The sequence below is a fragment of the Amborella trichopoda genome, chromosome 13 (assembly GCF_054954075.1).
Source record: "Amborella trichopoda isolate Santa Cruz 75 chromosome 13, AtrichopodaSantaCruz75HAP2 v2.0, whole genome shotgun sequence".
Taxonomy (NCBI): domain Eukaryota; kingdom Viridiplantae; phylum Streptophyta; class Magnoliopsida; order Amborellales; family Amborellaceae; genus Amborella; species Amborella trichopoda.
The window spans coordinates 32653903-32725991 of NC_142348.1; the positions used below are offsets into that span (position 1 = coordinate 32653903).

General features: G+C 37.8%; 1 protein-coding gene across 21 annotated transcripts; it reads left to right on the plus strand.

Moving 5' to 3' along the window:
• The first annotated feature begins 1393 nt into the window (after positions 1–1393).
• On the plus strand, positions 1394–58685 carry LOC18440276 (histone-lysine N-methyltransferase EZ1). 21 transcript variants are annotated; one of them, XM_088855338.1, is made up of 19 exons: positions 1431–1520; positions 1627–1777; positions 2539–3294; positions 8412–8516; positions 8617–8945; positions 15461–15622; positions 28684–28819; positions 28987–29133; positions 29329–29376; positions 29463–29531; positions 29722–30461; positions 44143–44299; positions 44386–44606; positions 50735–50866; positions 57433–57532; positions 57726–57773; positions 57847–57975; positions 58057–58134; positions 58224–58685. In XM_088855338.1, exons 3-19 carry the CDS (start codon positions 3292–3294, stop codon positions 58413–58415), a joined length of 2796 nt encoding a protein of 931 aa, XP_088711464.1. In that variant the 5' UTR covers positions 1431–1520; positions 1627–1777; positions 2539–3291; the 3' UTR covers positions 58416–58685. The 21 variants fall into 21 exon arrangements, 17 of the variants coding, with proteins under 17 accessions (XP_020526627.1, XP_088711461.1, XP_088711462.1 ...); XM_088855339.1 differs by having other exon boundaries at positions 3170–3294; XM_088855344.1 differs by having other exon boundaries at positions 3170–3294; positions 28684–28768.
• Positions 58686–72089: the final 13404 nt, after the last annotated feature.

Consider the following 72089-nt stretch of genomic DNA (forward strand, 5'->3'; position numbering starts at 1 on the left):
ACGGTAAAATATCAACTATTTTAATATAAAAGAATGGGCCCAAGGCTAGGTCATCAGGGTGGCAGGGCACCGCTTGAGAAACGGTCGAGTGTGAAACAGTTCCAGGATGGCATGAGTCTCGAACCGGTTCTCTACTAAAATCCCTTATTTTATATTCTTTTCCTTTTTTCTTTAACCTTATCAATGTTTTTTTAAGTCCCCTAAATCATCACCTTATAAACTCCTATTTTAATTTTTAATTTTTAAGTTATTTTATTTATTTTTTATATTTCTTTATTCACCAATTCAGACTGATCTAGATTATCGATCCAACATATATGTGCTTTACATATGTCTAATTTTAGTCATTAACTAATAACTAAGAGAGAGATGATAATAGGCTGGCCTCAACCCCAATCACCATCACTAGTATAGGAAGTTGTTCCCATCACGGCTAGCCCGTCCACCCATTGGGGTTTTTAAAACAAAGAAGAATGCACTTCCACTTGGGGACCATGAGGAAGATGACCAGGAGAGGAGCCCCATCTCACCTTATTCCGCACGATCTTGGGACCCGCTCTTGGATTAACTTACAGGCCTAACTCTTCAGCAACTAGCTTAAGATTTGTCTATTTTTCGAATGGTTAGATTTTTTTTTTAACCCTAAGATTTAAATTGTTTAAAAAATAATTATCTAGTGATTCTTGAATCCCAAATTTGAAATAGATAACTCCTACGCGGTTGTTTTATGCCACATAAGGTGGATCTTAAAATTTGTAACCAAGATCTTCTCCTTTGAGCAGTTCCTTTGCTCGAAGGAGTAGACATCTATGTCATATTTGCTTTTCGAAAGATTCAGTTCTAATAGAACTTGTAGTATTTATTTTTTAATTTTAAATATAAGGCAAGCTGACACCACATTATCCATTTTATTATCATCATCGAGGACCACATTGCTGAAAGGATTCAGTTTCTATGTGGTCAAGCCCGTATATGTAGAAATATAAGCCGATGAATAAATCTTTTTTTGAGATGAATTTTTGGACTTAATTTTTTAAAGACATAATCTCTAAGATGGAGATCATGAATATGAAAAAATAAATAAATTTTAAAAACTAAAAATAATAATTCAAGAAAGAAAACATTTGGACAGTTAGTTTCTATTGTTTTTAGATGGAACACCTACTTGCATCTTTAATATGGATGCTTTACATTTTTTTGGACCGCATATGTTGTCATGCAGTTCAGCCTGGCATGAAACAATTTTCCTTAATGAAAATGTGAAACTAACTAGAACCTTCTTGCCGTTTTCATTCCATGAGGGAACAAATATACAGTAGAGTCCTTTGGGAACATAAAAAAAAAAGAAAAAAAAAAAGAAAAAGAAAAAGAGGCGAGTCACCATCATCAAAGTAGAGACGTGGGGCGTCCCTTGTTTATAATAAATAAGAAAACACGATAGGGAGCAGATGACTACTAACTCCTTGCCCCACCCATTTACCACACCCCTTACGATGGCGTTGTGAGAAGAAGATTGTAAGGTCAGAGGGCCCCGGAAAATTTCATTTCAAAACCTTAGGTTTCCCACCATTTCTTTCGCCACATTTTTACAGTTGTTTCATTCCTGCCTTCCCTTCGTCTTTCTAGGGTTTTGCAGAGAGAGGGGGCATCCATGTCGGGCTGACGGTGCATGGTTTGGTGGCTCTCCGCCTCTCTCTCCAAAATGACGTCCAAAATCAGCAGCTCCAATTCTGGATCCAGGCCTTCCTCGCGCGTCGGTGCTGCCAAGGACGTTCAAGTAAGCCCCCGCTCTTCTTTCCTTTCTGCATTGCCCTGGTTTAGAGGTTTCCTTATCTTTCTTCCCTTCTCTTTTACATTGTTCCTATTTCTTTTCCTTAACTTTCTTCCCGTCTCTTTTACATTGCTCCTATTTCTTTGCAATGCAGGCTTCTTTGTTTTTCTTTTTCTTCTCTCATTTTTGTTGCTCCTTTTTTTGGAATGTGTGTTGAATGGGTGTCGTCTATAGCTATTTTTCGTGTCATTGTTGCTTGTTGATTTTGTTTCTTTTATTCTTATCGATATTTTACTCTGGATGGTATAATGCATGCCTGCCTGATCTAAGAATATTCGGGACTGCCGGTGAGATCTGGTTCCGTGGCATTTGGTCTTGTGAAGGAACAAATTTGGTTTGAATGAGGGAGTTCAAGGAATCCAAGCTTGTTCCTTCCACAACCAGCTAGCCCACCAAAAAATGGAACCAAAATGTATGAATGCAAGTGAGCTTCATATCCTTCTAATTCAGGAAATGTGGATCCAATGCTCTGGCTTTCGGAGTGTCAAAATTTCTAGATGCGAATTACATAGCAGTGAGATGTTGGGGAATACCCATGTTGGTTTCTAAGACAATCGCATGCGTGCCACTTTTCCAATTTAGACCAATAATGTGATTTGCTCTATTTTTAGAGATATTTTTCTCATTGTGATTTGCTCTATTTTTAGAGATATTTTTCTCATGTGATCATCTAAATTATGATACAATTGTTTCATCACCTTTTCAAGCTCAATAGAGATGGGGCCTTGAAGCACATCCATAGTTAGCTCTAGGAGTTTTGGCTTGTGACTGCAAAAGAGGTTAGGTTGCTTCCTTCCCTGAAACTATGGTAGCCCTTTCAAGCATGATACCCAAAGCTGACATGGTGGATGGGCTGGAATTATGGGTTGAACTAGTGAGCAAGAAGTGCTCTTCCCTTGGCAATGCTGGTCATGGTGGCAGGTGTATATGCGAACACTTGTATGATTAAAAAGTTCGGCTGAAGATGACTTTGACAGGGCAATGTGAAGGCAGATGCCTCAGTTACTGTGGCTCGTACCTCCAAAAGCAGATTGTCTCTTGCATCCCTCAGGGAGTATCCTCAGGCTGTCAATCATAACCCTTTTCATCTACCTAATTTGAGATTCTTCTTTTGATGTGGTTCAGTTGTCGATTTCATCAAGTTTTTGTCACAGTCTGTTGTTGCCCAGTTTGCATTTTACAATATGCAGTGACTTGCAATGTGACTTAAATGTACAACCATCCTAATTTGTGAACCATTAATTATTACTTAGTAGATAAAAATGTGAATCTTAACAAATAGTGGAACTTTCCTATGGATGTACTAACTTTCTCAGCTATTACTGTTGATGGGATAAGTGTTTTTCAGCTTAGCATGGTTGAAACATCCATTAGCCCGTGAGTAAAGTGTCCATAGAGACTAAGGCAGATGGTGGAGGAACAACATCTGTACTTTTTTATTTGTCCACAAGCCCAATTGCATGGTAGGTATGGGTATTGGTTCTGTTGTATTCGTGGGTTTTCTTCCTTTTAAGGTTTTTGAAATGATAGAGATTTCTGCCACATGTTTTCGAGTTAATAAAGAGTAAGCCAATTGGGTTCAGCTGCAAAGCTCTAAAGTCTATTTTAGCTTGGTGTCTGTTTTTCAAGAAATGTTTACAAAATATATTTCTGGCTAGTGTTTTTCTCATCTTGGATGTGATTTTAAATGTCTAAATGTCCTTCTTCTGTTAACTTGGAAATGTTGGTGGTCATCCTAAACCAGATAATATTTCGTTGTCAAGTGCAGATAATCGAAGTGACCAGACTGTGGTTTAGGACTTTCATTAATGCAAATATGAAAGGCTACTCATAGTGCATGAATATTTTGTTAGTCGATGAGGTTGAGGTTACACGCACTAAATTCGAGGGGTGACAAAAGTATGTGCATGGCATGTTTATACAGGTTACTAAAAAATGCCTGATGTAGATTTTGATTAAATTAATGCTGAAACTTACAAGCCATTACCTAGGTGGTTGGCGAAAGATGCAATGAAATTATTAATTTTGCTTATGCAAAGTCATACCCATGATGCTGAAATGCATGTCGAATGCAAATGTTTGTGGTGGCTTAATCTTGAAACGTGCAGTGGTCGCTGAAGGATTACTTTGAAAGGGGTAGTGGTTTCATGGAGGCTTGGCAAAACCTCTGCAATCAAACCATTGAATTATATAAATGTGTCATTGATCTCCTTGATACTAGTACTATGGAAATTATTACGGGGTCTAATGCTTAAAAAATTGGTCTTTCTACAAATGGTACTTATTAGAGTCTAATTGGCTACCTCTTGCTCTTACTTCATGTGCTAGGAGGGCATTAGCATTGTTAAGTTCAACTAATCCTAATTTCTGGAGGAAAGAGAGAGAGGGCAATACTTCTTCACAAAGCTGGAGCAACAGTAGATCCCATTCCATGTACTAATCCATCTAGAGCTATTAGGTCCTATATACGATTAGATCAATACCCTTGGACACTCGAAGGAACAGCAATATTATATGCAGATTACAATATAATGTAAAATGAAAAAGAAAGAATGTAATGAGATCAATAAGCATCACCTCTTGCCCACGAGGAATTGGTACTGCTTATTACTTATGCTCTTGATGAAGACATTTGCTTGGAGCTCAAATCAAACATGGTTTTGAGAAATTGATCTATTGGCAAGTCACTCTCCAATAAAGTTGTAATCTATGGCCCAGTTTGGATGCTCCAATAATTTTGTTCGAGCCTGTTTGGATGACAATTAACTTTATTTGGAATAGAATATATTATTTGAAATTAATATATTCTGGATAATAATTATTTCATTAGCTGTTTGGTACGTACCATTTATTATATTATAATATTATTTAATTATTTTACGTTTTTGGTGATTTTCAGCTTTTTTAGCTTTTTTTGGCTAAAACGTGTATTGCTAGCAAATTACTGTGAATAAAGTAAAAGCAACTTTTCAAAAAGATAAACTTTTATACAAAATTGCTTATAAGTCTATCTTAAATAACTTTATAATGGATATTACTAAACAACAAATAATTCATTATCAGGATTAATTTTATTCAAACAACAAATTATTAGTGATAATGAGTATGTCCAAACCTAGCCTTCATAAATAGTTTAAGTTCAAAGTTAGGGAAGAACAATTGTTTTAATAAGCATGGGGTATGTGGAGATATGTTAAATAAGCTCAGAATTAAAGGTGACTTCCTCCTGAATACTTGGAGCATACCAAACAGCACCCAAAAGTATTTTGGATTTTGTTAATTTAATAATGGGCATTATTCATGACTAAGTGGTACTTCATGGGTTACACTATTAGAAACCATCTATATGTCATTGAGATTATCAGTGCAAAGTTTCAATAATCGTCGAGGCAACTTAGGATCGCTTGAGTAGGCTCAAACTCATTGGGTCACCAGGCCGAGTCTCGCTTGGACTGAGGTGAGTCGGCTTGGAAACCCACCTGTCAATTGTAAAATAGCTTTTCTTTTGAGTTGTTTATTTTTTGGACTAGTCTATGAATTATTGAACCAGTTTGGCTTTTTTTATGAACTTTGATTGGAGAGAATGTCTTTGACAGCCCTCCCCTAACAAATTCTCGGAATTTAGGAATGATGTAAACTAGAGTTTGTCACTGCCATCGAGTTCTTATATACCCATCATATATTAATTATTAATATAGTTTGAATAATAAAATTTATAAATATTTTTTAAAAAATTCCAAGCATCTTAGAAAGTTTTGGCAATCAATCTGATGTTGTAGATCTAGATTCCCAATATCTCTGTTCGCTATTCCTAGAAATTGGAAGCGAGGTTTCATATTGGTTGGATCATGGTCTTGTGCACCTATGAATTGCAAAATTTGGTGAGGTAAGTCTTGATTCCAAAGACATTGGAATGAGATTACAAAAATGTGGAATCATGATTCTATTGCGATTCCGAGGCAACATTGCTACCAAGGGCGGATGATTTTGGTAATTATAGGCAGGCTTGTTATTTAAAGGTACAAGGAAGTCAAATTGGGCTTATTAGCCAAGCTTTGATGGGAAATGGGAAGTGGGGGACATTCCTCGTGGTTGATGATAGTTAAACAGAAATACCTTTGGAGACACCACTGAGGGGATTCTAAATAATAAGAAGAGATTCATGGACTTGGAAAGGCACGGCACAGTATCTATCGTTGAAGAGCTTATCTAAGGGATAGTTGGAAATGATGGGGTAGAAGAAATCATTGGATGCCTACTTGAGATGGAAACTCCTTCCTCAAGGGTGTCCATCAGGTAATTAGAGAACATGGAAGTACAAATAATGTTCTAAAAGCCATTTGAAAAGCCCAATTCATCCTAGGGCCTCTTGGATCACTTGATTGCTGACCAAAATAAGCTGCTCAACAATGATAAAATCCAAAGATGGGGATTTCAAGTGAAAAACACGTGCTATTCATTCAAAATTAAAAGCGAGAGCCATGACCACTTGTTCTGGACTTGCAATTTTATCCATTACATTTGTCAAATTGTGTTATGGAAGAATGCACATACAATAGCCATTTCAAATATTCAATATATCCTACTAAAAGTGATTTAAGCAGAAATTCTCATACAGGTTCCTTGATAAAATTTTGAAAGACTCTTGGACTACCATGATATGGGTGACTTGGCATGAAAGAAATTGAAGGCCGAAAGAGTACCAAAATTAATCCATTCAAGTGGTAATGAGAGAAATCACATGGAAAATTTGAAACTGCATTTTAGAAAATGACATATCACTTCCAAGTGTGTACAGTAAGAGTATCTTTAAGAGATGGGAATTGTGGTCAAGAATCGCAATGGCCTATTGGCCTATCAAAGCTAGCCAAGGAATAGAGGACTCACTGTATAGCGATAGATTTCAAGTGACCTCCCCAAGGCCAAATTTGTGGTCATAAAAACTCGGTCAAGTCTGAAAGACATGGCACACCATTACAAAGATGTGTGGAGTCCTTTGTCATGCATATGCATGCTCATGAATCTCACAGACCCAAAAGTCCCAAGGATCACAAAGACTTGTGGCTAGTAGGAACACACATTATGCTTGGATAAAGTGCCGAGGCTTTCATGTAGTTGTCCTCACTTGCCACCATCTACCATGTAGGAGACTTTTCCGTTTCTTGGCCAAACCTACAATAGTGTCTCTTTTTCCTCTTATTGTACTTCATTCAAGAGTGTCCTGGTTTCCTCCATGCTTAGCATCCACCTTATTACCGACCTTGACCAGTTGCATGGACTCTCCTAGGTGATGCACTTCATGGAGACTAATATTCAGCCCAGGGTGCGTGTCCTCTCAATCTAGCTTAAGGCCTAGTCGCATACCAACGCGAGAGTGATGAAGTCCAATATGTCCTAGATAGAGTCCGCCTCCAACCGGTTCTAATGGCCTCATTCATCCAAATAGATCCATGCACCAATAACCACTTTCATCCAAGTAGAGCCTCGTATTGCATGCCTTAGTGACCTCTTTCATCCAAGTAGAGCCTTGCTCTAATGGCCTATTTTTCCAAGTAGAGCCCAACATTTGCATGACCTCTTTGATTAATAGAGTCCACTCACATAGCTCCGTTTGTCTACAAAGTCGAACATTCTCACTCATCCTAGGAGTGGGCATAAAATCAATAGTATACAATCGCACCGCTCTAAATTGCATAGAGCCCATTGGTTGACCAATATACACTTCGACTCAGCATCGGGATGTCTTGGAGCTAAGGCCTTTAAGCACCACAATACCCTACAAAGGTGACCCATAGGTAGAGTGCTCGACATACTGTCAACAAAAGTCTTAATGTCGTTTCTTGGGATTTTGTTCGTTCTGTTGGGATCTAAAAAAAGTTAGTTCTACCAGTTCTTTTTAGTCGATACCAATAGGCACCAAATAATGTTTCATGGGTTCTGAGGTAGACTTGTTTGCATTGTGGCATTAGTATCTACCTTGTTTTGTTATTATTGCATCTTTTTTTCCTGAAAAGTAGTATAACCTGATGGTGTTACATTCTCTGTGTTGTTAAAGTTAAAGCTCAATTTAGTGAACAAAATCCTGATTCTTTCCCATGATTGTTCTTCCACTGTTGGAGGTGAACTAATTTGGCATGTTTAATGTGTGATGCCTCTTCCTCGTGCCGCACTCCTTGCCTGTGATCCTGTCAAAGATATGGTTTCTCTTGTTTATAATTTTAGAAAAATCAAGCTCCAAATCATATCACGCACGAGTAATCCAATGAAATAGAATAAAAAGAAAAAAAATGGAATGTGCACATGTTGCTAATTGCAGCTTGGATTAGACTTGTCATTATTGTTCCTGCACTTTACTGATTGGCTGAGTACAGAAATGCAAGTGTCCTTGCAATGCTGAATTTGGAATTTGTATTGAATTGTCGTGGTGAGAATCTTCATTGGTGTTTATTAGTCTTTGTACCCATTTCCTGGTCCCATATTTTGGCACTGCCTTCAAACATATGTAGTTTCTTTGCTTTTCTGCAATTTAAAAAGTATAGTGTGGTTACACTGTTTGCTCTCCCTTCTGATTTTCCTGCAGATGAATGATGGCCAAGAGGAAGCCAGTCAAATCGCTAGTAACACTTTAATTGTAATCGAGTCCTTGAGAAAAACAGTTGCTGCTGATAGAATTATTCATGTAAAGGTAGACTCTTATAGCACAAATAGGTTTGTTTTGTCTCAAGCCTGCTACAGTTTTTTTGGCTCCTAATTCTCATTATACTCCATTCTGTGATTCTTTTCAGCGAAAAATTGAAGAAAATAAGCAGAAGCTGAAAGTTTTCACTGATCGCATTCACAACTTGTCGAAATCTAGAAAATTGCCTATGGTCAACGCCGTAGACTCCAATACGGATTTGTTGACCAAGAGACTAGAAGATGCAATGTGTATGCTAAGTGGCTTAGATTTATCTGCTGGGGAAAGGGAACAGAGTCTTTGTGTTGAAGAGAGTCCAAATGCCTCTCCAGCTATTGTTTTTGGTAGCAATTCTAGTGGAAAAAATGTCTTTCGTCCAATTAAGTTGCCTGAAGAACAGAAAATTCCACCTTACACAACATGGATGTTTTTGGACAGGTGCAATAAATTGCTCTTTCTCATACACTTTGAGTATCTTTGAGTCAAGTAATTATGTTTTTGAAGGTATGCATCTTTGGTGTATTTGTTTGTATGATATCATTTGATTGGCTGTATGTGCGTGTTGGCATGAAATAATACCATGTATGGTTTAAGGTTTCTTCTATGTTTGCAATTGGTGAGAGATGCAGGTTTGGAGCAGATGCACTCACTTTGAAACCTAGCATATGCTCTTTGTTGCTATTATCATGTTAGGAAGTTATACATTTTGTTGCTATTATCATGTTAGGAAGTCGTACGGTTTATGTCACAATGGTTAGTGGTTTATTATAAAATTCTGTGTTATGCATATCTGGTTTATATTCTCCATGTTAGGAATTCATATATTTTGTCAAAACGATTAGTGGTTTATGATAAAATTCTGTCTGGTGTATATTCTCCTGAAACTCGAATTCTTCAATATGTTATTGTTACTTAACTTTCATTTATATGCGATTTGAAGTTGATATAATACAAGCTAGGGTAATCCCTCGCAAGGTCTTGGTGGAGATCTTGATAAGAGCATTTATAAATCATAATATATTTGGGATTATAGGAGAATAGTGCGAGTTCTCTTCTTTTTAACTTTTCTTTGAAGAGTATCGTTACAATACTGGAATCCTATATTTTGGTCCCTGCTTAATATTTTAGTAGATACGAGACTTACTGCTGAAAAAAACCCCAGAGGAACTCTTATATGGCTTACAAATAACTCAGTTATCTTGATAAGAAAGTGTTTTTCAGAGGATCTCAAATAGAAACATGGTGTAATTGTAGATCTCAGGAAAAGAGGTAAATTAAGATGTGTGCATTATATTGCATTATGTATTGCATTACAAATTCCCTATTACTCCTTCAATTATCCAACAAATAAAGGGCGGTGGACTTGGCAGGGCTATGTAATGGCTATTTTACACAAGGTGTGGCTATGCAATGACGCTAATAATAAACACTGTTAAACAACACTGTCCTTTATTGTATGTATAATTATGGGCTCCATCTCAATACTTGACTTAATATTTTTTTTTTTTAACGAATAAGCAATGGCAAGGATTTTTGCTACTTTACAATAAACTCATATGCTATCCTTCAAGAAGTGCAAAAAAACAAAGTAATAATGTAATGAACAATGTTAAATTACTCTACTTGGGCCCTGCTGAGTAACTCGGTCGAGTTTAAGTGTTCCCAAGTCTTGCTAGAGCTAAGAAATCCGCAAAGAAGCTAGAGGGAAGAGAGAGATTGCATGGGGCACGTGACTGAGAGAGAGAGTGTCCCTCAAAGTAGGTCACAAGCTTGCACACGAGGACGCATATCATCCTAAGCTCTTTTTCCATTATTTAAGTTGGGGCACCTCCTTTGAAATCCAAGCTTCCATCTTCTCTAGCTATGGCGAAATCGAAGACTACAATGTAATATGGTGAACTACGTTTTTTAGCATAAATCATAGTTCACACAAATAAGAAAAATCAGTGAAAAAGGGAAAGAGCTTTTCTTTTCTCTTTTGGGGTGGGGTGGCGTCGGGGGGGGGGGGGGGAATAGAGAATGGTGGTGGATTTCTGTGCGCTTTTATTTTTTAGTAACAGTATCCCGGGTGAGTACTATACAGGCGAAGGAAAAAGACCTCACATGGTCTTTATTAATCTAGAGAAGGCTTATGATAAAGTACCTCGAGATTTAATTTGGTGGGTATTGGAAAAGAAAGGAGTCTCAAGATACCACATAGACTTGGTGAGAGATATGTACGAAGGAGCGCTAACTAGTTTGAGAACAACTAGTGGAGAGATGAGTGGGTTTTCAGTAACAATAAGTCTGCATTAGAGGTCAATGTTGAGCCCATACCTCTGTTTTAGTTATGGACAACTTAAATAGGCACCTACAATATGAGATACTGTGGTGTCTGTAGTTCACGGATGATAGAGTTTTGATCGATGAGGCGTCAACACAAAGTTCTTTGCCTCCAATATATGGAACTTAATGTGGGGATTGGCACTAACACGTGCCGCAGCCAAACATACTGTAACCGGTGGGTGGCAACTTGTGCATGTGCAATCGTGAATGAAATGTATACCACAAAAACATGGTTAAGAAATTTCACAATATAATGCATCTGAGTTTCATCGTTCATGAAGTTGTTCATGATAAATATATGCCTTAAATTTCTGATTTATTTTTACTTTTTAGGCACGTTTGGCACGTGTGAAAATATTTTTGTCAAAGTATTTTTACGTGAAGGAACCCTTATGATTGGGTTGAGACCAGTTAGTCTGAAAAACTCCCACACCTAATCACATGGGGGAGTTGTTTGATTTGAATATTTATGATTGCAATCGTTATACATTTGGTGTGAGATATCACACATTATGAGAAAACTATTTTAGTACGAATTTCTTGTTTCTTGGATTAGAGTTTCTAACTAAGCAGCTCGAGATAATCCCATACTCATTTATGTTAAGTGTTCTATGTTAATAATTTAGCACTACAACCTGCGATTTGAGGGGAAAAATCTCTTTAAAACCCTAGGAAAATAAACCCTAATGAGCTGCCCATATAGCTTTGATGCCCTCCTTTCATCCTTCTATCGTTCTGGCTGTTAGTGTCACACAACTTTTCCATTTAGTATGCCCTATACTTTAACCCTAATTTTGCTTTAACATCATCAAATTCTCCCATTAACCTACCCTAAATCTTACCTCCTTTTAGGCTTCCTATCATCCACTCCTACCTAATATAGGAGAATGCAATACATTCAATACCATGTTTTCCTAAAGTTTGTAGGAGATCTCTACCCTTTAGATTTTGTAAATGCTAGATTAATTAAAACTTTTCATCCTAACCCAGTCCTTCCTTCGAAGTCCACCTTGATTGTAACACTTACCTTGATTTGGTATATAGGAGCCAATCCACCCAATGTCCTAATCATAACCCTTAGAAGTTTGGCCCATATATTCATATACTCCTTTTTATTCTTTTTCCCTTTATGTATTGGGTTTGCTTATCTCCATCCTTCTTAGCTATTTGTATCTTTTAGAGTTTGTTTCTTAACCACAATTTATTAGATATTTTTTATATTAGGGCATGGTTATGAAATCTATCGGCTGAGGTCGTGATTCTGGTTGGAACATTAAATGCAAGAAAACTTGATCCTTTTTTCATTAAAATTTAAATACTCCACATCTTCACCCTCATTATCACAAGTCACAAGGCCTTGTGATTATACGGGATTTGCACTCATTCTTTTGGTAATTTTTTATAATGATGTTTTCTATGTTAAACCTGTGTCTGTTTTTGACACTTGATGCTTACGATATCAAAGCATCAAATTACTCGTCACCCAATCTCCAATTACAAGATGCAATCATCTTTATGTCAATTTTTTTGACAGCAAATGACCAATAAAAATCAAGTGGCCTATGTTCTTTATAGACTGATTTCATTGTTCATTGATTGTAAGTCGAAAAATTTAAAAATAATGTACACATACATGCGTGCGAAGTTGATCAAAGAATGACTTTGAAACTTTTTGTTGGATAGTTGAATTTTGTATGGCACTCCAATCTAGGCTGAATCTTGATTCGAAATGCCCATAAACCTTGATTCTGTATATGAAGGAATTCAATTGCAATTAGATCGGAAACTCGAATCCATACAGCTAGGGGCTGTTTGTGTACGTTGAAATCTATTACAAGGAAATAGATTACAAGGAACTCTGTTATGTACAGCGTTTGGGTATGTTAGATTAGGCAGGAAATGAATTGATATTACCCAAGAATATCCATGATTTCCCCTAAAAGCTTGTAATCCATTTCACGATGGTAGGGCGAGGAAATGGATTACACTGTGACAGGTGATCTTACCTCACGCGAGGCCCTGCGACAAAAATGTTCTCATTAGGTGGTAATCATAAATAGCTCACACAATTCAAGAGGTAAGTTTGTGTTGAAGTTCACTCTTTTGTGCTTCACCAACATATTCCCTTAGGGTCTACTCTAACATATGAATCTTGAAATTTAGTATTTTCAATTTGAAATATTATCTATGTTTTTAAAATATTCTAGACATTCTCAAATGAATCCCAATGTTTAGATAAAAACATTTATAAAATAAGATTTTTCTAAGAGAGGGTAAATATACAATATGGTATTGCAAACCATATCCTCACAAATTCCCCTTTAGATAAAGTGGCTTGGCCTTGGTTTTAACTCTCACACGTCATCATTACTTTCTATTAAATGTTCTAAAGCACTAATTTTATATCTTTACATTAAATGCTCTAAAGTACTAATTTTATATCTTTACATTAAAAGCTCTAAAGTTCTAATTTTATATCTTTTTTATTTGAGATTGCCTTTTAGTTCAAAGACAATAAATTGTTTGTAATTTTGAATGAAACTATTTTACCAATTTAGAACTTCCTAAAAGAAACTTTTTTAACAAATTTAACTTTTATAATAAAATAATTTTATTTTAAGCAAAATTTTCATGCACCATTTCCAACCCAAAATGACGATAATGTATGTCAAAATTTCTTCCAGACGTAGCCAAACAATAGCACTACATTCCCAGGTTGCATCCATATGCCACCCAAACAAGAACAACCATTTCCAGATAACATATTATGCCAATAATGTATTATGCTAGTAATTTATTTCACAAACAATATATTTTCAAATACCCAAACGACCCCCTAGGAATCTTGATTCCATTTATGTAGGGATCTCGATTCCATTTTGGTCGAATCTCGATTCTTATAAAATAGGAATCTCATTTCTCACGATTCCTCTCATACAAATACCGATTCAAAAAACACGAATCTTCTAGCTGACCACAATTTTGATTCTCAAAACGATTTAGATTTAGAATCGTTTCCAACAACTATGTTTAGGGGATAGAAGTTGCAGGCACATCTTGTTTTATGGATGTGCCTTCAAATTAGGCATGAACAGAATATCATTATTATGATGATATCCCTAGTGAAAACTATTTAGCTTCTGGGGTGAGTCAAACATCTGCTTAGGGACTTGTTAGCATTCATGAAAGTGTAACCTTGTTGTCATCTGTATAAATTGGCTTTTCACTTATATCTTATATGGCTATAGATGTGAAGAAGGGTAAGTTTCTTTCATTATTCGTTCTGTTGCCACTGTTTATTTCCTAGCTTTTGTACCCTACCAGTAGAACTTCTATTTTCCCCTTGTGTTGTTGTTTTCCTTTTATAACATGATTTTTCAATAGAGTAAGAAGTAAGAGGTCACAATTGGATTATCTTGATTTGGAGCTTGTTTTTTTTGATGCTACTGTTTCGGAGGAACTGTTGTGGAAGCCTGAGGATTACTTTTTTTTTTGGGACAAGTTAAGGACCAAATTGGGCATCCTCATTGGCCTATATGGCAATTGTGAAAGAAGGTAGTCTTCAATGGTCCTAATCAAGTGGAACATCCAAATTTTTTGGAAAGAGTAATGAGAGATCGTTTTTTTTTATCCGAAAGGCCAAAAGGTAAATTAAGCTGTGAATGGTGCCTTGCCATGCTGGCACACCACCCACGCAAGTGGAAATATAAGGTAGTTTTATTGCAATGGCCGGAAAAGGGGTTACCAAACAGGGCCTAACTCTCTAGGACAGTGTAAGAAACATAGTTTGCATCATGCCTATGTGCCGCATCGTGAAAGATCGCGTTCTTAAGTCCCTGCCTAGACCAATGCACCTTGCTTGAGTCGCGCGCCTAGGTGGGTACGTTATGCTTAAGCTGATGGGGCCCTTTTGGGCAGCCTTCCCCTAGGCAGGTGCATGGGAGACCAAGGTGGCACCTGTGTGTGCATCACTCCTCATCTTCTTAATTATGCATGTTTGTGCTATTGTGCATTTGTGTTTGTGTGCACGCGCGTGCATGTGTGTCACCTTGAAACCAAGGTGCTTGCATCACACCTAGGCAATGTGTGTGTGTCACCTGAAAACCAGACACCTCTAGCAGCCTACACGGCACTTTACTCTTTTTTTAATATTGCTTTATAACATTATTTGTCTAAGTCATAATTCCATCCGAGAACCTATAAGTAACAAATTTTAGAAGATAGAATATGATGTTGATATGTTCAACTTCTATTTTGCATGTTTATTTTCGCAGGAACTCTCTAGGATTATTTGTTTAGGGAAGCCAACAGTGTAAGCTTTGTTTGTTTTGTGTAAGCAATTGTTGTGTTCCATGAGCTTATATGTGAAACCCTATTAGAAAGCAGAAATTGACATTGGTAATCTCTACTTTCTTTGTTTGTTTCATCACAAAATGTGTTAGTTTCTCTTGGTATTGGATGTTTTATAGCTTAAAATTGAAAATTCTTTTGTTTTGTATTTGCTACGCTGCATTCCCGTGCTTGAGTTCTTTCTTTGTCCTTATCTATCAGGTTGCTTTATTCTTGAACTTGGGTATTCATTGTATTTATTTGTCTCATCTAACTAATACATATATGGTATGTTGCAGAAATCAAAGAATGACTGAAGATCAATCTGTTGTTGGTCGAAGGCGGATTTACTATGATCAAAGTGGCGGTGAGGCTCTTATTTGTAGCGATAGTGAAGAAGACACTATAGATGAAGAAGATGACAAGAAAGAGTTTGGTGATTGTGAAGATTATATTTTGCGGTTGGTATAACCATAAAACTTTATGAAAAATTGGAGCCTGGATAATGTCATGATGGCTATCTACTGACAAAACTTTGAACTGTGTTATTTTGGTTTTCATAAATGTTAAAGTAGACATGGTGTTGCTCAAACAAGTAAGATGCCTTGCATTAATTGTTGCTCAATTTCATTTATATATTTTGGAATTTTTTTTTGCTATTTTTCTTATGCTAATACAATTTTATTAAATACCTTCTGATATCAAATTTCATTTGAAGTGCTATAAAGTTTTATTGTATTTAAATTATTTTATGCTTACTGCTTCTTATAATTGATGGTTTCATTCGATATATATATATATATATATATATATATATATATAAAAGCTACGGTCAGCCCACCAGCTGATGGAATAGTATAAGGCCAACGACCTAGATTGATTCTGGGTAGATCTGATGATCAGGACTGTATTTCGTAATATAGTTTTAATATTTTCTATATAAATCCAAATAACATGAAATTTGGGGCCTCCACTCTTCGCATCAAAGCGCATGTAAAAAAAATATTAAAAAAATAATTTTTCAAAAATAAATTGACCAAATACCCTTGAAACTTTTCAGGGGTATTTTAGTCAACTTATTTTTTGCGAATTAGTTATTTCATATTTTTATTAGATTCTACTATTTTTAAAGAATAGACCGTCTAAATTTCAAGTAATTTGGATTTGAAAAAAAAATTAAAAATCAAATACAAAATGAAATCGTTTTCATTGGATTGGCTTAAATTCAATTTGGACCGTTGGGCTTACACTATTCCGTCAGCCCATGGATCGACAGTAGCTGCCATTGACAAGTGTGGCTCCGATACCCATTTTGACCTTTGCAAGACCCTGGGCAACTCAATAAGCCTCCCTACATGCATTTCAATATGAGTAACCATCAGAGTCACCTGCTGTAAAATCTCCTCCATGGTCTGTGGTCTGTGCTAGGGATATGGGTACTATCTAACCTACTGAATGACATCGAGTGAGACCACTAGAATGCATGTGGAGCTTGCGTAACAAACAACCTTAAATGTGTCAAAAGGGCTAAAGTTTCTATTATTTGAAGCTTATATTCATTGTGGGACCTTAACAACTTTATAATGTTGACTTCTGAAATTTTTAAACTACCCCAATTTTTTGAGCAATCATCATTAGTGAAATTTGTTTTTTAGATTGCTTGTATTATTTTGAGATGTCTTCTTTGGGATCTAATAGATTGGTGATTTGAGTTGGAAATATGGCTCTAACCCAAATCCTTTAGATAAAAATTGCATAAGATACAACTACTATGAGAAGGATACACAAGGGGGTATAAACTCTTTAAGAAACATCTTGCTCGTATTGGGGGGATGTTGCCCCATGTAAAAGAGTTCATGTTGCTATTACAGAGGAGATAAAAAATCATATGAATATTGTAAAAGAAGAAAGAGGAGAGAGAGGCATCCATAGCAGTGCTGAGGTCTGGGGTTCATGTCAATTATGATTATGATGAAAGTGTCAGGAGGGGTGTGAAGAGGTGGAGCAGCTTGTTTTCTCTCAGACTAGGGAAAATGGAAATGGTGTTGGAGTTGGTTATGGGGGTCGGATGCCTTAGGGACTTCAGGTTAGGGGGCCTATGGATTGGTTTTTGCCTTGGCCTGACCTTGAGGTTGCAGGTGAGAAAACAAAGAAAAGAAGCAAACAACTATTGAGAATAGAATCAAGAAGGAAGAGAGAGACAAAGAACTGCACAGTATAATGCTAGATGGTTTTGTGAGGCAGGCATTCCTTTCAATGCCGCTCGTCTAAGTAGCTTCTACACTTTAGTAGAGGCAATTGGCCAATTTGGGCCTGGGTTGAAGGCCCCAACCCCATATGAGCCTTTAGAGCCTCTTTTGAAAAACAAGGTGAATGTCATGAGGGAGATTGTGGAGTCACATAAGCATGTAGGGGCTCATTATGGGGTTTCTGTTATGGCTGATACTTGGATTGATGGGAAGAGAAGAAGCCAGATGAATTTGTTGGTAAATTGTTCTTTAAGGATTTTTTTTTGGGTTTTATTAATCTTTTCTTCCTCTTGGTCTTTGTATGTAAGTTGTAAACTTGTAACTATGTATGGATTATGGATATGGACGTATGGAGTATGAAGGAGTATATGTGGAGTTGTGGACTATGGACATTTGATATGCCTTAACCCCTATGTGTTATTTCTTTCCTTTCCTTGATGATGAATCGATGTCTTGCTGTCTTGGATTATATTTTGCTATTTTTATTGTGTGTATGGACTATGGAGTGCATGGAGTTTGGATAATGGTATGGACTATAGAGTATGGTCTAAACCTCTTGATTCTCTTACCAACTGGGGCTTATAGTATGAGATAAGTGTTGCATTATGAACTTTTGATTCAAATATTGAACATTTTGGATAGCCGCGATGAATCTTGATCGTCCGGTTTCCTCATTATAATTCGAATCCTCCATGTTGGAATAATTCTGGTCCAGCACAATACCAAATTGTAGGCATGACGAGATCCATTTGTTAACGAAGGAATAAGAGTCTTATTACAAATTTCTGATCCCGAAGCATTGGACTTCCTCTCCCTATCTTCACTGCTGCATTCAACATTCCTTGCCTACTCTGGACCTGACAACCTGGTGTGGACTCCATCCCCTTCGGGTTCTTTCTTCGTAGCCTCGTTCTACAATAAACTCTTGCAACCAGCCACCTTCCCTCACTCCCCGATATTTGTTGTCTCTAAGGTGTGGTCCTCTATGACCCCACCTAAGGTGCGGTCCTCTATGACCCCACCTAAGGTGCGGTCCTCTATGACCCCACCTAAGGTGCGGTCCTCTATGACCCCACCTAAGGTGCAAGCATTCAACTGGATAGCTTTCTCCAAAAGAGGTCTCACAGTTGACCAGCTCCAATGGAGGGGTGTCCCCATCCCAAACTGCTGCATCATGTGTCTCTGCGAATAAGAGAGCAACCCTCACGTCTTCATCCATTGCCATCTTGCACTCAATCTGTGGAGTCGACTTCTCTGCCTCTTTGGCATTACTTGGGTAACTCTTGCTTCCCAACTTCTGTGCAACTTTGGCCTTACTTGGGTTACTCCTGCTTCCCTACCGGCCCTTCTCAAAGTAAGGATGGACACTCCATGGCCTAAAGTGGGTAGGCTGTTATGGAAGGCTTCCATTGCGGCTTTGGTCTGTCATTTGGTCCTAAAGAAACATGAGGATCTTCCGAGGAGCAAAGTGTGATGCCCCGGTTTTGTTCCACAAAGTCACCACTCAGGTTACTTTTTGGACTTCAAATCACAAGGGGTTCAAAGGCATCTCGACTTCGACCTTCCTACAACATTGGGAAGACATCCTCCACACCCACTCCCTTGAGCGAATTCATTTATGGTTAGATCTGTGGCTGGCCTTGCTCCCTACCTTGGTTCGGTTTAGGATGAGATTATGCATATTTGCAAGGATATGGTCTTCTTATGGAGGCATACTTGAAGGGAATCAAATGCCCTGGAAGCCGAATTGGCTAAAGAAGGAGCGGCTTCAAGTGTCGTGGATTCATAAGAGCTCGGGGCTCTTTGGGCTTCCTATGTTTTTCGGTCCTTATAAGGACTTTTGCGCTCTTGATCCTGGGTCTCTTAGCAACTGTTATAAGCCCCACCAATTTTTTGTATATGGCTACTCTCTACGGGAAAGCCTATTTTTTGCCGAGAGTCCTGGCTTGTGGGCCCTCTCGACGGACCACTTTAATCCTTCAATTCTTTAATACAACAGTTAACAACATAAACAAAAGAAAATATTGTCACATAATTTATCTCATGTTGTTAATAAACTTGTTCAAAATTTCAAAATTCAAACCATACAAAATTTTAAAAGTCTAATAGGTTGTGTATTAGTAATAGTCTCTAACTCTCATATGAGAAAATAATTCTAATGAGAAAAGAAAAGTTTAAGAAGCTTCTTCAAACCACAAAAAATACTTTTGATTCTTAGAATTAGGTATAACTAAGAGATTGAGAGCTTATGGAAATATTCTTTTAACTTTGGGGGTTGAAAACAACCCCCATATCCTATTTAAACCTTTTTGGAGGTCAAAATTACCCCCTTTGCTATTTTTGGCATCTTTGAAAATAAAAAAAAATGCACCCACCCAGAATTGAGCGTTGGGCGCACGCCTGACCCGCCTGGGTGCTCGCCTAGGTACAGCCTCCCAGGTTTTTTGTAACATTGATCATTAGATGGTAAAGTTTTTGTGTAAGCGACATCACTTCGAGAAATGCAGGGTCTCCATTGCAAACATGGGCATGGCCTATCAAACTTGAAGTGGTCCAAGATGATGCGTCAAACTTGACAATCATCTGGCGGCATAGTAGGAAGTATTCATGCTTACATCATGATGGGAAACTGGAAGCCATGGTAGAATATGTGATCAACATTGTGGGCTTTAACAAACTTGTGCTACTTTGGGAGATTTGGCTATCCTTCCTAGACGACCTATTCCTTGTACTAGTGTGCATAAAAAATGGATTGATGAGGTTGATCGCTACCCATCAATCCTAATTTGCATAATTTGAATCTCTGATCTGCATCATTTGGATTGGCGACCAAAAAAATAAAAAAAAAAAGAGAAAAATTATGTGTACAAGATTTACTATGTACAAATTACAATAGAAAATACGAAATGTGCTGTTGGTTAGATTGTGTGGTTAGCGACCACGAGGTAAGAGAATCAGTTCCTCGTCTTTTTCTTTTTCCTTTCATGTTAAAGATCTTGAGGTTAAAAAAGAGGTCCACATTAGACAAGGTGAAGCCGCTTGGGGTTGGTCGGGGCGGGGGCGGGGGCAGGGGCAGGGGCGGAGGGGGTAGTGGCATTCTTACCTTGTACATTTCACTAGAAACCCACAACAATAACCAACTAAGTCACTTCAATTGAGTTTATAACATTATTAAATATTATTTACTATATAGCATTAAAACAAAGGATTTTGACTAGGAATCGGCACAATCTAAAGCGATTCCCAATCTAGATCGGGCAATTCGCAATTAGAGTCGTGGTTTTGTAAACACTGCTTTAAACTAAGAAACTTATATGAGCTACGTCTCTCCATGACCAACCTTCGGTGGGAGGTGAGGTTGGTGCGACATGATCCATATGGTTGACCATACCCCTAGGTTGGACTGGTGTGTTGACCAATAGTGGTCAAGTGTGGGATATGAATTGTGAAATTGCCCTGGACATGTATGTACCGGCCATAGGCCATGTGAAAGCAGGTGAGTGCACATGTAATGGGCCTGTGTAGTCATTGATGACATGTAATGCCATTGCATATTTAATTGACTTGCATGGTGTAGTAATAGCCCGTGGATTGGATTTAGGAGACCATTAATACCTTTTAACACACTATGATGGGCATGCTTGGAGTTATGGTCTTTCAAGGCCTTGATCCCAACATCTTTATAACTCTTGATGGCTTTGGATGACAATGGGAGTGATCGAGAGTGTTGTGACTCTAGGATCTTGACATACTGGACCAAGAGTCACAAATCCCATGTCATGAGGCTCGGGTATGTGAGAGGCACCAAGAGGGTTGAGGTTTACCTCTACTCAGGGTTGGATTGCTTTATGCCTCATGACGGTGTTTTGACCATGGTTATGAGAACCATTGAATATGAAGTAATTTCGAAATAATGGCCCTGTGTGAGAAGGTTAGGCGTTGAGATGACATAAGCCTAAATCCTTGACCTTGAACTTCTCATGGCATGTGCATACACAGTCACAAATCATAAGTGCCCTTTCATAGATGATCCACTTGAAAGAGAAATGAACATATGCTGAGAGAGGACCTGCATCCACAAGAGTGCTTGTCCATGGCGGTGCACCTATAGTCTACTTTTATCATGTGAGTCTTGAGCCACATATTAGTTAGACTTTGATAAGCCAAGCATGAACCCTTACCATAGACTATGATTTCATGGGATTGTTGGGTTATTCTGAGAAAGTGACTTTGGATTCCTGGTCTTGCCAAGTGGATTACTCTGTTACCCAATTGATATCCATAGAATCCTAATTTCCCTCATTTTAGTTTTATATGATGCCAAACTAAGTAAATATGATGGACAAGGTTTCAAAAAACACTAGGCGGCCCCTAGGCTCTCAGAACCTCGGGCGGTGCAAATTCTTAGTTTTTTACTTTTTTTTTTTATATATTTGCTATCCCAATGCACATATATGCATATATTTGTATCAAATTTTGTAATTTATTCCATTTGAAAATATCGCATGTTCGCAACATACGTATTTATATACAAGCATATCACATGTCTCAGTCTCTCAGGTAATCAGGTTGAGAATAAACTTATTCAAAATTTCAAACCATACAAAACATTTAAAGTCTAATAGGCTATTGTAAGGTCTCCAACTCTCATATTCTCCATATTCCATATCCATAAAATAAACCATAATAGAAACCACATAATGAAATAGTCCAAAAAAGCAAAAAAATTGCAAACCACATATACTAAATATTAAATAAAAATCATCCAAATGTCTAAAGGCCAAACCAAGATGGTGCAATAAAGTTACTACAAAAGAAGAGAAAAGGCAATCAAGACATCAATAAGAATCAGAATCATCATCTTCGTTGCTTTGATCTGCATCAGAATCGAGGCTGTCATCATTAGAATCATCACCCTCTTTACATATTCCTCTTCTTCCAGATGTTCTTCTAAATCTGCCTCCTCTTCCTCTATCTCCCTCCGTGAAGGACCAATAGAAGAAGTTGCTCGAGTGGCCCTCCTAGGATCAGAAGCTTGCCCCGAAGCGTCCTTGACCATTTCCCATGTTAAACCCTCCCCAGGGAAGACCTCCTTAGTACCAGGGTCACTAACTAGCCAATCTGAAGCATTCTCCATGTCCTGCGAAGAGATAAGGCCCTTCTTTAGCTGATTTTTCTTAATCTCTCTAATAAAAACCAAGTCATTGAGCTTCTTTTGCTCAAGCCTATTTCTTCTCTTTGTATGCACTTATAAAGAAAAATAATGCATAAGTAATTACTATGGGTCTATCATCTTCTTACCTTTTATGAATCTATATTACAAAATGAACCTATAAACAAAAAAAACTTATAAAATTGTAAAATAGTAAAAAATAGTGAAATACCGTCTCAAACGAACTCCAATTGTGCTCACAACCAGAAGAGGTAGTTGTCAAACTCAAGATCCGTATAGCCATTTTCTGGAGGTTTGGAGTGCTACTCGCATGTTGTCTCCACCATTGGGCTGTAATATGTGGGCAACCTTTATAATTAATTTAGGTATTTAACATTATCAGAACTTGAAAGAAAATTATAAATTTATATTTTATAAAACAAAATTACAAAAGTCAAAAGAATATTACCTAGTTCGTCTTTGTTTCTCTGCCTTAATGCCATATCTTTCCCAAATGACATCAAAGAACACTTGTACAAAATTAGCTCTTCAGTTGATATCTTATCTTGGATATTTGGATCAGGAATTAATTTCTCAAGGCACTCATTAAAACCATCCATAATTACCCCTTTTGACTCAATATTTGTATCAGCATAAAAGAATTTGGGGTTCAAGTAGTACATCGTTGCATGCAATGGTCTATGGAACTGCCTACCCCATTTGTCATCTCTAATCTCCCAAATTGGGGTATACTTCGCTGCATCATTGCCCAAATTCTCTGTAATCTCATTCTTAGCCCTTTTCATTGCATCATATATAAAGCCCATGGAGGGTTTATCAGCATCAACCAAGCGCAAGACCTTCACCAAGGGAAGAAATACTAATATCGCATGCTTCACCCCACGCCAAAAATATTTTGAAAATAATATCTCATTTCTTCTTTCCCTTGGCATCTTTAGATCACTTACACCTACTCCACTCCTCTGAAGCAAACATAGACCTTAATGTGATCCTCTTCTTATACATGCTCTGTAGACTAAGGTAGGCAGTGGCAAATCTAGTGACCCAGGCCTCACTAGCTTTCTCTTTTTTGTAAACTTACGCATCATGCTAAGGGTAAGTATGTGACTGTATATGAAGATTGTAACCTCCCTAGCCTTAAAAATAATTCCTTTAATAGGAGGCAATTCACCAATTGCCTCAAGCATAAGATCTACGCAATGTGCAACACAAGGAGTCCAAAATATGCGAGGCCTCTTTTGTCGAAGCAAATGATCTGCAGCTAGATTTGGAGCAGCATTTTCTGTGACCACTTGAATTACAAGTTCCTCCCCAACCTCTTCAATGCCCTTATCAATGAAAGAAATTATATAATGTGCATCATGAACATCATTGGAAGCATCGATTGAGCACAAAAAACTGTACCCGTGGGACAATTTACTAATAAATTCATGTTACTCCTCCTATCACTCCACATATTTGTCATCAAAGAAACCCCAAATTTAGCTCATCCCTCCTTATGAGTCTTGAGATATTCGTTAGTGTACTCGACTTCTTTCTTCAAAAGTGGCTCTCCAATCTCATAAGGAGTTGGAGCTTTCAAACCTAGCCCAAATTGCCCAATTGCTTCCAACATTATATGGAAGCTATTCAAGCGAGTAGTGTTAAAAGAAATGCTCGCATGGTAAAACCACCGAGCAATATACTGAATCACCCTGGCTCTATCTTCCTTTTAAACCTATTTTCAATTGTCACCTATTTTTTCCCCTTTCCCCTTTCCTTTGCCTTTCTCAGTTACTGTCTCAGGGCTAGGTGTAAAGAAACTATTTATAAGCCCTCTCGTACGAGCCTTCTTAGACCCAAAAGCCCTCTTGGTCTTAGAGCCCGCAGAAGACATCTCAAATTGAAAAAATAAAACTTAAATAAAGATTACAGACTGACCTCTTCTACCCAATCTTTGATCTTCGATGTTAGTTACCTCAATCTAGCTACGAATCAACTCAAAAGTCTTCTAATACCACCTTAAAAATAATTTCAAGAAAAACAAACTTTTTCAGTCCACAAGAAGCACTTTTGATTTTCAGCAATTGCTTTAGATTCTCAGAAATAAGTTAAGATTGATGGTTTTTTTTTTTTTTTTTCAGTTTGGGGTTGAAAAATAAACCACTAAACTTCTTCTATACAAACTTGGGGGTCAAAATGACCCCCTTTGCCCTTTTGGGTGAAGTTTAAAAAAAAAAAAAACCTAAACTGTGCTGGGCGCTCGCTCAGGTACACCCGCCCGTGTTGGGACGCCTAGGTCGAGGCATGCGGAAATTTTTTTCTGGGCGCCTAGGGGCCTAGGCACCGGGCGTACTGTTTTTTTAAACATTGATGATGGATCATGCTTTTGATGAATATTTAGGAATTTTTGAGAATTTTTTTGTAGCAAAATTTGAGTTTTGAGAAATTGTTTTTGAGAAATGAGAAAGGATTGTGCCCCTATGGCCCACATGTGACACCCAATGGGTGTGACATGTTGCTGACGTGGTCACTGCCACATGGGCCTGATGTGATGATAATGTCACCCCCCTATCGGGATGTACTTGTAATTTTTATAATTGTTTGAATTGGGATTTTGAATTATGGAGTTCTTTGAGAAAATAGAAATTGAATTTGAGCACATGTTTAATGTGGGGACTTGGTTGTTTATGTCCACATGGGGTGATCTTCTAGAAGGGTTATAGAGTTTGATGTCATCATTGAAACCCTAAGTCCTTTTTGAATTAAGCTTATAACCATCCCAAGTGGCATCATATGAATTACTGCACATGCACACCTAGATGACATGGAATTAGTGGCAAATTTGAAATTCAAATTGTTTCTAGAAGTTTAGAACATTTGCATGTGGGTCACGCCCAATGCCTAGGCTTTGTCTTTTTATTTGTTGAGTTAGCATGGGTAATTCTGGAAACAAGTTGAATTTCATGCCAATTTGTGTTTCAGTTTAATGATGGAGAATTTGGAGTGAATTTAGGGTTTATCAGGAGGATAATGGTGTTTAATGTCATCCACTCATCAAGATGGCATGATGACTGATGAGTGACTAGGATCAAGCCCTCTTTCATGCCATGGATGACTTGTGTCATTGACCAAGATTAACTCATCTAGAAGCATGTATTACACTACCTATAATTAGGGCCTTGATCACCCTGTTTGGTGAGTCTAATTGATCTACAGTGTGGTCTGCCCCTAGGCTTCTTTTTCTCTCTCCTCACCATTTGAATTCTTTCTAGAGAGAGAAATTGATTGATAGTGTGGCACGCACCCCTTAGTTCACTCCTCTTCACATGAGTAAGATCTCAGTGTGAGAAAATGAGGATTAAAGTGTGAGTTCTAAGTTAGAGAAAGTGAGATTGAGGGTCCATTAAATTTTCATCTCATGCTTGGTGATGAAACCCTAGCTCCGTGGTGATTCAATTTTGGAGAATTCATCATCAAGCGATGTATCTGTAGAGGTTTTGGTACCTGTAACTCTTCATTTACAGCAGTGTATCATTGTCCCATGCCTGGATATTTCATGGGTATTTTATTTCAAATTGATCCTATAGTATGGGTCTTTAATTCCTAGTTCTTTGATCATATTTTAAAGAGAATTTTTTTGAGTATTCTTGAGAATTTATTGACTAATGGATGCAAATCAGTTCTTAAATTTGGTGAAATATTTGGGGAAACTATACCAAGATTTCCCCACATCTATACTACATAATTCATCATCAAATTGTGAGTAATTGGGGACCATTTTTCTCACTTTCCTTTTCTCACAATTTTCAGCAAATTTCTTGAGCCTCTCATTTTTTAAAACGTGCCACTTTATATGATTCTTAATTGCTTGCCGTAAGATGCAGTGAAATTGGCCATCATCTTGGTGCCATTCGAGTCATCTTTCCATGGTATGCAACTAAGTCTTTGGCCATAAACCAGGCATAGAGAACTTGACCTATGGCTTCCCATGATCAAATTTAATGTGCACTTTTAAGTGTTTGTTTTGGTGAAGAAGTAGTTTGTATATGAGTTGTTTGATGGAATTGTATATGAGTTGTTTGATGGAATTCAAAAGTGATGTATAATTTGGCATTCTAATTTGTACAACGCCGTATCTTGTGGCAGTTGAGTATTATTGTCTTGTTTGTTCTCAATCTCCTTTGACTCTTGTGTTTGGACTTTGTCACGGGACCTAATAGAGTTGTGATTTTCCTTTAAAGGTTGCTTATTTTGACGCAAGATTCTTGTAATTTGGAGCTATTGTAATGAGAAAAATTTCAAGTGTCGTCACTTGGACTTGGCTTTATACGCTATCAGGGCAGACCATTCATAATGGGACATGGGCTAGTAATTGTTATGCTAGTTGGTGGGCAGCAATGGTGGTGCATACCTTCATAACCATGATATCGATGGGTGAGTGTGTGAGTGCATGTTTAGGGCTAAATAAGCTCCTTTTGGAGGCATCTGTGGCTGTAGATGAGCGGGTGTATGGAGTGAGACAATTACTGGCTAGGGGTCGTTATGTACTTTGTGTGTTCATTGTGTGCTTGTCTTAAAAATGAAGTCCGAATTCGGGCTATGACCTGTCGAGTTTTAGAACAATGGGATGGATCTTGGTTGGTAATGTTCTATATATTTACCATTACACTGTAACAATTTGTTTCCTCTTCCAATATCAGTAATATGATGTTTTTTTATGTTTTGATTTTGGGAGTAAGGGTATAAGCATAATTTGTGCCAAAGGTTTTTCAAGCATTCTTTGAACGATAGAGGAGCGAGCTATAAATGGTGGCCACATCGCATTTATATAGTCCTAGGCTATACAAACCTCAATTCCTTTGTATGTTATGTGTGTGGGTTGTGATTTTATGCTTATACATCATTTCCAGAAAAGGAATGGAGATCTGAGTGGTGGATATAGCACCCATAACTGTTTGACATGCACATAATGCCAGTAGTCCCCTGATTTTGTTTCTTCTTAAATTAAAATGGAGGTAGCACACAATAACTGGTTGACATGTATTTATATCATCAGGCCTGATGTTTCTTCTGACTAAGAAACAGCTTAACACTATGTCGAAATTAAATGTGTCTCACATGTAGTGTTGGGCATTGACATAGCAACATGTATGTCTGACACTCCAAAATGGTATGCGACACCTGGTCACAGGTTTGGGGGCTATTTCAAAAATTCTGTCCCTTCCCACACTAGTATTTTTGTAAGACACATCTAAGCTGCAAGACATACATGTCTTAGTTGCAAAACGCACACGTCTAGGTCGCAAGACATGCATCTAAAATTCTAGGCACGCATGTCTTACTTGTAAGACATGTTTTACGTTTTAAATATAATTTTTTTTAAAGTTAGTAATAGTTTATATACCATATTTTGCTTCTTTTTGTGTGGTTATTAGTTATTACTTTTAATGGTAATTTATTGGTATTAGATGTGATAATAAATTATTTTCATTCCATTTATATATTTTTAAGTATCGAAAAATTTTAAATCAAAATTGTCTATATAAGACATGTTAGCTAATTTTCGGACACGCATGTTGACCAAAGTGTCATATCGACATGCAAAAATGACAATTTCTTTTTTTTTGTGTTTTATAGAGGTTTGGGTGTAATACCTATTTTTTTAAGCGGCAGTGTCTGACCGCTTCTATCTTCGTCAATGCTCAACTCCCTTAGGTCCTTCTTTATGTCGAGAGTAGCTCTGTTGATACCTACCTAGTTGGCTATGCTAGCCCTACTTGTAAATTCCGATTTAGTCTGGGTGGGTAAGGGTTTGCATTGTGTATTCCTCTCCATGGTTTCCTTATGATCATGATACTTCGTAGTGACATTTGAAATATCAAAATGCTTAGTGACATGGTTGTGTGATTTAATTCATTGATATTGACATCAGAAGATTATATGATTCCATTCGTTGATGTACATATCCAAATTGGAACCAGAAATTAAAAGAACTTGGTTATTAGTAAATTTTGAATTTAGTAATTGTTGAGTGAATATTTTTGTTGTGCTTTTGTTCCAATTTCAACCTGATTTTTCATCCCAAACTGTGTTGACGAGGTTATATGTCTGGCTGCAGAAAAACCATTGAAGAAGTTGGATTATCCGATACAGTGCTGGATATTCTTGCTCAGCAGTTTCAGACAAATGCTCGTGAAATAAAGGTATTGTCAAACTGCAGGGTCATGATCAACTTCAAAATCCAATTCCTTCAGGTGTATGAAAAACTCATCTTAGTATTCCTATCAAATCTGTTGGTGGTTTTTGCTATATATCTTATATCAGGTGATTCTCCAGGATTGTAAAATTGGAGTTTAGCTGTTTCCCATTCTTTCCGTGCTGGCTTTACAGACTATGAAACAACGTCAAACATCTTATACAGGCAAGATATGAATTATTATTAAATCAAGACAAAAGTAAACAATACACCAGTGAGGAACTCAATGCGCAACGTGAGGATGCCCTTGCTGGAAAAGATCTGGATGCTGCTCTTGACTCTTTTGATAACCTGTTTTGTCGTCGTTGTCTGGTATGACGTTTCTTTTATGCAACCACTTATTGTATTCCAAATTTGTTGGCAACCACTTATTGTATTCCAAATTTGATGGCTTTCTCTGGTAGGTTCTTCCATGCAACTAATTTTATATTCAACTTTATTTGCTTCATTGCCTGAACTGAGTTAATTCTTTTTTCTTTTTCTTTTTCTATGTTTTTTCTGTCGCAGGTTTTTGATTGCCGATTGCATGGATGTTCTCAGGACCTAGTTCTTCCGGTACGATGATGACTGTTATTCTGTCCACAATTTTTGGTGGTATCATGATTTAAAGTATATTCTATATCTGTTGTTCTTCATTATAGGCTGAGAAGCATCCACCTTGGAGCAACACGAATGATGATGAACCTTGTGGCACACATTGCTATCGCCTGGTATATACTATTCTTTCATTTTCTTTTGGCAAAGAATGACATACTATACTGTTTGAAACTGTCAACCTGCACAAGTAGTGAGTCTTTAATGTGATGTATTATCTGATACATATATTGCTAGATTATAATCTAATTTTCTACTTGAATAGTTCATCTTACTTGTGGAGTCTAATTTTCACTTGTATTACAGGCATTGCAATTTGGAACTAATGGTACTGCTAGTGCATCTGTGGTTGTATTAGACGAAAAACCGGTCCCTTCATTCTTTAGTGCTGATGGTCAGATGTCCTTCCAAAAAATATCTGGTGGTTCGTGTGCTACTAGGAGGTTAAAGTCACGGCAGACTGATACTGCTTCTTCCACTGCAAAGCATTTATTAGCAAGCAGTAGCTTGGAAGCCTGGTCTAGGAAAACCAACACTTTGTTAAACCATTCTGGATCTCCTCTAAAAGCTAAGCAGGTTGGAATATATGGAGGGACTTGTAAGAGAAACAATAAAAGGGCTGCTGAGCGAGTTCTTGTTTGCATTCGTAAGAAACAAAAGAAAATGGCGGTTTCGGACTCAAACACTGGTGTAAGTGGCTCTCTTTGGCCAAGGGATATGAAACTTCGATCTAACTCTCGGAAGGAAATTTCGGATGCAACATCATCCACTCAAAGATTATTTTCGAAGTCTCCAAAATCCAGAAAATCTCGAAAGCAATCTTCCCCCATCCCTTATGATGCCAATTTGGTGGACGAGAATGTTGATGATGAAGTAAAGGACTCAATGGATAAGGAATCAAAGATGCATAGCGGACAAGAGATATCCCGAGATGACAGCTGTGCTAATGCAAATGTCCTTAAATGTGAAGTGAGTAAGGACAATGCTTGGAAGACCATTGAGAAGTCTTTGTTTGCCAAAGGTGTTGAGATCTTTGGTAGGAATAGGTCAGTTGGACACAACATTCCTCACCTTTTCTCCTCATGACACAATTTCATGGGTATATGCTTTATTTGGCAACAAGTTCTCATGCCCCTCACTTTTCTTGTCTCTTTATTCTCCTGTGTTTTAATCCCTTAATTTCTTGAACATGTTTATTTCATAAGAAATATTGATTATGAATGTAAATTACATTAACTTCGAAAGCGCTCTGATTTAGTTTTCTTTAGTTGTATTCAAAAGGGAAATTGCTAACCTTGTTCCTTTCTCTATGGTCTTCGGAAAGCTTAGTTTTTATCCTTAAGAGGTTCTAAATGCCATTATCCTTTATGATATTCTAGTACATCTTGTAGTATTGGTTCATTCCAGGCAGTCGCCTTTAGTCTCTGCACCGAGTTTATTGGCAGATCACTGTGAGTCCTCCTGGCTACTCTCTCTCTCTCTCTCTCTCTCTCTCTCTCTATGTACATGAGGTTCTCATTACATGTCACTTGAGTTTTCTTGGGATTTCTATTCTGCATCTTCTATAAATGGTTCTTTCACTTTCATTCCTTGGAAGGATAAACATATTTTGTAGGATGACTTTTTTTTTTTCTCTCTTTCATTTAACAAGGTGGCGAATTTAGATAATGCTAAAATGTTGCTTACAAAAATTCCATGAGGGATGGATCTATTTGGGCATCCCACAGGTTGGTTGCTATTACCGTTATGCACGGTTTATTAATGCCTTTATTATATATACTGAAAATGAGGGACCACTTTGCAAAAAATTAGAGTGAAGACACAGAAATTAGGGCAAGTGAATGAATTGGGCATGGGTCTAGACGGTCGTAGCTGGGTTTTAATAGCACTGCTCGCAAGTTCCATTCCTTTGGCTAGGGGACCTATCCCCACTGAACCAACCAAAAAAATAAACAGGTTAGGGTGAGAAAAAGGAAGGAGAGAAGAGGAGAAGATGGGAGGACACTGAAGCAAAGGTTGTGGGAGGAGAGAAGTTAGATATGAGCGAGAAGGTAGCAGGGGGACGAGTAATGGTGGAGAAGTCAAAAAACCATTTACATGGTGTCCATGATCCCCTCTACAGCGCCCTCCTTAGGTAGCGTATCAGCCATCATATTGGCCTCACTTGATTTGTGTTGAAAGTGGCTTATAATGACCTGCAAAGATGGAAAATGTGATTGAGAATATGGTCTATAGAGGCACTGGGCTTTTCTGGAAGCCATGAGATTACAATCTTTGAGCCTTTTCCAAATTTAGGTTGGAGCCCTAGGTAGGGTGATTTCTTATGTGACCTTTTAAGAGACCATGGGTGTTAGCCATGGTAGAATCCATGATTCCTAAGTAGCATGAGAAAGAGGATATGATATCTCCTAGGGCATTTATGAGAACCTCTCTAATTCCACTTGGGCTTGGGTTATTGAGAGAGCAACCATCAATATTGAGTTTGATGTTGTCTGGGTTGGGAGGAAGCCGAAGATTGGATTGTTGGGTGACTTGGGTCTATCATTGAGGATGTCTGTCAAGTTTTATTGAAAAATGTTCCTTGGGACATTTTTTAGATCTTTGTAGTTCGTGGCCCAAAATATGATGGGGTCTCTAATGTGTTGCAAGATGGTCCATACATTCTGCTTTGACTCTAATGTGTTGTAAGATGGTCCATACATTTTGCTTTTTCTTAAAGAATTCTTTAGTTTTCCTCAATTCACTTGGCCGATAATGGGGCAAGGATTGCGACCCTCCAAAGGAATGGCCAAGCAAAGTTGGATTGAGCTTGAAGTGAACCAAACCCATTTGAAGTCGTGGAGGAGTTTACTCCCCAACGAGGTGATAAAGACAAGGGAAAATATCTTTGTGCTCCCTATTTTTAGGTTTCATATCTCAATAGACCCAAGATTTTAAAACATATTTCGAAGCATAGAAATATTAGGTTTTATATCTTCTAACACCCTAGACTAATTTTACCCACTTTAATCCTAATTTTTAACCCAAACTATTTGTAGGACAACACTTTTTAAATCCCATCCTTTCTCTTTCGTCACATGATATTCTCCTAATTTCTCTCTCTCCACCGTGACTCACCCCAACCCTTTCTGTCTCACCGTATTACCCCACTCTCTCTCTCTCTCCTCCCTTTTGTGTTTCTCACTCTCTCGCATCCTAATTTATTTCTTTCTATCTCTCCGCCGTGACTCTCCCTAATTTCTCTCTCTCTCCACTATAACTCTCCCAAAAAATCAGAGAATAATTTTCAATACTATGCAAAAGAAAATCATAGCTCTGAGATTAAATTGAAAGTAATAAAGAAATATGAACATTATTAATAGGGAAAAACAAGGAAAATTAATAACAAATGGAGATTAATAATAAACAATGAAGATTAAGAATTACAATGGCTACTCTCTCTCTCTCTCTCTCTCTGTCTCTCTACATGGGGTTTTCACTACATGTCACTCGAGTTTGCTTGAGAGTTTTATTCTGCATCTTCTACAAATGGTTCTTTCACTTCCATTCTTTAGAAGGATAAACATATTTTGTAGTAGGCGTTTTTTTCTTCTATTTCTTTCATTTAACAAGGTGGCGAATTTAGATATTACTAAAATGTTGCCTACAAAAGTCCCACGTGGGATGGATCTATTTGGGCATCCCACAGGTTGGTTGCTATTACCGTTAGGCACAATTTATTAATGCCTTTAATATATATACTGAAAATGAGGGGCCACTTTGCAAAAAATTAGAGTGACGACATAGAAATTAAGGCTAGTGAATGAATTGGGCATGGGTCTACACTGTTGTAGCTGGGTGTTAATAGCACTGCTCTCAAGTTCCATTCCTATGGGTAGGGGCCCTATTGCCACTGAACCAACCAAAAAAAAAAAAAAGTTAGGGTGAGAAAAAGGAAGGAGAGAAGAGGAGAAGATGGGAGGACAATGAAGCAAAGGTTGTGAAAGGAGAGAAGTTAGAGATGAGCGAGAAGGTACGAGGGGGACGAGTAATGATAGAGAAGTCAAAGAACCATTTACATGGAGTCCATAGTCCCCTCTACTGTGCCTTCCTTAGGTAGCGGATCAGCCATCATTGTGGGCCTCACTTGGTTTGTGTTGAAAGTGGCTTATAATGACCTGCGAAGATGGAAATTGTGCTTGAAAATATGGTCTATAGAGGCACTGGGCTTTTCTGGAAGCCATGAGATTATCTTTGAGCCTCTTCCAAATTTAGGTTGGAGCCCTAGGTAGGGTCACTTCTTATGTGACCTTGTAAGAGACCATGGGCTTCGCCTTGGTTGAATCCATGATGCCTAAGCAGCATGAGAAAGAGGATATGATATCTCCTAGAGCATTTATGAGAACCTCTCTAATTCCACTTGGGGTTGCTTTACTGAGAGAGCAGCCATGAATATTGAGTTTGATGTTGCCTGGGTTGGGAGGAAGCCGAAGATTGGATTGTTGGGTGACTTGGGTCTATTGTTGAGGATGTCTTTCTAGTTTGATTGAAAAAAGTTGCTTAGGACATTTTTTTGCTCTTTGTAGTTCGTGGCCCAAAATATGATGGTGTCTCTAATGTGTCGTAAGATGGTCCATTCATTCCGCTGTCTCTCTAATGTGTTGTAAGATGGTCCATACATTATGCTTTTTCTTAGAGAATTCTTTAGTTTCCTTCAATTGACTTGGCCGATAGTGGGGTGAGGATTGAGACCCTCCAAAGGAATGGCCAAGCAAAGTTGGTTTGAGCTTGAAGTGAACCAAACCCATTTGAAGTCGTGGAGGTGTTTACTCCCCAACGAGGTGATCAAGACAAGGGAAAATATCTTTGTGCCCCCTATTTTTAGGTTTTATATCTCAATAGACCCAAGATTTCAAAACATATCTCGATGCATAGAAATCTTAGGTTTTATATCTTCTCCCCCTAGACTAATTTTACCCACTTTAATCATAATTTTTAACCCAAACTATTCGTAGGACAACACTTTTTAAATCCCATCCTTTCTCCTTCATCACATGATATTCTCCTATTTTTTCTCTCTCCACCGTGACTCTCCCCAACCCCTTCTGTCTCACTATATTACCCCACTCTCTCTCTCTCTCTCTCCTCCCTTTTATGTTTCTCACTCTCTCTCACATCCTAATTTCTTTCTTTCTTTCTCTCCACTGTGACTCTCCCTAATTTCTCTCTCTTTGCACTATGACTCTCCCAAAAAATTAGAGCATAATTTTTGATACTATGCAAACGAAAATCTTAGCTTTGAGATTAAATTGAAAGTAACAAAGAAAAATGAACATTAACAAAAAGGAAAACCAAGGAAAATTAATAACAAATGGAGATTAATAATAAACAATGAAGATTAAGAATTGCAATGGCTACTCTCTTTCTCTCTCTCTCTCTCTGTGTGTGTGTGTACATGAGGTTCTCACTATATGTCACTCGAGTTTGCTTGGGAGTTCTGTACTGCATCTTGTAGAAATGGTTCTTTCACTTCCATTATTTAGAAGGATAAACATATTTTGTAGGATGCCTTTTTTCTTCTTTTTCTTTCATTTAACAAGGTGTTGAATTTAGATATTGCTAAAATGTTGCTTACGGAAGTCCCACGTGGGATGGATCTATTTGAGCATCCCACAGATTGGTTGCTAATACCGTTAAGCACAGTTTATTAATGCCTTTAACATATATACTGAAAATGAGGGGCCACTTTGCAAAAAATTAGGGTGAAGACACATAAATTAGGGCTAGTGAATGAATAGCGCATGGGTCTACACTGTTGTAGCTGGGTGTTAATAGCACTGCTCTCAAGTTCCATTCCTATGGTTAGGGGCCACATGCCCACTGAACCAACCAAAAAAAAACAACAAGTTAGGGTGAGAAAAAGGAAGGAGAGAAGAGGAGAAGATGGGAGGACAATGAAGCAAAGGTTGTGAAAGGAAAGAAGTTAGAGATGAGCGAGAAGGTAGGAGGGGGACGAGTAATGATAGAGAAGTCAAAAAACCATTTACATGGAGTCCATAGTCTCCTCCGCTGCGTCCTCCTAAGGTAGCGGATCAGCCATCATATTGGCCCTCACTTGATTTGTGTTGAAAGTGGCTTATAATGACCTGCTAAGATGGAAAATGTGATTGAAAATATGGTCTATAGAGGCACTGGGCCTTTCTGAAAGCCATTAGATTACGTTCTTTGAGCCTCTTCCAAATTTAGGTTGGAGCCCCTAGGTAGGGTCACTTCTTATGTGACCTTGTAAGAGACCATGGACTTAGCCTTGGTTGAATCCATGATTCCTAAGCAGCATGAGAAAGAGGATATGATATCTCCTAGAGCATTTATGAGAACCTCTCTAATTCCACTTGGGGTTGCTTTTTCTTGGAGAATTCTTTAGTTTCTCTCAATTCACTTGGCCGATAGTGGGGTGAGGATTGAGACCCTCCAAAGGAATGGCCAAGCAAAGTTGGATTGAGCTTGAAGTGAACCAAACCCATTTGAAGTCGTGGAGGAGTTTACTCCCCAACGAGGTGATAAAGACAAGGGAAAATATCATTGTGCCCCCTATTTTTAGGTTTCATATCTCAATAGAACCAAGATTTCAAAACATATCTCGAAGCATAGAAATCTTAGGTTTTATATCTTCTACCCCCCTAGACTAATTTTACCCCACTTTAATCCTAATTTTTAGCCCAAACAATATGTAGAACGACAACGCTTTTTAAATCCCATCCTTTCTCTCTCTTCACATGATGTTCTCCTATTTTATCTCTCCATTGTGACTCTCCCCAACCCCTTCTTTCTCATTGTATTGCCCCACTCTCTCTCTCCCCCCTTTTGTGTTTCTCACTCTCTCACACATCCCAATTTCTTTCTTTCTCTCTCCACCGTGACTCCCTAATTTATCTCTCTCTCCACTATGACTCTCCCAAAAAATCAGAGCATAATTTCTGATATTAGGCAAACGAAAATCATAGTTCTGAGATTAAATTGAAAGTACAAACAAAAATGAACATTAATAAAAAACAAGGAAAATTCATAACAAATGGAGATTGATAATAAAAAATGAAGATGAAGAATAATGACACTATGAAATTTGTACCCAAAACATTCTCTTTCCTCCTTTTCTCGCTCTAACCAAAAAAAAAGTTGTGGACGCTTTTCCTTCCTCTTATCTTGGTATCCAAACTCTGAACCCCCCCTCTTTTTGGAACCCACCACACACTTCTTCCCTTCCCTTCCTTCCAAATTGACAATCGCCCTTGTTCATTGCCATATTTTTTTTGTATTTTTTTTGTGTGGTATATATATATAATAAAAAATAAATAAATAGAGCAATGAACAAAGAACAATGAACTGAAAAGTAGAATCATGTGATGTACTTGAGTGGGGAGCTGGTTGCAGTGATGGAGAGAAGGGGCGAGAGATAAAGGGGGCTTGGGTAGGGTGAAGAGGGTGACAGAGTGGGCTTCGGTAGAGGGTAGAGACTGCTTGGGGTTGCAGAGGAAGAGAGGGAAGTGGGTCTCGTTGGGGAAGCAAGAGAGAGAGAAGGGTTTGGAGAGAGTCACGTGAAGAGAGAGGGTTGCAGTGGAAGATGGAAGAGGGTGTTGGTTGAGGAAGCAAGAGAGAGATGGGCTTGGGGAGAGTCACGTGAACAGAGAGAAAGGATGTGGTTTAGAAAGATCTATCTTTTTATAATTTGTTTGGGTTAAAAAAACATGATTAAAGTAGGTAAAGTTAGACTAGGGGGTTAGAAGATATGAAACTTAATATTTCTATGCCCCAAGATATCTTTTGAAATCTTGGGTCTATTGAGATATGAAACCTAAGTAGGGGATATGGAGATATTTTCCGTAAAGACAATGTAAGAATAGGTGTTGATGGTTTCTTTAGCCTTATTTCATGATATGCATCTCTATTCGGGAGGCTGAAGCCCCTTTTTTAACGATGATAGGTGAGTGTATGGTTGGATAGAAACAACCATGTGAAAGCTTGTATTTTTGGGGGGTTGGGGTGAGCCAGTGGTGGAGGATATTTTGAGGGAACAGTAAAATTAACGAGAAACAAAGCCAAACACAAGTATAATAGGGTTTCTTCTCCATACTCCAAGCTAGGGTTCCAAAAGCCTAAGCTCTCTCTATTTCAATTTCTAAAAATCATGTGGAATGACCCCCTCAAGGCCCCACACACCTCTTATATATTATAATTTGGGAAAAGGTTTCTATACTTCCCCTACAACATAGAAGATATATACTTCTCCCACCGTCCAGCCTTCCAATTTAGATGAAGTGAGCCACTGACCATTTGATCTAGATCCGACGTCTCGAAGTATTTACTTTTAGTTTTTTTCGACAAATTGTATGAATATGAAATTTGGTACGTGCCGTCTTCTCAATGGGGGGCACCTAAAAAAAATATTAAAAAGAAATTTTTGATAAAATATAATGACCAAAATACCTCGTGAAACTTTCATGGGTATTTTGGTTATTTTATTTTATTGGGAATAGTTTTTTTATATTTTTTACAAGTACGAGTTTAAGAGAGTGGATGCCCAAAATTTGGTGTCAAACTATGGTGTAGAAAAAAATTTAAAATAAAATAGTGTAGAGATGTGACATTGTGATTGGAGTTATCTCAACCATCCATTCAGAATGGACGATTGGATAGAGGGAAGTATATAAGTTTTATGCAGTAGAGGAAGCATAGAAAGCTTGCCCTATAATTTAATGTTCCAAGTACGAAAAGTGTCCAAACAAATGAGACATTGACCCATATATCCTAATTTAAACTAAATTTCGTAATGACAGCTTTACCCTTGTGAACAATATCCATGAACAATACTCATGAACAATAATTGTGAATAGTACTCATGCAATAAAAAATGTAAAAACCTTTGAACCTCTAAAAATTAGAAACATAGAAATAAACCCTAAAATTAGAACTATTATATACATCCGCTGAAATTGAATAAAAATTCAAAATAGGAATAATTTTTCCCTCCATTATTCTCCCTTGGTTGGAGAAGACTCGTCCTCGAGTTCTGAAGTGTGCTAAGATGAAAGTTGCATTAGTCTTGCAACCTTCTTTAACCTGCTTTTTCTTTGGTTGCTCAAATATTATTTGTGGTAAAAATAATTCCTCAAGAAACGGAGCTTGATATGTATATTGAGGAATCAATTAAAATTTATTAGATTCGGCTATTCTTGAACTCCTATTGAAAATCATGTAAGATAATCCAAACTAAGTTCTTTGGCGAGGTTTTGTCGACATCTAATGAAAATCAGGACCACAATTTGCGGTTTATGAGTTGATGTTTTATCTGTGCCATTCTGATTCCAATACCCTAAATTTCTTGAATTCTTGATCTCTTCAATATTAATGAGATCTTCAAAGGCCATGATTTGGATTAGGTCAACTGCGGCCTTCTTTTCGTGTTCTTAACCTTCTTCCAAAATGTCTTTAACATCATCTTGATCCTTTTCATAGATTGGATCCCCTTAACAATCTTGTTGTTCTTCAGAGCATGTGTCGAAGATTGGTGCTGAATCCCAATCTACAATTTGTTGATTTTCGAGGCAATCAGTGTCAAAATCAATAATCTCATCTTTCAAGTAAAAAACCCTGAGTTATGTTCCCAATGTTAACGTCTACTGTCACTATCCTCATCACTGGAGTCCCCATGTGGAGCGTGAAATTGAAAAGGCTTGTACTCGAGATACTTTTGGGTTGAAAGATCACCGTTTTGCTCATTATTGAGGCTCATGAAATGCTGCGTCATCTTGCTGAGCTTGCTTCCTCAATTCTATTATCTCTAGAATCACAGAGCAAATCTACAAAAACTCCCCTTGCACAACCCCTTGCCACCATGGGATTGCCGAAATCACAATCCCTAGGCAGATGATCAACAAAAACGAACTGAAATCAGCAAGATATAGGCTTGGTTGTTGATCTAGGACACAAAAAATGATGCTACAATATCATGCTATCATGCTACAGTAATGTAGAACACTACTTGCTACGATACTGTGCTACAATACTGTCCATACAGATCGTTGGCTCTTAGACCACATGGATGCTGAAAAATTTGAGGGGACAGTAAAATTTACAAGAAACAAAGCCAAACAAATGCATAATTCAAAGAAACGTAGGGTTTCTTCTCCATAGCCCAACTAGGGTTCCGAAAGCTTAAGCCCTCTCTTTTTCAATTTATGAAAATCATGTGGAGTGACCCACTCAAGGCCCTACACACATCTTATATATTATAATAAATGTTCCAAGTACAAAAAGTGTCCAAACAAATAATATGTTGACCCATATATCCTAACTTAAACTTAAATTTCGTAATGATAGTTTTACCCATGTGAACAATAAGTACCCTTGAACAATAGTCGTGAACAATAATTGTGAATAGGAGTCATGAAGTAAATAAAAAATATAAAAACCCTAAAATCCTAGAAATAAACCTAAAACTATAACTATAACATACATCCTTTGAAATTAAATAAAATTAATTTTGCCCTCCATCAGGCAGGCTCTAAGGTAGACAGGTTTGTAGGTATGGTTGGTTCGAGCTAGGTAAAAGGATCAGACTGAGAATTATGTGAAGAAGGATGCCATTTTTTATCTTCTAGTTCACCTCACTTAGAACCCTTTGAAAGATTCTTTTGTTGGCATCCATTTTGTTCCTTGCCAAATTACCTAAATAATTATATGTGGAGTGAGACTTTCCAAATCTTGGCTGGGTAATATGTTTGCGAATTTTGTTTTGAACTTGTTTGTTGGGAGGTAAAGGATACTTGATTTGTCTACAATATGGTATTAAACCTCCATAAGATTGTTTTGTATATGTGAGTCACAAATTTGCATGAAACGAACTAATAATTGTTGCTCTCATTATTGGGTTTACAGAAGTGACTCATTCGACCCAATCAGAGTCACTATCTTTCCAGCCTATCGATTGTGACTATCTTCTTTTGATAAGCTAACTATGAAAACCATGAGGTCCAATGGTGGATTGGCTTTTTCATATGGCCATTAGTGTATTGTTTTACATCCCTTTGTCTTTTATCATTTCATGAGCTCTATCATGATTACTGTTGGGAACCCAAGTGTCACCTAAGGCCTAATGACCATGTTTTATTATAAGTGGGAGGGTTTTATGAATTCCAATCTTAAGCCCAAGAGTCCCTTGTTACTTTAGGTGTCCTTATATGATTCCTCTAAAGATATTTTTCCTTATTAAATCCTATTACATGTAGTGTTTTCCACTTGCTATTTTCCATCCAAATTTAGCTGGTGAGGACATGTTGAAGTCCTTAATCCTTTTGATACCAAATCACCTCCATTCTTAAGTTTAGAAACGGTCATCCAATTTACAAGGTTTCATTGTCTTTTGTTTTGTTGGTTCCTACTTGGGGGTGTTAATGGTCGAAAGTAGTTTGAAAGTTGATTACCAATGATTTCTTAATGCTGGTAGGCATGAGTTGATAAGGGTAATCCTCTGGGGTGAGATGCGTTAGTTTCCAACCTTTTGGGTAGATATGGTTTCCTCAATTAGGGGTTGACAAAAACTAGGGGTGAGTTTCCTTTAGAATAGTGACAAACCTTGATATGTTTTAGGAATTGGGAAGTGCCAATAGGCTGTATTTTAGGAATTGGCTAGGTCAAGATTTATCATTTGGTGGGGCTGAAGAAGAATATCTTTGTTTTTGTGGAATTTTTTATGTTGAATGGTGAAGATTGGAAGTGACCAAGGGTGTGTTTTAGGGAATGGTTAGAATGATGGTTGGTATTCCCAAAAATGAGGTAATTAGCATATAGTAGATGGGATGATGTAGTTAAGATTTAGAAGGTCTTGGTGGTTGAAATCTTCCTTAAATTGTTTATCTTTTGATGAGTTTGCTAAAACACTCCATGGCTTTGAGGAAGAGGTACGGGGAAGAGGGGGTGTTGATGCACATTTTTATTCAATTTATGAATTCTCACTCGAATCCATTTCTGTTGACATGGTATGAGAACTAAGATGCATTCTGGTTTAGGCGATCCTACTCCTAGGATATAGCTAGTTTGGTTGCACACCTCTTTAGTTAAATGAGTTGCATGCTAAAGAATTTGTCTAAATCCAAAACTTTCGTTGTGACACGATCCAAACCGGCAAAACGAAAATGATTCATTGATTTAAATCAAGTACCACTACATGCAAATAAAAAACTGGTTTTCACATCATAAAAAACCTGCAACTAAATCTAAACAATATATTGTTCTCTTGAGATATGAAAATGCCTATCTTGGTGTGTACCACATCCCTTCTATCAAAAATATTATGCAAATGCACTAAAATACATTTGAGACAGCTAATTAATCGATTTATGAAAATGATAATGGCATAAAGCATAGTCATAGTTTTAAAAAGTGGACCGCCTAGCGCCTAGGCGGCCGCCTAAGCGGTCTAGAAGGACTGGGCGCATTGCCCAGGCCTAGGCGGCCAAACTAGGTGGATATCCCTGGGCACCCTCCTAGGTGCCCGGGAACCTGCCTATGCGGCCACCCAGGGCCTGTGCCCTGCTCAAGGGCGGAATGCGGCTCATTGAGGGTATTTTTAGGTCATTTTTTTAATACTAAAGGGGAAAAATTGTTGGTTTTAGGTTCATTTGAAACCTAAAACCCATTAGAGGCTATTTTAGAGATAGAAAACCCCAAAAAAAAAAAAGTTTCTGCTAGGCCGCTCAGGTTCTGGGAGCCCGCCTAGACGCTGGGCGGCCTGGACCGCCGGACTGCCTAGGTGCCGCCTAGCGCTTTTTGAAACACTGACCATAGTTACCAAATCTCTCACCAAAGGTCCCGATTCTGATTCGGAACCCCAAATATTTACAGAACTCGTTTCGGTGAAGTCTAGAATCTCCATTCCGTATTTTAGGAATCTTGTCCAACATTTGTAGAATTTCGTTTCCAATATTTTATGATTCTCGATTCCACAATTGGGGAATCTCAATTCTAACCTTGTTGAAATTGGATTCCACATTTTACAAAATTCTACCACTTCCTCAATCCCCCCTTTTTCTTTTCTTTTTTTGCCTTTTTTGTTTTTTGCTTTTTTTTTTTAGAGTGATATTTAGAAGTTTTCAAAGTATCAAACTTCTCGAGCTAGATACTCAGTCTTAAGCTACAAGGTGTAGTCATTTGTTTTAGCATGAAATGATCGATAGAAACCAAAGTAATGGTCCACGTTTTCTACTTAAATCTTTTAGGAATGAATGACAGAGATAAATGTAATGTTTCCCTCTTAGTTCCCTCTCGATCCCAAAGATGTTGGAATCTCGATTTCATATTGGTCCATTCCAACTAGGTTGGAACTCGATTCCAAAGAGTTAGGAATCTCGATTCCATGTTTGTAGGGTTCTCGATTATATTTTGGTTGAATCTCGATCCCACAAAATAGGCATCTTGTCTCCACAATTTCTCTTGTACGGATGTCAATTCCGCAACCATGAATTCTCCTGCTAGCGACGATTCGTACTTCCAATACCTAATTGATTCGGTTTCCAAATCACTTTGGGTAACTGTGGCATAAATCAAAACAACAATTGCTCCTCCATTTATTCTCTTCACGATTCTATGTTCAATTTTGTCATCCTCTAGTTTTAGATAAAATATTTACACTGAATAACACATAAAAACAAAAAAATTATGCGAATAACCCGCGCTAGGGAACTGTCTGGCAGCCATATAAGACCATAAATAAGCAACACAATATAGAAGATTGGGATGAGGGTTGGCAAGGGGCCTAGAGGCCTGACTGCTCCGTCCTTGAAAAACTAGGTTTGGGTCACAAATGAAGCCAGAGGGCTGGGCCAGGGCTTGGGCCATGAATGTGGCCTGATCCTTTTCTTCTTTATTTTTCCACGTTAGGGAAATGTCTGGCGGCCATATAAGACCATAAATAAGCTACACAATATAGAAGATTGGGATGAGGGTTGGCAAGGGGCCTAGAGGCCTGACTGGTCCGTCCTTGAAAAACTAGGTTTGGGCCTCAAATGAGGCCAGAGGCTGGGCCAGGGCTTGGGCCATGAATGTGGCCTGATCCTTTTCTTCTTTATTTTTTCCTTTATTTTTCATTGGGTCTATTAGGCCCTGTTCGAACTGGGTAAGGGTGGGGCCGTTTTGGCCCGATCTGGGCAAGGCTCAGGCTGGCCCTATAGGGACCAGGGTTGGGCTAGGGCTAGGGCTAGGCCCGGCCTGGCTGGGGGCCTGGCCCATTGCCAGCCTAATTGGCATATTAATATCCGTGCCCAATGTAGGTTCACTTACAGCCCCCATAGGTGTACCCCTTATCAAACTCTTTGATTAGCATTCATTTAGATTCTATTAGTAGGTTGGTTCTTTTAAACTGTTAATTTGCTTTAGGCATGACTGATGTGGTTTCTTGGGTTCCTTCTCAGAGTACAGATTTCGCTGGAAGAAGTTTGATTTGTTTTTTGGTTGATTGTATTCTAGCTTTCAATTATAATTCACTTTTGAGTAAGGTTCTTTTGTTTCGGCAGTGGTCTTCATGAATATTTTAGCGCAGTATACTGTTATAGTTGATGCAACTTTTCCTGTTAAGTTAGTTTATTCTTATTACTATGGGTACTCTGGTTTCTTAGTGCATTACTTGGTTGGGCACTCTTCCCTTTCTTTGTATTAGTTATCTAACTTGGACACCTTGTTCCTTTGTTGAAACAGCTGTCACATTGCTAGAAATGTGCTCAATGGCATGAAGACATGTGCTGAAATTGCCCAATACATGAATTTTAACGAAATGAAACCCTACCTCGGAGCAGGAGAGGGTGCGAATTGTCACAATGATGCATGCGGAATGGCTGATTGTGATGATATCTTGGTTGTTCTTCTGCTTGCACTTTCTATGTGTTGGGACTTTCTTTCTTTGCATATTGAGGGTCTAAATTTTCTTGGAATGATTTTTAGGGGACCAAACTACGGAGGCGATCAAGATTTTTGCGGAGAAGGGGTAGGGTACGTCGCTTGAAGTATACTTGGAAGTCTGCAGGTCATCCAGCAATTAGGAAACGAATCGCTGATCGGAAGGACCAGCCATGTCGGCAATTCACCCCTTGTAGTTGTCAATCTTCTTGTGGAAAACAGTGCAGCTGCCTACAAAATGGAACCTGCTGCGAAAAGTATTGTGGGTATGTTTTTGGGTGCAATATTTATAAATAGTGAAATGTCTGTGCTGTTTGTCCTTTGGCATCTACTGAACTGGGTCACTGAGCACTCTTTTTTGATTTGCATATCCATTAGAGTATAACTTTTTTATGAATGTCCTAATTTCACTGTTACCAATTCTATGCTGTTCTTTTATACTAAATTTGGCATTTGCAGATTATTGGTCTTTAAGGGGAATCTTAAGTTGTTTCAATTCGTAAAAGAAAATTTAGAGCTCTATGGTGTACTTGAAATAAAGCATCAGAGTAAATGTACACTCTGATCCATTATTGTGTTTTGCGTAGTTTAATTGATGAATGTAGGGACTAAATTTCATTCTATTGATTCCTGTTATTTTGAATATTTCATGCTCTGGTTATCTTCCCTATTACCTTTCAACTGTGAGTAGTTTCATACATGGCATTACCATTCTTTCTAGCTGCTTGAGTGGAAAAGTCAACATCTCTTGATATTATCTAAAAGAACAAAAGTTTCAAATTTTAGGTAAAATATCATTTAAGGACTCAAAATTATTTTACAATATCATTAAAGTGCTCATAAGATCCCATTTACCACTGCAGGGTTTATTTTCTAAGTTTCATTTAATAAACATACCTTGAAATTTTTGTTCCAAATTTGCCTAATTTCCTATGTTCAAGGTTGGGAACATTGAACAGTTAGGAACATTTTGATAATTTGGGCTACTTAAGTGACTCTAGGCAAATTACGAAAATATCCCTGGTTGTCCATATTTGGGAACGTGAAACTTCCAAATTACTAAAATGCCCTTGTTTATTTAGGGTTAGTAAAATGGAACAGGGGGTATTTGAGTTATTTGGCGGTTCCATGTTTGGAGCCCTGAACAGCTAAGGGTATTTTCATAGTCCTGCTTGAGCCACTCGAGTGGGCTAAATTGCCAGAATTCCTCTAATTATTCAGGGCTTGCCTTTTTTTGTGACGTTGAGTTTTCTACCACCATGCGAAGCACCCACATGTAAAAATGAGAAAATTTTTATTATATTATAAATATATTATTGTATATGAAATGTCACTTTTTGGGACTTGTCTTGCGGTGTTGGCATTTTCTGCTGTAGTATTAGAGAAATTAGACATGTGCTGGAGATCACCGCTTATGTCAGTGTCCATGTAACACTGCTCAAGAGTATCGATTTTCTCCTCTGCAAGCCCTTCTGCATTCTTGTTTCTGTCCCGAAGGATATGGGTGGAAGAAGTTATCTTTGTTCATATATAGCTTCCTTGTTGTTGCCTCAAAGCGTCAACCCTCCACAGGAAAGGTGACTCCTTTGTGATCCATCTACTAACATTAACTCTGCTTCCTTCAACTTTCAATGGAGCCTAAGGGCTAATAGTTTCGATTTGGGTCCTAGCCAGTAATGCTCCTCTGTCTGTTGTAGTTGCAACATCGACTCCAAGGGGGGACCTTAAAGAATGCCAGTGTCCTCCCACATGGATCTCTTAGTAAGACACTTCCTTCAATTGGTCTATTCTGGGATACCACCTTTCTTTGCACAGAGGGCTTGGAGTTGGACAATTTTTCATAACAGTTTACCTCTCTTTGTTGAAGGAGATGAACCCAAATAAGTTACATGACCAGCTACAGAAGCTCAGGTCACCATCTGTAAACATTATCATAGGCTTTTGTTTCCTTTCCCTGCAGATGCCCCAGAGGATGACCATAGTGGGACAGCTTCCACAACAATCTACATCTGTTTGTAGAAGGAAATGACCAATATGTCAAGAACCATCTACAGAAGCCCAGGGTGCCATCTGTCAATTTTATCATGTGTCTTGTTTTCTATTTACTTCTGATAATTCATGATCAATACATGGTTCTTTGGTCTATTTCATTAGGGTATAACACAATAATGTACTTATTGCTGATGCAATTTGGGTAACAATCTAGTGAACATTCAAACTAACTAAACGAGGCTTGGTTAAGCTTTTATTTATCTGTTCCTAATACACAAAGATATGAGTATCTTGTTTGCTCGTTTATGTTATTTCCTTACAAAGGGCCCCATCAGTTGAAGTTTGATGCAAGAAGGAGATGTGGGAATCAAATCCTTGTTTTTCTAAAACCTCAAGCAAGTAAAAATCATGGCTGTAAATCAAGCCGAGACAAGAAGATTTTTCTTCTTTCACAAAATAAAATTCATTCAAATAGCGTCATCATCCGATAATGTGACATCCCACCTTTTATAAGCCGGTGAAACCCTAAAATTAACTTAAAATGAAAGTAAACAATTTAAGACTCTAAAGTACCCCTAAATAATACTAAAATTTCAGAAATGCCCACGTGATTGGTAACCTGTGAATAGTACCAGTGAATAGAAACCTGTGAATAGTGCCGTGAAAAGGACTTGTTGAAAGTTAAAAAAGAAAAAATAAAAAAGTTAGAATCTAAGTGTTGGAGATTATGCATATTATAATTCCTAAAAATTTAACTCGAATAAAAAAATAAAAGGTACATCCACATCCATGATCTCCATCGTTCTCCCTTGGTCTGAGAAAACTTGCCATCGAGTTTTGAAATGTGTTAATGTGAATCCGCATCTAAACACAAGGTTTCTCTTAGCCCAAATATTGTGCATTGATATTACAGCTTGATCTAGGACCTATGGGTTATAGACCTAACCAAAATATCCTCGAAAATATCCCCAAACAGGTTGATAAGGACTTTGGTGCACCCATATATAGTAGCCTGCATTTGTGAGATGGAATCCTCTAGTTGCAAAGAGGAAAGGTCAGCCCTACTATTGGTGAGAGAAAAGAGCTCTTTATGGTTGCTGCCTCTCGTTGCCTCCTTGTTTACTTCTTCACCACCACCAAAATCATAGTCATTACCATCATTGCAACGACCATCACCATTGCCTACAACTTGGTTTTTGTCCTGTATAGGAACTTTGAGTTCCAATTTTCATCCAACGGTTCATAAAAATTGGGATAACCATACAGTTAACAGTATCAAAAAAAATAAAATAAAATTGGGATAACCATCAATGTAGGATCACCTGGTTCTTTATAAAAGATGGGGTCACTATCAAAGATAAGACCATCCACTGATTCAAAGAATATTGAGTCTAAATTGAAGATTGGATTCTTGTTGTTTTCCTTTAAAATTATGTTCCGGTCGAAGCCATCATGCATCAAACTGATCGTGATTACTTTACACATCATCAATCCGTTTCCACTCAAATTTAAACTCTGATTCGTGCCAATCTCCATGGCATCTCTCTCGATTTGGATGAATCCCTATAGATTCCTCGTTGTTTAGGGCATGTTGTTGTTAGTGTTGCTTGCGCAACAACTATGTAACTCTCTCGGTAATGTTATTGATTTCCTTGCACAATTTGGATCAAATTGGGATCCCTATGGCTAAGACCACCAGCAGCCATTGCAATCTCTATCCGTCTTCAAACGGAGCTCTGATACAACTTGATGCTAGAAGGAAAGGTGGAAAATTAAATCCACATATTTTCCGGACCTCAAACAAGTAAAAATCAACAGTAATGGATAAAAAACATGGCAGTCAATCAAGCCGAGAGAAGAAGAAATTTCTTCTTTCATAAAATAAATTCATTTCAATTGTCTCCGCGTCCCATAATGTGACGTTCCACCTTTTATAGGCCTATAAAACCCTAAAATTAACTTAAGATCCAAGTAAACAATTTAGGGTTCTAAAATACTATTAAATGTTATTAAAAATTTCAGAAACACCTATGTGAATGGCAACCAGTGAATAGTATCCATGAACAGTACCCATGACTAGTAAAAAATAAAAATAAAAAATAGAAACTAAATGTTGGATGTTAATCCACATTATAATTCCTAAAAAATTAACCTTAATAAAAAAATAAACCATACACCCACATCCTTGATATTAAAAAAAAAATTGTTTTTGAATCACCCAGCTTTTTATCTCCATCAAGTTTTTAAGCCCCATTCGGATGCTAAGAGTCATAGCAAATAGTCCCTGCTTATCATTATAGGCTATCCTGAAAATGCTGCAGTTTTTATTTTTTATGGTAATTTAGGAAAAATACTTTTTTCTTTTTGGCTAGTCCAATGAGTGTCTTGGTGGCATTTTGTTTGATGAGCAGGGTTAGAAAAATAAGCTCGCCAATGAATTATGGTGGACCAAGCTAGGATGTTTATAACTCATAGATAGTTGGGTAAAAGAGGTGCTTTTCCTAAAATTTCATGCGTCTGAACAGGGCCTTAAATTGCAAAATAGTTTGTAAGTTTGCTTTCATATAAATTAGGATGGATTTACCCTTTAGTTTCCCATGTAAGTCGCATATTCACAAACCTTGACCCATGAGCTGGAATGCCGACCAGGTAGCACTCTGACAGTTATAAGTTATGACATTGCTTAGATTTCTGACATGGAATGATAATGAAGCTTAATAAACGAAGTGCATAAGTTCGCATTCCTGAAGGTTATTTAACTGATAATAATACTTTCGTATTTTATTTGGCACATTTATCTATCAATTGTAGTTGTAATAATCATTGTACAGATTAGATATCATAAGCTCCTGATACATATTTTAAACCAGGAAAAGTATTTGGCGAATCATACAACTTATGTGATTTCGGACCTGAAACACATCCTACATCACTGTAAATTCTTTACCTCAGATCCATGAATTTGAAGCTCCAAAAACAGTGAGGATCTGATAAACTTCGAACAATTAAATTGAGTGGTCCAAAGAAAATAACAAAATAAGCCTTTTTAAAGGCTCAAAATTCATTTCCTTATTCCATATTTATGATCATGGTGGTCTAGAAGATAAACCTGCAAAACTTTGTATCCAAATTCCTTGTCAAAGATGGATTTTAAGAAGGTGGACTCACTATAACAGATCCATCCATCCCCGGATGCGCCTAAACCCTACACTTTAAACTATTCACATTGTATTCTGGATGTCCTGTTTCATGTTTTACTTAAGATGTATCATAATTTTAGTTTTACCATTATTACACAAGGTTTGCAAACAAACAATAATCATCTTTGTTTTGTGACTTAAACATATTTTACTTTTGTTTTTATATCATGTTATATTAATGAATTTCCTAGGGAGATGCAATATCATTTTGTGCACCATATCATTTCAGTATGTCTCCTTTAAGCATCAGGGTATCTAAGCTACCATTTGTTACATATGATTATTCCTTCGTTTGCTAGTGGTAATAAAGATTTACTTGTTATGTGATGAGTATGCCATAAAACATAGCGATTGGACAAAAGAAGTTTTTTGCATTTGTTTAGGCCTACAAAGAAATATAGTACAATCAGGTTGTGTTTATGTAGGTACAATTTCATCCTATCATTGACATACCTAATTATAGATTAGGCTCCATACTGAGTCTGAGGTTTTATAATGTTGCCCCATGTCTGTTACCTTGGTGTTACCTGTTTGCATCTAAAGTATGATTTTGCTTGTTGGAGTTGAATGGAACATAAAAAGTTACCATCTTGTTGGTGCTAATTTATTTGAGTAATGTTGTTATATGTACAAATTGTAAATGTTAGAACCCCTGGAGAATGACATGGAGCTAACTTGATTCCTAAGATACATTTATGTTCCTCAGAGCTGTACAATGTGTTCATTTTGTCATGTCATGTCAAGTCAATAGGACACTAAGTAATTTTTATTATATATCCATGAATGATGGCCAAGTGCTATTTATCTTTTTGTTATATTTATTTAATTTAAAGTTTAGTACTCTCTCTCTCTCTCTCTCCCCCTCTACTAAAAACATATTGTTTGTTAAATGATTAGGATTATCCAAAATTTTCAATAGGAACTTGTGGAAGAATTCTTATCCCTTTCCTATCACAAGGAAGGATTAACCATGCATGATTGTAAATGAGCATGATGCTTGTACTTTTAAATTTCCAACCATTTGGAATATTCTGTTTTTTACTCTCACCGTAAGGAATACTATTGCTTTTTTTTTTTTCCTTCTGTCTTTTTAATTGAATCATCTTGTTGAGGACCTGCATTTTTTATGAGGTGATTCCTTTCAATATGGTTACTGTGAACTCTTTCTTTCACATGATTGACTCTTTTGGTTTCATTCCCAGGTGTCCCAAAACTTGCAAGAATCGTTTTAGGGGATGCCATTGTGCTAAGAGTCAATGCCGAAGTCGGCAATGCCCTTGCTTTGCTGCGGACAGAGAATGTGATCCTGATGTTTGTAGAAATTGCTGGGTTGGGTAAGTGTCCTTGGTTATGCAATGTGATTTGTCATATTTCTACGATGTCATGCTAGCTGGATAGTAGAACTACTCATGAATTGGTATGCTAGTTATAACGTAGTTTTTCTGGCTTTTCACTGTCACATTTATTTTTTAACTGAAATACATGAATTGAATGGATGAGTTAAATATTTCCATTTCCTTATTGCCTTTGTATAACTTCATGGATATCTTGTGCTTATGGAAATTACGTACAAATTAATCAGTTCTTGCATCTTATATGCTTGAGAATTTAATTTCAGTTCTCAGGGTTATTATGGTGAGTTTTTTGCACGTTCCTTCTCATTTTGCCCAAATGGGAGACGATTTAATACCATGGAGGTTATTACATTGCTCAATATTTGGGGCATAGTCATTACAAGTAAATTTTTTCTTAAAAGGATATCATTCTCAGGAATCTAGGAGAGGAACACCCCTCCCCCTTTCCTTATTTATTTTTCCCTCTGAAGAAATTCACTGTATTGTATTAAATTATGATGATTGATCACATACAGCTAGCGACTGCCGTAGATAACAAAATGGCAAAATTACCATGTCTATACATCGAGGGAAAGCCAGGGGCTCGTGACCAATTAAAGCCCCTTTGGGTCCTACCTTGAAGGATGATCCCGGGTACCAAATCATCTCTTCATTCTCAGACCTGGACGGATGGACTTATCAAAAGACTGTTTCTGAAGCTGAATCCTACTACCCCGTGGACTCAGAGGACACCAAGAGAATAAGGTCAAACCCATTCCCAAGGCAACATTAACAAATTTCACAGAGCCATGGGTATGATCTGCGGAGGACCTGAGACAGATATCAGAGATTTTCTCAAAGCCAATGCAAAGACCAGTTCAAAAGTAAAAGGTCTTGGGCAAATGGAGATATCAACCTCTCCTTTGGGATCCGCTATGACAGGGCAGAACCTAGCTCCTCATCCCCTCCCCCTTCTGGCTATTCCCCCTCGCATGGCTGACTTTTAAGACATTCCTTTTGACGTCTTAACCCCTGGTCCACCCCTCCCCAATGAGGATACTGATATGGAATATCATTGATCTTGGAGACCCTAGAAAAGAGAATGCCGTCCTGGGTTACTGCCGGAAGTTCTCACCCCAGGTCCTAGGCATTAACGAAATGAAACTGCCTATCCAAACCTCTCCTCTATCCGCAAGGTATGAGGCTGTCTGTGCTGCCAGTGGGAGGCTTTGGAGGCTCAAGGGCCCTCAGGCAGCATTTGGGTCATTTGGGACCCAGGCCTTCTCCAGTGCTGCCAAGCCACAAGAGGGTCTTACTCTACTTCAGTTTCTTTGTCCAGAATCTCAGACAGTAAACTCTGGCTCTTCTCTTCCGGCTATGGTCCAAATATGGACCACCTCAAAGACCACCTTTGGGATTAGCTCAACAGTGTTGCTCCCATCGACCCCACCTCTGGTGAATTGGTGGGGACCTTAGCCTCACTAGGTGGACCTTCGATAAAAATCGTAACCATTCCCCATGGCAGCTTTCTCCAATGTCATCCGCAGGAGCAACCTAATCGAAATTCCTCTCAACGGGGCACTCTTCACCTGGTCAAACCACTCTGAGCCCCAGGCTCTCCAAATTAGATTGATTTTTAGTATTACCCAAATGGGATGAGGCTTTCCCAAGGACCCACTCTCTTTCTCTCCCAAAACCAACTTTAGACCATAGACCCATCTTCCTTGACACCTTCCCTGGGTTCAATGGCAAGAGACCCTTGTGGTTTGAGTTATCTTGGCAGAAGCAAACCTCCTCTTCTTGCTCCCTCACTGGTGGAACTCCTTCGTGTCCAAGACTGGGAGGGATTTTGATTTCAAAAGAAGTTACAACTTCTTCAAGGCCCTCTCATCACTTGAGCCAAAGAGCCCCCAATCAACTTTGAGTCCACCTAAAGAGGGATCTCATTCCAAATTAAGGAACTCGACTTGATTGAAGAAGATAGAGAACTTGCCCTTGAGGAAAGGACCACTAAAACACATGCTGAACTTGATAATCAGTTGGTCCTCAAAAACGAAGAAATGTTTTGGTATCAGAAGTCCTGTATCAAATGGTTAAAGTTTGGTGACCAGAACACCAAGTTCTTCCACATGACCACTAACCTTAGGCATTGGACAAACATGATCACTCATATTAAGGTGGGGCATCGCACCTACTGTCAGCCATTCGAGGTTGATCGAGCCATAATTAAATTCTTCAGAAAGCTTTTTTTTCCTCACAAGCTGTTCCTAGACCAACAATTAATGATCTCTAACCGGAACACCAAGTTCTTCCACATGACCGCCAACCTTAGGCATAGGGCAAACATGATCACTCATATTAAGGTGGGGCATCACATTTACTATCACCCAACCGAGGTTGATCGAGCCGTAATTAATTCTTCAGAAATATTTTTTTCCTCACAAGCTGCCCCGAGACCGACAATTAATGATCTCTCTTTCCTTACTCCCCCCCTTGACCCCTTGACAATGATGAATGGCTTGAGCGACCTATCTCTGAGGATGAAATTTTAAAAGCCAGTAGGGATCTTGGACAAGACAACAATAAAACCAAGTACGTAGAGAGAGAGAGAGAGGTAGAATTAGGAGAGAGAGGAGTAGGGAGAGAGAAGACTGAAAGAGAGAGAGATAGAGAGGAGGAGAAAGATGGGGAGAGTTCCAGAGATTGAGATAGAAGAAGAGGAAGAAGGAGGAGAGATGAACAAATAGACAGATTTAGAAAAAAACAAAGAATAGTGACTGACAATTAGGTAGAGTGACAATAGAGTAGGAGAAAGAAATTAAAAGAGATGAGAGATTGAGAAGTAGGGAAGAGAGAAGACTGTTAAACTAGGATACATAGATAAACAGGCAAGAAAGAGTGAGAGAGTTGGAAAGAGGAGAGAGAAGAGAAGAGATACGTTTAGAGGGAAGAGAGAGAGAATTAGCATAGAGAGATAGAGACCGATGAGGGCAGGGGCTTGCAGTGTGCAGCAGGCACTGATGGCCGAGGCGGCAAGTGTAGTGAAGCAGGTGGTTGGCTTGGCCTGGAGGAGGGGCCATGCTCAGGTCACTCCCCTCCATGTTGCCAATGCCTTACTCTCCTCCACCAGCGGAATCCTCCGCACCGCCTGCCTCCAGTCCCACTCCCACCCATTACGTATTGGCAAACCCAGAGAACACTTGTGGGCCTCCATAGTAAAGAGGTTTGACTAGAAACTTGCTGCCTGGAAGGGTAGATTCCTCTCTCATGCAGTTCTCATAACGCTAATAAAAACCAGCCTGTCCAATCTCCCAGTCTACCAAATATCCCTATTCTCCATATGCCCATGGATGTAGCTGTACACCTTGAAAAGCTTATGAGGAATTTCTTATGGTCTGTAACCATATCCTCCTGATTGCTAGGAGCATTGTCACCCACCCCAAAAACGAATGGTAGTCTAGGGATTGGGGATCTAGGAAAAAGCAACCTAGCCCTACTAGGGAAATGGTAGTGGCTGTTGGCTACTCAACCTGGCCACTTGTGGCAGGCAGTCCTTTGACAAAAATACCATCGTGACCAATCAAAGTGGCTCCCTTGGGCACAACAAACCTCTAGACCCTTGGGAGTTTGGCATTTGCTTATGTGAAGTCTACCTCTTTTCAAGCCCAAAGTTTCGGTGGAGGATACGAGGATCAAGTTTTGGTGCAACCTTTGGATAGGTAATACTTTCCTACAGGACACATCCATCCCTATTCCAGCTCTCAGTGAACCAGGAGGCCACTAGAAGCCAATCCTTCGAGGCCCTAGGGAGCCACAGAATTTGGAGTCCTACTTTTAGAAGACAGCTACAGGATCATGATCTCAACTACTTCATCTTTCTGTCTGCCCTTATCCAGGGTGCCTTCATACTGTTAGTGGGGCCCGACAAGATCACTTGGTCCCCTTCAGCCTTTGCTATTTTCACATGTTCTTTCTTTATGACATCCTTCACCAACCTCCCGCCTTTCCACATAACCTTGGCCAAAAAAGCTTGACTTACCTCCATCCCACCTAAAATCCAAACTTTCTGCTGGCTGGCAATCCTTAAGAAGGTCCTGATTGTTGACCAAATTCAAACGCAAGGGTCTGCTTATCCCAAACAGGTGTGCTGTGTAAATCAGCCAAAGAGACCAATGATCATCTTCTCCTACATTGCAAGGTAGCCCATTCACTTAGGATGGATCTATTACGATGCTTCGATGTTATTGGTTGACCCCCCAGTCAATACTGCAACTCTTTCAGGCCTTGCACTCACCACTTTACCCGGCAGCCGGCACCTTCCTTTGAAGCATTACAATAGTAGCAGTGATCTGGACCTTGTGGATCGAAAGGAACATGAATCTTTGAGCGTAGGGAGGCCAACCCCAAGATCCTCACTGATTCCATCAAAGCCACACTAATACTTTGGGCACAGAACCACAAAAACTTCAAAAGTTTGAGGTACACTGAGTTTCTCAACTCTCGGCACAATATTTTGCAAACAGGGCTGGCACATATTCCCCGTTCCTCCCTTTGGAGACCCCCCAAGTCAAGCTGAACTTTGATGGCTGGGCTCTTGGCAGCTGTGCCTGGTGGGCTTTGCGGGCTTGTTAAGAGATCACAGTATCCTTTTCTCCTCTACTCAGGTCACATTGCCCTTACTGATTCCAATACGCATGAACTGATACTACTTCTCGAGGCTATCAGAAACTTCAGCCATGAATGGGGGGAGTCCCTCGTTATCAAAGGCGACTGCAAGAATGTCAATGCATGGGTCTCAGGTGCCTCCACCTGCCTGTGGCGCTTAGAAAGAAGTTTTGAACAAATATCCTTTCTCTGCAGCCACATCCACATCTCATTTTGATATACTTGGCGAGAGGCTAATTCTAGAGTTGTCGCTTTAGCAAAAGAGGGTGCACTTTCACAAGCCAGAAGCGGCACCTAACATGTTTTGTGTCCTTATTTTCGTTGGTTTTCTGCTTTGCTGTAAAATGTGCTTTCTCAAGCACCCTTTTTTGCATAGCTTGCATTCTGAGGCACCATTGTTGTTTAGTGTGGCCCCTCTGGCGGGCCTCCAACACATTTTGTATACCCCATTTCAGTTAATGAATACAGTCAATGTTTCAAAGAAAAGCAATGATAACTTGAACACAAGAATGTTTGAGATGGTAGATTCGATTAGGTTCAGCCCCCCCCCCCCCCCCCCCCCCAGGGATAGAAGTGCCCTTTCCAATAGGATAATGTACATGAAATCTTTCTTCCAAGCTGGGCCATTGATGTGTCCTTGATTTTAGCCTTTCCAATAGAATAATGTACACGAAATCTTTCTACCAAGAGAGGCCATTGATGTTTCCTCGATTTACCAAGGCACATGGGGAAGTCGTGGTACTTAGCGGGCTGAGTCAACACCAGGACCCAGTTTTGCTCACTCACCATATTCCAGTTGACCTCAGCCCGTAACAGCTTTGTCTTGGATGATTATCACATTTATAAATCCTATAACACAAAAACAATCATGTTGGAACTTGGAAGCATTCATCTTGGTATAAAGTAGGGGTTCGTACAACGTTACAGAAATATGAGATATATGCTCTGATGCCATTCTAGAAAAGTAAGGGATAAGCAGGCATACAAAATTAGAAATGTGCAAGCATAGTGTTCCACACACTTTTCAAGAATTAATCTACGTTTACAAACATCCAAAGCACCAACCAAATCTATAACAAAGATCTGGAGTTTATAGTTCATACAATTGAAAAAAATGATGTAATGCAATCGCACTGGCTTTTTCATAGGAAAGAGAACATTTTCAAAGTTACTTATGGGTTACTGCAGAGTGCTACAAGTTTGATGCTAAACCAAAGCACTCTATCATAGAGCAGAATCATTGTCTTTGCCGAACCTTGATGCAAACTATGGATTGGTTGATAAGCTTATTTACTCAACAATTGTGACCAGATATGCATGTAGTTGGGATGGTGAGTCAGTTAATGTGTATTTGTAGAGGTCCACTTTTGTGGGTGGTTAAGATATTGAGATATCTTAAGTTCTGCATGAAGTAACTTCTTTCCATGGCATCCCACTCTAAGTGGGTTAAGGATTACATCTGTATTGCAGCATTTGTTTGTATTATTATATCATGTTTTTTGATGTCCTTTTTGGTGTAATAAAGTTGCTAACATTAATTAGCTCTATTCTGATCCTTGAATAAAAATTCGTTTTGGAAAAACTCACCCTAGTCAGCTCAAGTCTTCAAGTGGGTAAATAGAAATGAAATATTCAGGATATGCCCAAGTCTTTTGTTTTGTGCCATTTTCCATGTTAATTTGGCAAATATATAGTCTACTCTATCTTGGTCGCACCGTGGTATGACTTAATGACTAGCTGTCGTATTGATCTAAATATTTTTTGAAAGAGCTCCCTACGGTTTTTTGAGCCAGCTACTTGGTTTTGGCAGTGGCGGTCGGCCACAAAGTTTGAGTTTTTGAAGATATATTTCAAATTTGGTTAATATGTTTTACCTCTTTCTTTTACCTAATTTCAATCAGTCATTGCAGCTGTGGGGATGGGACAATGGGCGGCCCCAATCAACGAGGTGATAACTATGAGTGTAGAAATATGAAGCTCCTCCTCAAACAGCAACAGAGGGTAATAGCTTCATACATTATGTAATTGATTCCGATCTGCAGTTGATTGAGAGAATTGACTTGGCTTCAATATAATGGATTATAGTTATTAATCCAAGGCCTGTGTTTAAGACCAGATTTTGTGATAGTTTTTTTATCTCATGTCTGCCTTATATTTAGTTATATCTCATCTGAAGTAGAACTTTTTTTTTCAGGTGTTACTTGGAAGATCAGATGTTTCTGGCTGGGGTGCTTTCCTAAAGGTAATCTATATGTCAATTAATGATTTTTGTCTTGAGTTGTCACATGTGCTGAGATGGTCACTATTCTTTCCAGAATAGTGTGAACAAGCATGAGTATTTAGGAGAGTACACTGGAGAGCTGATTTCACACCGTGAAGCTGATAAGCGTGGAAAGATCTATGACCGTGAGAACTCATCCTTCCTTTTCAACTTGAATGATCAGGTATACTTTGCCATTTGAAATTTGTTATTATCCATAGTATTTACCGGAAAAACCATTTTATTCACCAGCACTCGCTTGCAGTTTGTCCTTGATGCTTACAGGAAAGGTGACAAATTAAAATTTGCAAACCACTCCCCAGATCCGAATTGCTATGCCAAGGTGTGAATTTATTCTCTGCTTTTCTATCATGTTATTTTATTCTTCCTTTCCATTTATTGAGGCATTTTACTGAAGGGAATTTCAAATAGGTTATCATGGTAGCGGGTGATCACAGAGTAGGTATATTTGCCAAGGAACGGATATGTGCTGGTGAGGAGCTTTTCTATGATTACCGTTATGAGCCGGACCGTGCTCCTGCATGGGCGAGAAAGCCTGAAGCTTCTAGTTCAAGAAAGGATGAACTAACTAGTACTCATGGGCGAGCTAAGAAGCTTGCCTAGGTTTCAAGATATAGAAATTGTAATCATTGTTCTTGCTAACTGAGTTGCATTTATTTTCTTATTCATTCATTTAATAGCCATGCCACTCTTATGAGAGGTAGTGGTGATTTTGTCATTTAGGTCAGGTCTCAAATGTGCCTAAAATGCCATGAGGCATGCTAATTCCTAACAATGATGTTTACAGGGATGAAAGAATCCGTGTAACAAAAACAAAACTGGGAATCACATGTGAAACTTTTTGTCCTTTTGAATTTGAATTCACTTTATTTATGATTTGAACATGATAGGATAGGGACACCTTGCATTGTGTTCTTTTGTAAATCTTACTACAACAGGCACATCGTTGTGTTTTACATTGTTATAGTACGCCCCTTAAATTGAAGAGCTAAAGCTACCTTATAGGAGTTTAGAATGTCATCTGCTGGCTTACCTTCTAACTTTCACTACAATCCACATTAAAAATCCACAGCTATTTGTATTGCAACTCCAGATGATTGAAAAGCTCAAAAAACTTGAATGGAAAAACAACAAAGCTACCCAAATTGTGGGGAGGGAATTTGTTGTTCCCTGCTCATTATTTTCTTCAACTAACAAATGGAATATCCAACACCGTCGATGTACATATTGTATCAGATGTACTAGATTCCGAGGACTTGGTAACAAACTAAAAATAGGTTGTGCTCAGTCTTTCACCTATTTTTTGCCGTTTTTAAAGCTAGGTTGAAACCATATATTGCCAACCTCTTGAACAGAGAAGTGCTATTGAATGTTGATGTCCTCAATAACTGAAATCGTGTTGCAATGTTAACTCTCTGGTTGGATGCAGTCCTTGTATATTCGCCTCATTCGTCTAGCTTGGCATGCACCTGATGCCTTTGCCATATGCCTCTTGCAGCAAAGGAAAGCTGCAGTTTCTTTTTCTTTTGAATATGTTCATTGTCTGTAAAGTCGTAGGCTAGGCTCCAAGAAAAGCCGCACTTTCTTGCCTCTTTGAAAAACTACATCTGATGTGCTTTTCATGTGTCCTTTTTAAGTGGTTTATTGAATATACCATGTTCTTCAATACTATTCCAAAGACATTATAAGTCCAAGACATATTATCTAAAGCTTTCAATTCTTGAAAATTAAAAAAAGAAGCTTTCAATCCTTAGCGTGAATGGAATAAATGAGCACCTATTTCTTTTCCTTTATTATGTTCTAACTAGTGTCAAAAGCATCATGGTTTATACCATTACAATATCTACCTTAATACTGTAAGTAGTTTATCAAGTCCTTTCTCAAAAAAATAATTCTTAGTAGAAGGCGAAATATTTTTTTGTTGTAATACCTCAATCGAAGTTATGTACTGGATCCATGGTTGTTATCATGATTTAAAGTTTAAACAAAGTGTATAATGTAACAGAATGTGGCTTATCAATTAAGTTTTATGACCGTAAAGGCTATTTGATACGGGAAAAAAAAGATCTTTTACCCAAAAAATGGAGTAAACAGGGCAAAACAGAAAATTGAAAGAGGAAAAATAAAGCAAAAAAAAGCAACGGAGATGGAAATAGGGCAGTATCTGAAAAACATATTTACTCAATAGATATCCCTAAAAATGCATTTATTCCGTAATAAAGTCTGTTGGTATGGCGACTAAGCAAGGATGGATCAAACCCCCAATTCTGATTTGCGTGGACATTCCCAAACCTAAGCACTTTAAGATGAATATTGATGGATCTTCTAATCGAAATCTAGGAATAGCGAGTGTGAGAAGTCAACAAAAAAGAAGATGGGTCTTCTTTTTGCCGCTTTTCACCATCCCTCTTGGGGTGGCATCAAATAATCATGTAGAATTTCTTGCTTTAGAAGCGAGAGTAGATTTGGCTACTCGGATTGTTTTTCTTTATAGATCAAAAGTGATTCATCATTGCTTGTACAAGTCAAATAAGGCATCTGTAAATTTCCATGGGCACCTCACACAATAGCTGCTAATTGCCAATATTGACACGCAAATCATTTATGGCTGAGTTGTTATATATTTCGTGAGGCTAACATGATCGCAAATGTACTCACTAAAAAAACCACAACTTTTTCATATGCAACTATTTGGCGTATTAGGCCTCTTGATTTTTTTCACTTTTTTTACTTCATGATGTGGCCCAACTCCCTTTTTGTAGGGTTGTAAGATAGTGGTTTGTACTTATTTTTATAACTAAAAAATGTGTAGGCGGCCTTCTCCCCCGTTGATTTACAAAAAAAGAATGAGGTATGTGGTTTGCATTATAATATCCGCTACTTTATATCCCACAAATAAATCGTAGTTAAAAATTGAAATCGGTTAATAATATCCATTATAAAGGAAGGTAGGTACTATTGAATTAATAATAGTTGGTATTCCAGCCTTTCTTCTTACAGGGGCTTGCTGGATCTGACCAATTGCCAATCTTATTGATAGCCCATCTTTGGCTCAATAGCCTTTCAGCGGCATGTTTCTGTCCTCTTTTTCATTACTTAGAAATCTTTTTGTCCAAGTAACTTCTCCTTTTGTGTTAGCTATGTTTTTTGTAATTAGTGAACATCAAGAATATCCCCATCACATCTATGAATTGAAAGGTCCAAATGATGAGCTATGCAATAAGTTGTTAAAATCAAATAGGTCCTCAAAATCGTTCATTTGAACAACTTGAGACTTTTCTTATCAGATGATAATGATATTTATTCTTGGTCAATAAAATAACAATTGCACTCTTTTGGTTTAATAAAATATCAATTTTGGATGATTGACTTATTTTATACTATGAATAAACACATGATATCCTTTGACAAGGCATCTCAATGATATCCCATGATCAAGAAAAAAAATAGCAGTTGTTTATTCTAGGAAAAATTACATACATACACTTCTTCGTCCCATTTATTACGGAATTGGAGGACTTTTTTTTGGAAATCACGTCGAGCACCCCCTCTCTTAGAGCGGCCTGATGTTATACCCGTTAATTGCTCCCACTGTCAAGGCAATGTCAATACTAACAAATCCCATTGAAATTCCCATAACCTGTCTGACAGTGGCGCTGATAGACAATTTGGCTATCTATAAGAAAGCCTATGCTGCGCAACGACATTACCAGACATCTTCTTGAAAGTTACTGGCACAATACCCGCTGGCCGTCTATATCCTTGTGGTTTTTATAGCAGAAGAGTGGGTGAAAAACACATGTGGTAACCATATGAGTGGGGCTCATCTTAAAAGGCCAGACTTAAAGACAGAAAGTGTCATGATGCATTTTTCTTTTATTACTTAAAGAGATTATGCTCCCTCCCGTAAAACCACACCTAGGATTAATTTGAGGAATTTAGATTTTGAGCATATAGCCTCTTCAGTCCATAAATTAACCTCAATAAAAAAATTCTTAATTGTACTTTCTATATATTTAGAAAAATAATATCTCAAGATCGAATAGAAACTGTCAAATTTTTAGAGGGTGAGATTTAATTATTAGAAAGCTCAAATAATCATCAAGTAATTACCACGTGGTTCCCAAAATTTTAAATTGAAAAAAATCCTCTCAAATATGGTTTTTTTATACCTAGGTAGTAAATTTAAACTATACTCCCGTAGGAGTAGATCCGTTGTATTTAACATATGGGTATTTCTGTGGGGTTTATTATATGTTTGATGTTGATATTGCTAGATGGGGGAATTAAGGGGTAAAAACAACAAGAAGAAAAGGCTGGCTTGGGAGGGGGTGCTCGTTGTAATATCTAGGAAATTCAACCCCTCATATTAAAAAAGGTGGAAAAAGTATCCGTACATAATTTACTTTTTATTTAATTTAGGGTCAGTTTGGTTATCTGGATTTTTCAATCCCGTGGAAAAGTGTATCCTTACAATTGGTATTTATTCGAATTAGCATTTCTTGGAATATGGTGTATGATGTTTAGATTGCATACGGTAGAAATCATGAAAAGGCAAATTCACTATTTGGATGGTTGGGAATATTTTTTTCCAAGAATTCAAATCCTCACTATCTCTTTCTAAAATTTTTAAGATTGTTTCTCTGTCTAAAATTTGTTATAGTTCTTTCTCTAAAATTTTAATACACTCTCTTTCAAAAACTTAAAATTTGAAATAGTTTCTCTTAAAATTTTGAGGTAGTTTCTCTCTCTAAAATTTTAGATACTTTCTCTCCCTAAAATTTCATAGAGTTTCTCTCTCTAAAATTTTGAAATACTTTTCCTTTAAAACTTAAAATTTGAGATAGTTTCTCTTTATAAAATTTTTGAGATAGTTTCTCTCTCTAAATTCAATTAGTGTCTCTCTCTAAAATATCATATAGTTTCTCTTTCTAAAAATTTAAGTTATTTTCTCTATCTAAAACTTGAAATTTGAGATAATTTTTTCTAGAAGTTTTGAGATAGTTTTATCTCTTTGAGAAATTTTGGATACTTTCTCACTCTCTTTAAAATTTAAATTTTGTTCTCTCTCTAAAACTTTAATTTTGAGAAAGTTTTTCTCTCTAAAATTTTTAAGTAGTTTCCTTTTCCAAAATTTTAATATGCGTTCTCTCTGTAAAACTTAAAATTTGAGATAGTTTTTCTATGTAAAATTTTTGAAATAGCTTCCCTCTCTAAAAATTTCAGGTCCTTTTTCTATCTAAATTTTGATGTAGTTTCTTTCTCTAAGTTTAAAATTTGAGATAGTTTCTCTCTCTAAAAATTTTTAGATCGTTTCTCTATCTGAAATTTGATATAGTTTCTAATCTTTAAAATTTCACTATACTTTCTCTCCACAACTTAAAATTTGAGATAATTTCTCTCTAAACTTTTGAAAAATTTCACAATAAAATTTTAAGTAGTTTCTCTCTCTAAAATTTATATAATCCCTGTCTAAAATTTTAAGACACTTTCTCCCTCTAAAACTTAAGATTTGCGATAGTTTTTCTCTCTAAAATTTTAAGATGCTCTCTCTAAAACTTTACATTTGAAGTAGTTTCTCTTGAAAAAATTGAGATAGTTTCTCTCTCTAAAAAAGTTCAAGTATTTTCTCTCTCTAAAAAATTTCATATACTTTCTTTTTCTAAAATTTGATTTAGATTCTCTCTCTAAAATTTTGAAATATTTTCTTTCACTAAAATTTGATATAGTTCCCCTTTCTAAAATTTTAATATATTTTCATTTTTCAGTAAAATAGGTCATTTTTATGAAATGTGAATTCCATCTATTTTGGTAAAATTGAGATTTTCAAAATATAAATTTAAAATGAGTATCCAGGAATCCCATGAAAATCTTAACTCGAACATAAAACTCTAAACGAATCAAAAGCGCCGCCTTTTTAAAAAACAAGTGACTTCTAAAATTATGAATCTAAGTAACCAAACCGGCACTTAATGGACCGCATTTTGCACCCCGAATAATCTTTATATAAAATCAAGCCAGGTCCCTTTCCTTTCAAACGGCCATTATTTTCGTTATGACTGCTCATTTTCGTACCTTGTTCCAATAAATTTGGTAGACCGTTATTTCTTGTAAATAATGTTATTTCTAAGAAAAGTTTCATATATTGTAGAACCATGGCTTCACTCTTGCAAATATTGATTTCCCTGTCCCATTTGTAAAGAGAGCCATACTATCTTCTATCATCTATTTCTGCATGGCCATTTTCAAAAAATTTGCTTGTAACCTCCAATCCACTGGTTATAGTCATAAATTTTACCATGTATTTGTAATATAATAAAACCACACTTCTAGAAAATTATGTTTGTGGTATTTTTATGACCTCAAAAATTTCATACATCATCTCTTTATCTCAATAATCAATCACCAAAACACTAAAATTCAATTTGCACCTAAGATAAGGGAAAAAATGAGCCCCCTCTGACAATGAATCTAGATAATCAATTTGGTGAATTTCAAAATCAAGCCTTTACGAAATCAAAAACATTTTGTTTCACTTTTTTAGCATTGTTTGTCAAATGATAGTAAAGCCATCTGAAAAATTTAGAAAGGGAAAAAATAATCCCTCTAAGGCTTGGATCTAAGCATCTTTCTAAAATAGACACCCGATATTAATTGGGCTCAAAAACACTTTTATGTTGTGTTTTCAACTTTTTTTTTCTTTTAATTGTTCATTAGAGTGAAAATAGTATGAAGTCAAACAAATGACCATAATATGATTTTTGAAGATTTTTTCATTATATTATTATTCAACCGAAATCACTCTCTATTATGAGCTATATGATTAAGCTATATAAATAACAACTCAGTGGAAGTTCAATAGATTAAAACCATACAAAAATCAATGCTACATCCAACAACGGAATCTAACCCTCCCAGTTTCTATACTCATGCTGACAGCATTTCGAAGAAATACATCTCTTGGGGATTTATTTCAATTGCCCAAAGGAATTCATGACAGAGAAGGGAGAGGAAAAAGTAAAACGTATCCGAAAGTTTTTAGCAACTTTAGTGCAATCTTTGGTATTTACTCAAACAGAAACCACTAGAAAAAAGAAACGAGTTACCTTGATTTGTAGGTAATCCAACTTTTTACAAATCACAAAAATATTCCACTTCCAAATCATTGAATTTAGTGCAGTTGTTAAATGCAACATTGGGAACTTGTCAAGTTTTATTTGGAGTTGCTTTATTGAAAAATGACGCAAAATTATAAGAGTCACTGGCATTGTATGCGGACCCATGTGTAATTGACGTGGTACAAAATTTATTGGCAAACAACACTAGTAAAACTAACTACATTTAAGAGAGAAAAAAAAATCGTGAAGGAATAAAAAAGAAGAAGAATAAAACACGCGAATACGGGTATTCCGGTTAGGGCTCATAAATAAAGGAGAAAAAAAACACTTACAAAAGGCTCTCTGTCTCACTCTACACCATCTCAAAAATCACATTTTTTTATTCATAAAATTCAAATCTCCTCTTTATTACAAATCACGTGCTATTTTTATAAGAGTTTACATTTGCAACCATAAACATAACTACTAAAAGAAGATAACTTACAAAAAGAATGTTATTTAACTCTGACCCTCATTAACCCAACTTACTTATTTTCCATGTACCAACAACTACCCATATAAAAAAAATCATCATTATCTTTGCAAGGGATCCTTTCTTTCTCCCATTCATGTTTCATGTCCTTAATAGAAATCTTGCTTCTCTCTGAAGTTTTATCTATTTCCTTATAAATCGTACTTACTAAAAAAATCTTCAATTCTATCTAATATTCAATAAAAATGACAGACTTGCTAGTACTACTCATTCTGAAGATGATCCATAATAAATCGCTATCTCCATCTTCCTCATCTAAAAGGAGGAACATACCTCACCCACAAAAACATCTTACCAAAACGGTATCAACTTATTCATACCCTTTAAAAAAAAAGACTTACCTTCTAAAAAAATACGGACTTTATCAACTAACCCAAGAAATCCTATTTTTAATAATTAATCCTAATAAATAAAAATAAAAAATCTACCCAACCTCTAAAAATAAAACTAACAAAAATAAAATTAAAAATTTATAGCATCCAAATTTTGATCTGCATCATTCTTCCCTGGTTGGAGAAAACTCGACCTCGAGTTTTAAAATGTGCTAAGATCAACTTTGCATTAGTGCTGCAACCTTCTTCAACTTGAATTTTGGAAACATGATCCGACGATTCTTCAACTTGAATGTTGGAAACACGATCCTACGACGTATGGGTTACTATATTGATCAAGACATAACAATTGTGCATAGAGATTGAGAAACCCTTGAGGAAAGGGTTGTCGTATGTTGATTTTTTAACCACATCAACGTGTTGAAATTGCACAACTTCACATGGGGCACACCACGAATTGTTTATGATGCAAAATCTGATAAATCTAGAAATGAAGATCTATCGGATCTAACACCTTAAAATGATGAAAATGAAAGAAATTAGTGGTAAAGAAAGTGAGACAAATCAAATTCAGATATGAGGCTAGATCTGCCAAGAAACGAGTATATATGCTCTCAGATCTGTGGCGGAGCCAGCATGATCTAAAGCATAAAAAACATGATTTTTTAATAAAACTAATCAAAATAAGATCAACATAAAATTAAAACAGTAAAACAAAGGAAGAAAACGATACCAAACCGAGTCGGATGGCTCGGGACTCCCAAGCCTTCGAGGGCTCGCCCCTATCAATACCAACGTCCTCTTTGCCTCTCTAATTCGGATGTTGGCCAGCAAGTTTTGATTGAGTAGGGTGGTTATGCCCTGGAAATAGCTTAGAACTAGGGTTCTCAAGCTTAGCTTAGGGTTTTCTATCTGAGTTTTTCTCTTAGATTTTCTCTTCTGCAGCGCTCTAAAGTTTTTAATCTCAATCTCTAATCATTTCTCTCCGTCCCCTAGGGTTTTTCTCTCTCCATCCCCCTCAAAATGCCACGAAAAGAGGGTTTATAGGGGTCAAAATCCGTTAGGAAGGATATCCTCCCGCAACAAACAAATCCTCCCAGTCAAAGATACTATTTTGGGGAGGCAGATTTGGGCGACATGGGTGGTACGCCTAGTGCCGTACAAACAAAAAATGCTCCAAATTGAAATATTTCTTTTCAGGTGTGTTCCTTAGCCTCTTGTAAAGCTACCAGAACAAAACATATTTTTTTGCTACCTTTAATGATTTTTTTGGTAAAACAAGGCGTTTACAGAAATCTAAGTCAAACAAGGGTCTCTGCAGGGTTCCGGGCAGGTAGACTGGGTCCGGGTCACAAGATAGGTTGTGTGATCTATGGATTTGGGTTCCTAGGTTAAGTATGATCCTAAAGGTTAAAGAAACTACAGAATTTACCAGATTTAAAATGGGGTGCTACAGTTGCCCTTCTTTGGCACTCCCTATGTTTCGGGGGACCAAGTAAGTGGCAAAGAAGTAGACAGTCTGACGTTCCCTATCATTTGAGGGGCAGGTGAATGTCAAAGATTTCTTCTTGAAGTCATGTGGTCAGAGGGTACACTAACTATCCCTCCAAGTCATTGTGCTCATCGAGCTCACCCACCGAGGGCATTTTTCCTCTTAGGGTTTTCGGCGTGAGATGTCGATGAGTTATACAAGCTTGAAACTCGAGTTGGATTTTCTGGCCATGCCACTTAACTTCAAGGGTTTTGCTGTTTAAAATTTTTTAACCCTGGCATCTTCTTTGATCTCTTTTGGGTTTCCTAAGGTTGCCTATAAGTTTTAGGGAAAGAGAGGATAATGCAGACATTGAAAATTTGTTCTTGATATTCCATGGTCAGAGGGCACATCAACTATCCCTCCAAGTCATTGCACTCATCGAGCTCACCGACCTAGGGCATTTTTCGTCCTAGGATTTTCAGCGTGAGATGTCGATGAGTTACACAAGCTTGAAACTCGAGTTGGATTTCTGGCCATGCCACGTAACTTCAGGTTCAAATTTGCAAGCTTGCATTTTCCTGGATTTTCTCAGAATTTCCTAAGGCTTTTTATCGGAAAAGGCTTTCTATAGGAAGAGACTTGTCTGGCTGATTCCAAAGAGAGAGACGAGGCAGCAACGCAGTAACCGCGGCAATGCGGTGATCATCATATACGGGTGTCCAAGCTCCTTTGTTTTGAAAGTGGTTTTAGAAATTTTGAAAGTTGGGGGAGATTTGAAATAGAACCCGGAGCAAGGACAGGTTACAATTTTAACAAAGAAATTAAAGCTTTTGAAAACACAAACATATAGTGAAAATTTTGAAAAGAGGAAGATAATTTCGAAGAACAAGGTTGTTTAACAGTTTTAACTCATGCAATCATAGAGCCCTCTAAGAAGTTCAACATCATGCAACGATGGACGGTGTACTCGGCAGTTATACTCATACGACTGTGGAGTTTTTATTTTTATTTTTTGCTACCCCTGTTTGGGGGTGGTTTTCTTTTAGTGTAGGTCTTACAGTTTAACCACTTGTGTCCCCTTTGGTAGACCCTATGTGAGCGTATCGGGTCCTTGCTTGAATCTTCGAGACGAGGAATAATCAATTATTTCTTTATCTTTCAACCTCAGCTCTTGTGTTGTAATTCAAAGGAAGTTCTCTAGAGTTTCGAGCAAAACAGAGTCTTGAAAATATAGGATACTACCCCTAGGTATTCAGAATCTCTTTGAATTTTTGATTTCGTTCTTCCACCACTCACCTTTCGAAGTTTCAGATGATCTACGTCCTTAACAGCGTTCCATCAGGCTAATGCTTATTGATTTTTCTTTTAACACCACTTTGACTCAAGGGAGGAAGAGAAGATGTTTAGAGAGAAAAGACTTTGGAGATTAGAAGAAAGGAGAGAACTTCTTTTTTTTTCGTGGCCCCGGGATCCCTTTCGAGTGTTTAGCCCGATAGCCTTTTTTCCAACGCTTGGGGTTCTTTCAGATTTTCAGCCCAACGGATTTTTTTGTATTTTTTATTTTTTTCATCTCTCTGATGTCCCTTTCGAGGTTTCAACCCGGTAGCCTTTTTTTCAATGCTTGGGGTTCCTTTCGAATTTTTAGCCCAGCGGATTTTTTTTTTTTTTTGAAGAAGAAGAGAACAATGACAAAGTAAGAGGAGGAGGAGGAGGAGGAGGAAGAGTCAAAGGTGCCCACGTTTCTTTCATTTTTTTTTTTTTTTTTAGCAATTCGTCTTAAGATCATGTAAGAATTCGATCATCCTTCCCTCTTCCAGGTGGCAAGGAAGTTATAATATCGATCTTCCTATGATTTCCCTTGACCCAGGTTGGCTTCCAAACTCTCTTTGACAATGGTTGTTGAACTTTCATTGAATTTTTCCTTTAAATTGCTCTACTTGAACCTTGATTTTGGGATTAAAAATCACTCTCCGTTTCCAAATCCCTTAGTCTTCTGTATGGACGGATAGGCTCATCAGGGTTTTCCCGTTAATGGAGTAATTTATGTTACACATTAGGTGTTAATGCCTCTTGAAGTATGAGACATGGATGCCTCATTTGGTTATTTGCAGGGAGTGAGTGATTACCTAATCGCTTTTCGGTAATCTTTTTCATTGCAAATTTCGAATTGTTTTTTGGAGGTTAACTCCGTAGTAGACTCCTGCTTAGTGCTCGAGCTTAGGTGAGACTCTCGCACCAGAAGAGTGATTAAGTTGGTATTAGATGGACTTACGGCATGTTGGGAGTCAACGAAGAAGGGTTTAGTCTCATTAATTGCCCTTATTGTATCATCTTCATGAGAGGAGTTTGCCCCTATTGAATATTTTGATGGGATTGCCCCTACAGGGCTTTCTGTTCTGTTGGAAACTTGTTCTTCACAGGATGAATTCTCTTGATATGGTGGTGCTCTGATTATCGGAGTTGTGCTCATGTCGTTAATAACTTTTAAAGAGCCTATCTCTTGAGTAGGTAACATGGTCAGATTTTCAATATCCAATTCTTGATCTCAGATTAGTAGATCATATTCAAGAACTCTTCTGAAGGTGGCCTAGGTGGCCCCCTTAGAATTTCCAAAGGTTCGAGCTCTATCAACTCTAGTGAAGATGTTGAATCTTTGGGAATAGTCAAATCTGAGCTCTTTGCTTTTCCATCATCTATAACTGAGTTCAGCTCATGAGGTGACTCGGTTAAATCTTCTAAGCTTGGCTCCTCATCCCATATAGGTGGGTTGGCCAAGAAGTCTGGTGAAGTGGCCCAGGTGGGCCCCTTAGAATTTCCAAGGGTTCTACTTCTTTGGATATTTGAGGTGTTGACCCTTTGTTTGAAAGTGCAATGGGAGTCTTTGGGGTGTTGACCCCTTGTTTAGAACATGATCCCTTCTCGTTGATCTGGATCACATCAATTTCTAATATGTCGTCCTCATCATATCGATCCCACTTAGGTGGGTCGTCAAGGTTTTGGGATGAAGGGCTTCCTTTTAGCACTTGTTCATTTGCCCCCTCACGAATTATTGTTTCAGAATAAAGCTTAGGTGAGACTCTCGCACCAGAAGAGTGATTAAGTTGGTATTAGATGGACTTACGGCATGTTGGGAGTCAACGAAGAAGGGTTTAGTCTCATTAATTGCCCTTATTGTATCCTCTTCATGAGAGGAGTTTGCCCTTATTGAATATTTTGATGGGATTGCCCCTACAGGGCTTTCTGTTCTGTTGGAAACTTGTTCTTCACAGGATGAATTCTCTTGATATGGTGGTGCTCCGATTATCGGAGTTGTGCTCATGTCGTTAATAACTTTTAAAGAGCCTATCTCTTGAGTAGGTAACATGGTCGGATTTTCAATATCCAATTCTTGATCCTAGATTAGTAGATCATATTCAAGAACTCTTGTGAAGGTGGCCTAGGTGGCCCCCTTAGAATTTCCAAATGTTCGAGCTCTATCAACTCTAGTGAAGATGTTGAATCTTTGGGAATAGTCAAATCTGAGCTCTTTGCTTTTCCATCATCTATAACTGGGTTCAGCTCATGAGGTGACTCGGTTAAATCTTCTAAGCTTGGCTCCTCATCCCATATAGGTGGGTTGGCCAAGAAGTCTGGTGAAGTGGCCCAGGTGGGCCCCTTAGAATTTCCAAGGGTTCTACTTCTTTGGATATTTGAGGTGTTGACCCTTTGTTTGGAAGTGCAATGGGAGTCTTTGGGGTGTTGACCCCTTGTTTAGAACATGATCCCTTCTCGTTGATCTAGATCACATCAATTTCTAATATGTCGTCCTCATCATATCGATCCCACTTAGGTGGGTCGTCAAGGTTTTGGGATGAAGGGCTTCCTTTTGGCACTTGTTCATTTGCCCCCTCACGAATTATTGTTTCAGAATTAAGGTTTTTCTTGTTGTCATGGGCTTGGGAGTTCTTAGTTTCAAAACCTTGGTTGAGATTATGCTCGAGTTCATATTGCTATTGCCAGTTTGATTCGTTGCCACACACATATGAACCATTTATTGTGTTAACTTGGAAGTACGGGTTGAAGGGTTCATATGCCCTAGTGTGGCTCTTGACGATGGGGATTTCTTGTGCTACTTTTGCGAGTGTATCTTGGAGTGGAATTCTATATGCGATACCCCTTTATTCGGTTATGGGCTTGGAGCTAAGATCATCCTTGCTGCTTTGATCTTTGGTCATTAACTCCTGGTGAGGTTATGCTCGTTCTGTTCTTCATCTACTAGACTTTCCAATTGATTTCTTCTTGTACTCCAAGTCCTTTGTGGATGGTCTTCGAGTTTGGGCACAACTTGTGCTTCTCCTGAGTTAATCAGGTTGACATCAGTATCCTTTGTCGGGATATCTAGAGTTTTTTATTCTTCTTTGCTATCAACGTCTTCCTTTTTGACACTTATCATGCCATTATCGATGAGATCTTGAACTCTATGTCTGAAAGCTTGGCATTCCTCAGTGTTATGGGCATAGTTTTGATGCCAATCGCACCATTGAGATGTATTACCTCCATAGAAAGGAGGAATCTTGGCTGCTATTGGTAATTCTATGAGCCTTTCCTTGAGTAATTTCTTCATGACATCGGTCATAGGCTCATGAATGGGAGTGAATTCCCTAAGTGTGGAAGGTTGCATTCTCTATGTGGTAGAATGAATTTTAGTCTTCTTGTGAATGGTTTGCGGAAGGGTTGCTTTTCTTGATCATGTTCACTTCTCCTTCTTGAGAGGGTTTCGGCTGTGGCTATATCTTCTTTGGCTCACACCTATCGTGATACTCTTTCAAGCATATCATCAAA

Excerpts from the sequence above, each read along its gene's own strand:
- LOC18440276 (XM_088855333.1), top strand. The coding sequence starts at position 1,670 with ATGGTTTGGTGGCTCTCCGCCTCTCTCTCCAAAATGACGTCCAAAATC. Across the intron at positions 29,377-29,462 it reads CTCAGGACCTAGTTCTTCCG|GCTGAGAAGCATCCACCTTG; the intron begins GTACGATGATGA and ends TCTTCATTATAG. Across the intron at positions 57,533-57,725 it reads TCCTCAAACAGCAACAGAGG|GTGTTACTTGGAAGATCAGA; the intron begins GTAATAGCTTCA and ends TTTTTTTTTCAG.